The following is a 72,089-nucleotide window of genomic DNA, read 5'->3' as shown; positions in this document are numbered from 1 at the left end:
CAGGAATGCCATGTCATTCGACTCATTCCACTTTTGATAGGCCCTCTCTATCAAATTCATGAAATTTACACGGGCCACCGTTGGGCTTCATTTTTGACGGGCAAAAATTGGAAGCATTTTAGAATGCAAAAATCAGAAACTTGGCTGAAATACTTTTTTTTTTTTTTAGAAAGAGCGATCTCTGTTCATCCGTCGGAATTAAGAGATGAAATTCTCAGTAGCAATTTCGTTCAATTTGAGTTTAATATTTAGATTCTTTTCTACTTGTTAAGTAATAGATTTGAGAATCTGATAAACAAAATTGGTTCATGAAAACCTAACTTTTTTGATTTTAACGAGAGTCTCTCTCTGATTCGTAATCATTATCTTCGTTTTGAAAATCCAATTTGTAATCCGAACATCTTAATCTCTTTCACCCATCAAATCTTTTAAAATAACATCGATTTTTCGACCTAAATTCATATATGTTCTATGTTTCGTCTTCAAGCTATTACGCAGGGGAAATACGATGAGACTATGATATTGATTGATGAGATGTGAAGAGGTGTGTATGACATAGTCCATGTTAGAAGCAAGCTTACAGTACCTTTTATGCAAGCAGAAAAATTTAAATGTTGTTTTGATTTGATATGTACACGATTACTGTGTCTAATTGTGCAGGATAATGTAAATAAGGTGAAAAATGTCTTCACCTCAGGATCCGTTTTACATTGCTGAGAATGAAATTCAAGAATCTGTAGGTGCTTTATACCTTTTTTACCCATTTGGTGAAGTTTTCTTTGGTTTTGCATTATTTTATTTTATTTTATTTTATTGGTGTTACAATTCATTCATAATGGATGTATGGCAGTGAGTTTGTTTTAAGATATGGTGACAATTATTGGTTGACTCGAATTTGTTTTTCTCTAGATACTGTGTATTCTTAATCATCAGATACTGTAAAGATTAGCCGAGAATTTCAAATTGGAATGTCTTGTCCAAAATCAACTAAATTCGGCTGGATTTTGGTAAATTTCACAACGGAATGTACATTGTATACTTTAATAATTGATATCCTTCATATCCAGCTCGGTATCATTGAATTTCCCAGCTAATTTTGAAGATTCGGTGGGGTTATTTTATCGACTTAGTCAAACCTGGTTTTATTGCTTATGGTTTTTATCATTTTTCGATATTCAAGTAATCAACAAGAAAGATGATCACAATTGCTCAATAAACTTGCTGCAAGTTTGAATAGTTTGGATACATGAGAGGATGTACTGGAGCCTCATAATGGTAAAAGATGCAGAATAGATGCATATCCAGTGTTTATTCTGAATTTAGGTTGCCCTAAATCCAGTTATGGTTTGACTTTTGAACCATCAAAGACGCTCGTTGAGTTCAAGGTTAACCATCTTTTTCCAACTGCCTTTTTATTTTTATTTTAGTGCCTCGTTCAACGAGTTTGATTCTCCATAGCTTGTTGAATTTTTCTTTGAAACTTAAGGTTTGTACTGTCTTTATGACTCCTAGCCTGGTGCGTTAAGGGAGTAGTCTGATTGTTAGGAAGCGCCCTTAACACAACCTTAGCTAAATTTTTTTTTAAGATAGCAGCATGATTACGACTCCTTATTTACTGTACTTGTTTGCAGGACTGGATTCCAATACTTGTTCGCAGTTTTGACTGTTTATGTTTGTGGTTGTTCTTCTTTCGACAGCTTTGATGGTATGCATTATAATGTCTCTCTAATTTTCAGATGAGGTACGTATTTTCTAAATGTAACAGGGAAATGCCATTAGTTGCAAAGAAAAAGAAAGAACTTTGGCCTTAGCTTTACTTGAATGCACAGAATATGTATTCTATTTATGAGTTTCTTTGGCAGCGTTCTCGATAGTCTTATTCGTACTCTTTTTTGTTTTGTTTTGTTTATGTTTCCTCAAAGGTCTAGCATCATAACATTTCGTCTTTAAGGAACTACCTTCCTGAGATACCAATACTGGCCTTGACAGTTGTTCCTATGTAAGTTTGTTCCCTTTTCTTTGCAAGAATGGTAGTTTAGTAGTAATTTTAATATCTCTGGGAGTCATGAAATGAATCATGCATCTGACTATCCACCGTTTCTCTATCTTTTATGTCAGAGTGGTTTATAATTTCATGGATCTACATTTGATGTGATGATGTTTAACAGAAATGCGGAATTATATGATGTAGATGGAAAGCTTGGTGATGTTATGATTGGACAGGTGATCAATTAGCCGAAAGTGTTCAGCATTTTAGGCAATAGACCATGCCACTATGGTTATTGGATTCTAATACTCTCAAGCAGCAGTTTTTTCTTTCTTACTTTGTTTCATTTTTTGATGTTTGTCGTCTTCTTCGATGTTGTTTGGACGAAGAATTCGTATGGTATTGAAATTTATCAATATATGTTAATTATAAGTTAAAAATGTTCTTCATTTTTATGTTTATTTACAAATTAAGCAATTAAAAACACTATTTAGATAATTATTGAAAATATTGTATTGGCTGGCAATACAAATTGACGAGTAATGCCTGTCCAAAATTATTGACAGTTGACGCTCGTAGTTTATTGTTGCTCATTATTAACAGGAGGTCCCCATAAATTACTGTCTTCGACACCTTAAAATATGACAGGCGGTTTGACAGAAAGGGACTGTCAGTAATCCTTATAAACGACACACCTAGCCCGTCGAAAAGGGTCATTTCTGGCGTAGATCAATGCTTCAAGTATGATAGATGGACAGCTATAGACTTCGCGTAACAAAGCGTTAGGTGTTATGTAACAACGAATATTAATTGGATTGCTCAAGGTTATAAGTAGCTTTAACACAGAACCTCAGTCTCCAGACACTCAACACTGATAAGGCAAGATTATTTTTTTTGTTCTTTTTTTGTGGCCTCTGAAGATGATAATGATTGTAGTTTCCGTTATGTTTTTCCTTTCACTTCTCATTATATCTCTTCATTTGAATATAGACAATCTTTGGGGTAGAAAAAATACAACCACTACCGAGTCAGCCGGTGGTGGTAACAAGCAACTCCCACCTGGGAGCTCCGGTTGGCCATTCATTGGTGAAACTATTGAGTTATACAGAGCAGGTCTAGATGGTGCACCGGAGAAGTTTTTCTTTGATAGGTTTCGAAAATACTCATCTCAAGTATTTAAGACTTCATTGATCGGTGAACTTACCTTCATCGGTTGTACTGCTTCTGGCAATAAATTCTTATTCACAAACGAAAGTGAAGATAAAATCATAAATGCTTGGTATCCTCCAGCCGTTCGTAAACTCCTACCTATAAGTACTCAATTTTCAAAAGATCAAGATTTTTTTAGCATCTCGCAAGGCTTATCCGAAATTTCTCAGCCAGGAGGTGGTGAAAAGCTACATTGGCACCATGGATTCGATGACATTTTGAGACTTATTGGGATAAATATATGAGCACAAACGATGAAACCATGACTATTACAGTACACCCTTTAGTCAAGAACTACAGCTTCCAAATGGCCTGTCGTTTGTTGTTGAGCATGGATGTAGAGCAAGAAGCTCATTGCATTGATGAATTACAAAAATAATTTGTTGTTTTGTTAGATGGCATCTTGTCGATACCAATAGATTTTCCAGGAACAACATTCAACCTCGCCAAAAAAGATACCAAATTAATAAAAAAGCAAATCGTAACTATGATCAAGCAAAGGAAGCTCCATCTTCTGTCTCATGAAAATACGCCAACACGGGATGTACTGTCACTTATAATCATGTTTTTTTGAGGAAGATAGTAGCAAGTTCATGGAGGAAACATTCATAGCCGATATAATTCTGGGTCTCATTATTGCGGGGCATGACAGCACTACTTCTATCTTGACAATGGTGGTGAAGTATTTCGTTGAGTTCCCAAACGTTTACGATCAAGTCCTCATAGGTACGTGCATCCATTACAACAAATATATATCTATCTAACAAGAAGTTCATGGATCTCTCCTTAACTATCAAAAATTATATAACTCAGTGTTTTTTTTTCTTTACACGAGAATAGAACAATCCGTGATTCCAAAGTCCAAAGGAACGGAAGAACTGTTAAATTGGAGTGACATTCAAAAGATGAAGTACTCATGGAATGTGGTTTTTGAAGTAATTCGACTTGCGCCACCTGCGCCAGGAGGATTTAAACAAGCCATGGCAGATTTCTCATACGCAGGATATGGCATTCCAAACGGATGCAAGGTAGCTTACTTATACGGTTTACACAGCTAAATATGTAGGACTGATGCAACACTAATTATATATTATTTGCTCATACAGCTATACTGGAGCTCAATGGAAACACATAATAATCCTAATAACTTCCCGGATCCAGAAAATTTTGTTCCTTCGAGGTTTGAAGGGGGGGTCCGTCTCCATTCACATATGTTCAATTTGCAAGAGGACCTGGTATGTGATCTAGCAAAGACTATGCTCGGGTTCAAATACTTGTCTTTATTCACAATCTCGTAAGGAGGTACAAGTTGGAGAAATCGATAGCTTTCAATCCTAAGGACGAAGAGAAGTTGATATTTAAACCATTTCCAACATTTACGAAACGCCTCCCTATTTATCTTCAATCTCACTAGGAAGAAGAGACGTAGTTGCATCTTTTCTAATGACTACACCTAAGTAAATCTAAAGGTTATAAACTACTCAAACATTCAAGATTCAAGATGAACAAGATAGAAAGAACATGAAAAGTAAAGATCAACACAAACATATAACGTGGTTCGGCCATGAAGACCTACGTCCACGGGAAAGAAGATGTTTTATTTATTGATTATAAGGTCTTACCTTGAAAGAACTACAAATGTCACTTAGACTTATTATTCTTTCTATATCTAGATCTCTCTCAGGAATTCTCTGTAGAAAGACCATCTAAAATGTTACATAAGTTGTCCATCTCCTTCTACATGGGATGGTATTTATAGACAAATTAGGCTCGTGAAGGCCTGGTCGAGCTGGTGGAATTATCGTACATCGCCTTCGACGCTTCAGACTGATTCTATATATACTATTCCTCGTGATGGCCTGCTTGGTTCTCCCTCTGATTTGTCTCGCTCCGTTCGTTATCGTGTAGGTCTTCTCAGGAGAACCTCGTGCTCTATCACCTCTGGATCGTAGTATAGATCGCCCGAGCCTTCCATTGCGATGTAGGATCATGCACATCTGTTCTTATCCTTCATTAAATGCAGTCCTTCTTTTTAGATTTGACCGTCTAAGCCGATTAGACCACTCCTCACACGCGTCATTCATGTGGTGTTTGTAGCAGTTGCCTCGATTCAGACGAACTTACCTTTTCAGAGTAGGATTCGGTGTTCCTACCCCCTCATATTATCATGTATTCACCCCTTAGGATATTGACACGTGGCCATCGGGTAATTTATCCTTACATTTTGCTCCTTTTCTTTGCAACTTGCCAAGGGCATGTTGGGAAGAAACCTTCGAAACCTCCTCGTTTTTATAGCCACGTATGCATTTTAATGCGTACTTGTTAGTTGGATTTGAGTATCCTAAAGAGAAGATATTTTCTCTTTAATGGTCGTCCTTCGCGATTTCTGTCGTCTTGTTTGCTACGCCTTGACCATGTTGGGTTAGGAAATATTGATTGGTTTTTCGAGGATTTTTATTCCTCTTGTGGTGGAGAATTGATTCTCTTCATCCTTAATGTGGAGTTCGAAGCCCCTCTTTCTTTCTTCATAGGAGGTTTTTATGTCTAGCAAACATTGTCCTTCCCGTACTCCATGGCAACGAGGGGCTTATTCTTGTTTTCTTGAGCATGATAGTATGCCCTCTCATTTATTTAATACTTCGGTTTTTCTTAATCTAGTTTCTAGATCATCACCGATGTCTTCTTGGAAAGACCTATCTTTTCCCGTGTCGTTTTTAGCTTATTGACGGTTTAAGGGAATTGATTTGTCTGCTAGTGTATTGAACTTTTTGCTGGAAGATTTCATGTTTGCCGTTGTATTTATTTTTACGGGCAAACTTGGAAACACTTCATATAGAGTTTTTCTTCTGGCGATTGGCCTTGGGAACACTTTGCGCCGTGTGTTTTTTCGCCCATTTTGGCTTAGACACATTTCCTGCTGCTGTGTGATTTGTCATTTAGTAGCTAACAAATATTTTCATGCTTTCATCTGGTGGTTGTATATCGCCTGAGCTGCTGAGCATGCTGAGGTATAAAATATTTTTTTAATATTTAAACATATATATATACCTTGCCCTTGTTTTATGCCTTAGCATCCGCCGGTGTTGATGGTGCGGTGATAGAAGGCTACTGGTGGTTCAAAGCTGTTGGAGATTTAGGGATTGCTCCTTCTCGTGATGGATGTACCGATCCGAGATTGGAATCTCAAATGTCCCACTCTAATAATGTAGTTGCTTCTGACAGCAGTTTCCCCAGCGCGGATGAACACGATGTCGGCGAGGCATAATTTTAATACTTCATTGTTTTTTGTTTGATAACCCCTTAGGTTTTCTGGGCTAGGTGCCCTCGTGTAACCGACACATTTTAATGGAATGGATGATAGGTTTCCTTGTTGAACTATCTCACTTGTTGTGTTTATTTTACTGGATCTGAGGGGTTTCGATACGCATTTTTGGTCCGATCATGGGTGACAAATCCAAGGAGTGATCAGTTCCTAAATTGGATAAGGAATCTCTTACAGTGTTGGACCTTAAATGTAGCATAATCCCTTTCACGCCGTGCGCCACCGTGGGATTGAATTTTTTAATGGTGTCATGTTTAGGTTACACCTGCCCCTTGGTCGAGTGATCAGATATTTGAGTCACTGTCTTTTTAACCGTGTCTTGAAGGGCGATATCTTGGTCAAGTGATTCTTGTCTTAGCCAGAGGTAAGTACCTTGATTATGGATATCTCCTGTTATGGCAAGACATCACCCTATTCATGATCGTGATGGCATTACCTTAGATCTGTGTCCGTCTTAGGTAGCTTAGGGTATCCCCCGCATTATTCGATGTAGAATGGAAGGTGTGGCTAGCACCGTGCCATAGTCTTGATGGGATTTTGTTATAATACAAGTATGATATGGTTATTCTATATGAAAATATAAAGTAAGAGATCAAAAAATAAATAAAAAGAATAAAAACAAAAATAAGCAAAAATAAACAACAATCAAAGCAAACGGATGAATATGCACTCAAAAGAGGGTTTATAAACCCTTAATACAGTTGAGGAAGGTTTCGTGACCTTTTACAAGTAGGGATTATGCTCCATTCTCGGATTATGCTTTTAGGTATCTGATGTTCCCTGGGCGTTCGATTTCTTCAACATTGGATTTAAGCAACCTGTATGCTCCATCGCCTGCCTTGGCTATGACTGTTAGTGGGCATTCCCATGTGGGTGCAAATTTGCCTGATTCGCGCTGATATGGCGGAATCTCGCGCCAAACTTTATCTCATGGGCTAAATTGTCTTTGATGAACACGTTTGTTGTATTCGCGAGCTAACCTCCGATGATAGTTTTCTATTCTTTGGAGAGCTATTTCTCTGTTCTCTTCCAGAACGTCTAACTTGAGAGTATCATGTCCGAGGTTAGGTTTTTCTCCCATGCCTCTGTCTTAGTTGTAGGAATCATTGCTTCAGTTGGGATGATCGCTTCCATGCCATATGTGAAAACTAAGGGAGTTATCCCTGTTGCTTATCTCCGAGTGGTTCGGTAGGCCCAAAGAACGTTATGCCACAACAACTGGCACTGAATCCGTCTAGCTTCTTTTTGAGCATGTCAGCAATGGTTTTATTAGTTGCCTATGCCTGGCGATTTCTCTCGGGATATATGGGTGTGGATTTATTTTTACTGATTTTGAAACAGCTGAAGATAAGATCAATGTTTTTCTCTCGGAGTTGGGCCCCATTGTCAAATACAATGGCGGTTGGGATACCGAAAAGACATATGATATGTACGAAAAGAAATTTAAAGACATCATGGTATCAGATGTGTCTTAGGGATGAGGCTTCTACCCACTTTGTAAATTAGTTTGTGGCAAAGATTAAGTATTTTCATTGTCATATTCCAGCTCGTAGGGGTCCAACGATGTCGACCCCCCACTTGGCGAATAGCCAGGGTCTTAGGACAGACTTTAGGTCCATTGATGGTGCATGCCTTATTTTTCCAAATTTTTGGCATTCTATGCAGGATTTTTCTATTTGCTTTGAGTCCTCGTTCATATAAGGCCAAAAGTATGCTTGAAGTCTTGCTTTGTAATATAGGTATCGTCCCCCACTATGGTTCCCTGCGTAACCATAGTGTATCTCCCTTAGTATCTCTTGGCCTTCGTGAAAGTAAAAGCATCTGAATAGGGGTCCTAGGTATATGATTGTTTATAAAGAATGCCATCCCGGAGCTAGTAATTCCCGGATCGTGATATTATTTTGTGTGCAAGATGGTGGTCGCTTGGGAGATCTTCGGTGGCTAGATAGTTCATGATTGGTGTTATCCAATCGTCCTCGGGCAGAGCCTCCGTTTGGGTGGCTGAGCCTACATTAAGTATTTCCATGTCTCCTTATAGGGGGATGAAGGGGAGCATGACCCTTTTAATTCGAACGTTTATCCTCCGTATCTACTGTCATGGAGGCTATAAACGCTAAGGCGTATGCATGCCTATTGTTGTTTCTGTTCAAATGTATGAATGTGATATTTGGCATTAGTTTGATGTGGTGCTTAGCCAATTGGAGATATTGCTGCAAACATGGATCAGCAGCCTGATATCTTCCATCGATCTGTCGGACAACAAGATGTGAGTCGCTCGTAAGCCTAACTTCAGTTATTTCGAATGCAGTTATTACTCGGAGGGCATGTATTACTGCCTCGTACTCAGCTATGTTGTTTGTAACGGGGAATTCTATCCTTAAGCTATAAATGATCCTTCGGCCGGTCGGGATCTTAAAGACCATTCCGACGCTAAACCCTTCTGAATTTCATGATCCGTCTACAAAGACTTCACATCGTATTGGGTTCTCTGAGCGAAGTAGCTCGGGAGGATCTTGTAGCTCGTCCTCCATTCCGGGGATTTCTTCGATTTCGTCGGCATCGTCTAGAGGGAAATCGGCTAAGAAATCTACAACCACCTGGGTTTTTATTGTTGTTTGGGCTTGGTATTTTACCCCAAATTGTTTAATTTGTGCTCCCCATTTGGAGATTCTACCTGCCCCGTCGGCATGGTCTAGTACAGATTCTATCGGAGATTTTGTGATGACTGTCCCAGTATGAGCATGAAAATATGTTCGTGACTTTTGTGTTGCATAGACCAGAGATAAGACTATCTTCTCGATCTTGGAATAGTTTTTCTATGCCGATGTCAGAATCTTGCTTATGAAGTAAATGGGATGTTCTACTTCTTTGTCTATCCGAGTTAACACCGCATTAATCGAGGTATTAGTTGCTGACAGATAGAGGTAAAGGTTCTCGCCTGGGTTAGGATTTTGTAGAATTGGTAAGGTAGCTATATGCTGCTTAATCCTCTGGAAGGTTTCTTCGCACTCAGTGCTCCATGAGAATTTTTCTCCCTTCTTCAAGGTATTAAAGAATACTTTGAGTTTATCAGACGATCTGGCGATGAACCTTACTAGGGCCGCCAATTGACCGTTTAGCCTTTGCACGTCCTTGACCGTGGCATGCGAGGGAATTTATAGTATGGCTCGTACAATGTATGGGTCGACTTCGATACCTCGTTTGGTGACCAAATATCCCAATAATTTTCCTGAAATTACTCCAAAGACGCATTTTGTCGGGTTAATTTTCATATTAAACTTTCACATTTGTTTGAATATCTCTTGGAGATCGTTTGCGTGGTTCTATGGAAGCTTTATCTTGACAAGCATATCATCCAGATACACTTCTAGAGTTTTATGTATCCAATTGTCAAACATTTTTTCCACCATTCTTTGGTAAGTCGCGCCTGCGTTCTTTAGTCCGAATGGCATCTTAGTATAATAGTATAGACCTCGGGGAGTGAAGAAGGCGATATGCTCGTGATCTTCCTCGGCGAGTGGGATCTGGTTGTACCCAGCGAATCAAGGTTTGTAAAGCGTGAATCGAAAAATAACTCGTTTTCTCATTTCTAAGAAGCGAAGCATATGTTGAAGTGTGAAACGTAGATTCATGGTTGATGTTTGAAGAGGATATTTTCTTATAAATAACATTAAATGTTAGTAATTATTATAAAATCTAGGAAGATAATATTTATATAAACTTAATATAAGTCTCGAAGTCATAAAAAACTAAAGCGTAGAACAATGGTTAACCTCGTTAGAGTCGAGTTGGAGGTGGAAGGTTCAATTCCCACCAAGAACTTCTTAATTTTCTTTTAAAACAGGGGTGAAATGCGTTGACTGGTCAAGAATCAAATCTTAATTGAAGGAATCTTCCGCTTCTACTATGATTCGCTTCAGATGAACGAGTTGGAGCGAAATAAAAAAAAAATGAAACGACTCGTACGAGTCACGCTTTGACAACCTTGCCGAGTATCCATCCATTAGGGATAGTAGTCCATATCCGGATGTTACTTCTACAAGATGGTCAATGTTGGGGAGTGGAAAGATGTCATTTGGATAAGCTTTATTAAGATCACTAAAATCAATGCAAATCCGCACTCCTCCATTTTTATTTGGTACTATCACCATGTTAGATATCCATGTTGGATATTGCACTTCTCGGATGACTCCTGATGCCTCCATCTTTTTTAATTCTTTTTGAATTGCTTCGTAGTATTCTGGCGCTACCTTTCACATCTTTTGCTTCACATGCTTGTGTTTAAGATTGATTTTCAAATGATGGGAGCAGACTTCTGGATCTATTCCAGGCATGTCTTCCATGCGCCATGCGAAGACATCGGAATATTCTCTTAATACTTGCACTAAATTTTCTTCTTCCTCTTTGTCGAGGAGAGTTCCAATTTTAACCATATCCGGATTTTCGGGCGGTCTGATATTTGCTTGTTGTTAGAGAATTGCTCGGTCGAACTCGCATGCGTTGCTATCTCAAGCATGTTTGTCAATGTTAGTGACCAAAACTATAAGTCTTGACTTCTAGTCTATTATAGATAATTCTCAGACTAGGATATAAAGTGTAGTTGAGCTCAAGTACTTCATGGAGATTCATCATACAAGTAGAAGAACTACTCAAGGAGCCGGCGGAACTTCTCGACAAAAAGGTATGTGAAGACTTGAACTTATATATCACTCAAAAGTCTATATACTCTAGATCTATATCCTACTCTTTGAGACAAGAAGTCGTATGCTATATATATAGACTTTGATTATACACATTTGGTATTTCGAGACGAGTATACCTCGCCTATCTATATCTCGAAATATGAGTTGGTAAGCTTTTTGCTTTAACCAAGTTTATCTTTACCATGTGACGAAAGTCATGATATGTTTCAATCATCTTGAAAATTGCTTTGACGAGAAATGGTGTAACAACTGTATAACGTCCTCTAAGAATGTTTCAATGATTGAAATGATAGTTTAGATTACATAACCAATGGTGGACATAAGCATTGTTGTGTAAACACATTTATGTATAAGTCCTATTCCTTGAACCAAAGTTTGCGAACTTTGTTGATCAAGAGAACCGGAAGAATGGCGTGAGCCAAGTCCGCGAACTTAGTCCGCGAACAGCCGAAGTTCTTAAAACCGAGAATTTCTGCTGGAGTTGACAAACTACTTGCGTAAAGCTAAGTCCGCGAACTCAGTCCGCGAACCGGCGAAGTTCTCATATCTGAGAATTTCTTCTGGAGTTTGTAAACTCTGCCCGGTAACTTAAGTCCGCGAACCTAGTCTGCGAACTTGAGAAGGTTATATATCTGAAGATTATTTCTGAACTTAAACTTAAAAAGACTAAGGAATGCAGTTTGGAAACCGTGGATATAAAAGTTCATGAACCGATTCAAGTGAATCAAATCATATTTGCTTCAATTGTGTCTTGTGTAGTACATAAGATTTCCTTGCAATTGAACAACTCTCTAACTAGTTCATTTGAAGTCATTTGAACTAGTTATGGTGAAGAAGAACATGGTTGATATGAAATGCTCATATGGCTAACCTTTTGGTTAAATATTGTTGAACCAACAAGTGCATAGTTTGGGTACGGTTAACAAACCTAGAAGCGTGCATTGTCAAGTGTGTGTAACAATCTAAGTTTTCGATATAACGGTTGCGATATATTATCTTGAATCTAAATCAGGTTTTCATTTAACGGTGGATATCTATTTTTTGTTACCAAGGTAACTTAATTAAAAACCCTGATTTGAAAGACTATATAAAGGAGACATCTAGTATTGTGCAAAACTAATCCCCACACCTTAAGTGTGATACTAGTTTGCACCCTAGAGTCGTTTCTCCTTTAACCTTTGGGTTTCTTCTTCTAAAACTAGGTTAACGACTTAAAGACTTCATTCGGATTGTGAAGCCAGACCGATACTACTTTTATCGTAGTTGTGTGATCTGATCTTGCATCTTATATCGTATGAGTACAATCAGATTGATTGGCTTGAGATTTATATCTCCGATATGCAAGATATAAAAAGTAGTCCCAAACATCTTCGTCTCATTGTTTGTGATTCCGCAACATCTTGTTTCGCTACCATACGATTAAGATTGTTGTGAGGTGATTGATAACTCTAGACTGTTCTTGGGGAATATAAGACAGTATTATAAATTGGTTCATGTTCACCTTGATTATTATCAAAATACGGAACAAAACCTTTCGGGTTTATCTTGGGGAGACATATTGATCCTTTGATAGACTTGTCTGTGTGAGACAGATTTGTTTATTGACAAAGCCTGCGATTTTGGGTCATAACTACATTTTAGTTGTGGGTGAGATCAGCCAAGAGAATCAAGTGCGCAGTATCCTGCTGGGATCAGAGGCGTAGGGAGTACAACTGTACCTTGGATCGGTGGGAGACTGATTGGGGTTCAACTACAGTCCAGTCCGAAGTTAGCTTGGAGTATGCTAGTGTTTGTAGCGTCTTAATACACTGTGTGTTTAATCTGGACTAGGTCCCGGGGTTTTTCTGCATTTGCGATTTCCTCGTTAACAAAATTTCTGGTGTCTGTGTTATTTCAATTTCCGCATTATATTGTTTTATCTTTATAATTGAAATAAAACAGGTTGTGCGTTAGATCATCAATTAAAGTAATCCAACCTTAATTTGGTTGTTGATTGTTATTGATTAATCCTTGGATATTGGTCTTTGGTACCAACCAAGTTATTCCTTGCATTTGATTAGAACTCGCAGTTCCTGCTTGAGTAAATCAAATCAAGAGAGAGATATAAACTTGTTGATATACTTTCAATTGATTGAGTCTTGTTGATTCTCTTAAAAATATATTGGAGTTTGTCCATACAGATTGCTAAGAGAAATATTGGGTGGTGTTGTTATACCCCCGCTTTTTCAATTGGTATCAGAGAAGACCAACACGTTTAAAACCTCAAAAGTCTGTGTTTGTAACAATATGATTATGGACGAGTCTATCTCTGATAACGTACCAGTTCAGAAATTACCAGATTATTCTAAAAACTTGGATTCACATGAGAGAACTATCACATCTAAGTCAATATCTAAACATTCTCTTGATGTAAAAATTGTTGATTAGGAAACTCTCCTAGAAGAACAACTAGATGAATTTTCTGATGAAGGTGATTCAGATATTGATAGAGATGTTGATGAGGAAGTCTCAGAGTATGTTAAGTTTTTGGATTCGTGGAATATGAAGAAGATTACAACTTCTCATGTCACACCTCTTTTGACTCCTCTCTGTCGAGAAAACGAGAAATTGATAAGATGTTAAGCAAGTGTTTATTTTTCGAATCTTTCTAACAAATCGATCCTAAAGGATTCTAAGGAAAACCTACGTATGAAGTCACTTGAATGTAATAATATTTATCAAAAGTACTTTTTGTTGGAAGAGAAACTTGCAGAATATGAAGCAAAGTTTAATTCTCAACAAATTAGTTTTGATCACAGAGAAAGTGCTTGTCTCATTCGAGAAAAACGCCTTGAGGCTGAACTGCTGCTCTTGATAAAATCAATATATTGGAAGATGACTTGAAAAAGTTCAATACTAGTTCAAGAAAATTAACCACTATGCTAGGAGCAAGTAAAAATCATCGTGATAAACGGGGATTGGGCTATAATGGAATAGATTCTCCAAATATTAGCAAAGAGGTTAAATTTGTAAAGGCTAGTGATTCTTATCAACAAAAGGTTTCTATTGATGGAAAAAGTGAAATACCATCACCGGCAGTTAAGGTTCAAAAGATCAAAGTATATCAACCTCCAAAACCAGCACACATGAATCCGGGTAAGAACGTTCCTTATATTTGTCATTATTGTGGAAACAAAGGTCACCTGGAAAGGAGATGTCTTTTTTGTATAAGGAATGAAAAACTTCATGATATTCTTGTTTGGGTGTCAAAAGAAGTGATTAAACCGGGATCATATGTTAAGGCTAACACTCTTGACATTACGGGTTGTAAACGTCCAACCTTTAGGCAAAGGAATCACTGCTGTGATAATCCTAGATTTGCCTATAAACGTCATACAAAGTATTTTCACAATTGTAATGATTATCAAAATAATAACTTTGTAAATACGAAGACAAGATCCGATGCTCCCAATTTGAGAAAGATAACTTGAAAAAGATTAGTCAATACAATTCTCTTTCTTCAAATCTAGAAGAGAGTAATGGGAAGAAGGTTCCAATTGTTCCTAAACGAACTCAGAAGTGGGTACCAAAGAAAGTCAAGGATGCTTTGAGTATGAAAAGGAATGATCTCCCTGAAAATTCCATGACTATGTAGAAGGCAGTATCCATGATGTTGGAACTTAAAAAGTTCTTTGGAAAATTGGATTTTGATGTGGAAGGTTCTAAAAGCGATCTCTTTCATGATAATCCAAAGCTCACTTGTGGTGAGAAAGACGTTGTTCACCCCAACACAACTTGATTGTGTTGTAAGTGCATCCTCACCGAGGAATGCCCTGTTATGTATACGGTGAGCACGAGAATTGAGGGCACACAGATTATGTTTGGTAAGGTTATACAATTCAACTGGATTCTTCTAAAAAATTATGCAAGATTTGTGTTTTTATAATGATCTCTGCACCTTGCTTATTGTTCATTTCTATCTAACTTGATCTGTGTTTAAGGTTCTTAAACGTTTAGGTTTGAAAATAGTAGTTCGGGATGTTTGGAGTTCATGGTAAACCTACCAGGTATGCATGACATCTTTTAAAATCAAAATCCAAGGGTTTAAGTTCGCGGACTTGAAAATTTCGTTTGCAAACCCGTATGCATACCGGAAGTCGATATTCGGAAACTTGTTTTGGCCGTAACCTCTTCGTCCGAACTCGGAATGACCTAATTCTTTTTGAATTCTCTCCCTCTTTGAATTCTATTCAAAATGGATACGATAATTTTTGTATTTGGATGAGTTAAGATTGGTATTTGTCCTGTATCTTGTTTTGAGTGTTTTACTCTGTTTCGTTGCATTTGTTCCACTTCTCTTGGACTTGGGAACTTGTATTCTTGGAGTACTACTCTTATAAGATCATTGTATCTTTTACAAGAATGTTGTTGGTGAATCACAAAGAAGGAAGTTCAAGAATGGGCAGTAGTATGCATTACTATGGGATTCTTGAATGTTCACAATCATCTTATGTGAACTGTGGTGCATGGTCGTCAATGACTTTGTGTGTTCTTCTTTGTTAAGGAAATCTTTTTATACGCCTTTGGTAGCTATTCTTGGTGAAAATACGGGCGAAAAAGATTGATTCCACCCTCTAAGGACAAATCATCTTATATGTGCATTACGAGTTTGTCTTGATTCCTAGTAAATCTTCGGATGAGAATTTATTTCTTGTTTTGTTTAGAAGAATAACTAGAGTTTGGAATATCCATTATTGTGATTACACATATCTATGTCCGAAGTTTTCATCTTCATGTTTTTAGATTTATTTGTTTAAATTCTAAAAACTGTTTGGAAGATGATGTTTTTGTAGTATTAATCTTTATTATTTGCTATATTGCAATTTGTTATGGGATATTGGTGTTTACGTACGTGAACTATATTTGTCCCTTACTTTGTCAAAAGTAAAGTCGTTCGTGATCGATATTCACGTATCGATAAAAGAATGAATGGTCTTTTGACAATTTAAAAAGTTAAGCCTATATTGTCAAATATTTTGATGGAAGATAGGTTAAAATCTTTTGTTTTCAAGGATTATGTCTATTAATTTTTGTTATGCAAATAGTGATTGAAGATAGAATGAATCCTTGTGTATTCCGTATTATTGATCATCCCTGATCCATATTTTATGTATTATTGTGAGGCTCCGTAATGTATCTTATGTTGAGCACTATACAACCACGTTGATTTATTAGCTTAGTTGGTGTTCCGTGAGATATGTTATGTCGAGCATATTAAACTAAATTAATCATCTTGTTTGGTTATTTAGTTATTTCTCCGTAAGTTTTCTTATGTCGAGAAAAACAAATGCCAATTAAATTGATTAATTTTGTGATTAGTTTGGTTGTGTATTCCAATTAGATTAATTATGGGTTCTCTTGTAATTAATCTAGTTGATTTTTTTCGTGTCTCCATAAGTTCTCTTATGTTGAGCACAATCAATTGGATTGATCACCTCTTGTGTTTAATTTGATTGCGTATTCCGATTAAATTAATCATGGATTTACTTGTGATTAATTTGATTGAGTTTTTGGATATAGAAAATCATTCTTATGGTTTTTGGTGTCCAATAAAAATCCTTCTTTTGTTTTGAAATTAAGGTCGCTCTTGTTGTTCTTTCAGGAATGACATCGAATGAGGGAGAATTCTTTTGAACTTGTTCTTAATTGTCATATATTGAGGGGTGCGCGACTGTGGAATTTTAGAGGGTTTATCTTGTATCTTTAAACTCCTTGATGAATGCATTTAGCTTCGGCTTTATGATTGCATCTAAATTAGTTGGTATGTATATTTTCCTTTTGTCATGAAATGTATCTCTCGGAAATTTCATTATGAACCCGTACTTGTACCTTTGCCAATTTTATTGACAAAAAGGGGGAGAATTAATATATAGTTCATACTACAAATACATATGGTTTTCGGATCATTGTGTAAGAGGGAGTGGTTTCCATGTGATATGTAGTATTGACTAAGGGGGAGTGATACATATCAACATAGTATTATTGTTGAAGTTGTGATACAATTGAACTTTGACGCTGTGTAATAATACTATGACATTGTATAACAATGACCGAGAACCATGTTTTCTCATTGTTATAGTTACAGATCTTCAACAACGGTGATGCTATACTTACAACCTTTGGGATCATGGGAGTACTTGGAAGTGACGAAGATTTCGAGGAATGTTAAAGATTAGACATGTGGAATAGGACCTACTAAAGTTTCTTTATCTTTTTTATATTCCATATGTATTTATAGTTTTGTTACTAAAATAGACAAAGGGGGAGATTGTTAGAGCATTGCTCGGTCGAACTCGCATGCATTTCTATCTCAAGCATGTTTGTCAATTTTAGTGATCAAAACTATAAGTCTTAATTTCTAGTCTATTATATCTAAGTCTCGGACTAGGATAAAAAGTGTAGTTGAGCTCAAGGACTTCAATGGCGATTCATCATACAAGTATAACAACGACTCATGGAACCGGTGGAACTTCTCGACAAAAAGGTATGTGAATACTTGAACTTATCTATCACTCAAAAGTCTATCTACTCTATCTCCTACTCTTTGAGACAAGAAGTCGTATTCTATATATATAGACTTGGATTATACACATTTGGTATTTCGAGCCGAGTATACCTCGCCTATTTATATCTCGAAATATGTGTTGTTAATATTTTCGCTTCGATCAAGTTTATCTTTACCTAGTGACGAAAGTCATGATATGTTTCAATCATCTTGAAAATTGCTTTGACGAGAAATGGTGTAACAACTATATAACGTCCTCTAAGAATGTTTCAATGATTGAAATGAGAGTTTAGATTACATAACCAATGATGGACATAAGCATTGTTGTGGAAAAACATTTATGTATAAGTCATATTCCTTGAACCAAAGTTTACGAACTTTGTTGATCAAGAGAACCGGAAGAATGGAGTGAGCCAAGTCCGCGAACTGCCAAAGTTCTCAAACCCGAGAATTTCTGCTGGAGTTGACAAACTACTTGCGTGAAGATAAGTCCGCGAACCGGCGAAGTTCTCATACCCGAGAATTTTTGCTGGAGTTTGTAAACTCTGCCTGGTAACTTAAGTCCGCGAACCTAGTCTGCGAACTTGAGAAGGTTATATATCTGAAGATGATTTCTGAACTTAAACTTAAAAAGACTAAAGAATGCAGTTTGCAAACCGTGGCTCTAAAAGTTCATGAACCGATTCAAGTGAATCAAATCATCATTGCTTCAATTGTGTCTTGTGTAGTACATAATCTTTCCTTGCAATTGAACAACTCTCTAACTAGTTCATTTGAACTAGTTATGGTGAAGAAGAAAATGGTTGATATGAAATGATCATATGGATAACCTTTTGGTTAACTATTGTTGAACCAACAAGTGCATACGTTTGGGTATGGTTAACAAACCTAGAAGCGTGCATTGTCAAGTGTGTGTAACAAGCTAAGTTTTCGATCTAACGGTTGCGATATATTATCTTGAATCTAAATCAGGTTTTCATCTAACGGTGGATATCTATTTTTTGTTACCAAGGTAACTTAATCGAAAACCCTGATTTGAAAGATTATATAAAGGAGACATCTAGTATTGTGCAAAACTAATCCCCACACCTTAAGTGTGATCCTTTGATAGACTTGTCTGTGTGAGACAGATTTGTTTATTGACAAATCCTGCGATTTTGGGTCGTAGCAACTCTTAGTTGTGGGTGAGATCAGCTAAGAGAATCAAGTGCGCAGTATTCTGCTGGGATCAGAGGCGTAGGAAGTACAACTGTAACTTGGATCGGTGGGAGACTGATTGGGGTTCAACTACAGTCCAGTCTGAAATTAACTTGGAGTAAGCTAATGTCTGTAGCGGCTTAATACATTGTCTGTTCAATCCGGACTAGGTCCCGTGGTTTTTCCGCATTTGCGGTTTCCTCGTTAACAAATTTCTGGTGTTTGTGTTATTTCAATTTCCGCATTATATTGTTTTATCTTTATAATTGAAATAATACAGGTTGTGCGTTAGATCATCAATTAGAGTAATCCAACCTTAATTTGGTTGTTGATTGCCATTGATTAATCCTTGGATATTGGTCTTTGGTACTATCAAAGTTATTCCTTGCATTTGATTAGAACTCGCAGTTCCTGCTTGAGTAAATAAAATCAAGAGAGAGATATAAACTCGTTGATATACTTTTATTTGATTGAGTCTTTTAGTGGATTTCTCTCAGGTTTCCCAAATTTTTTTGGCATGGTTTCATACATGCGGACGAATATAGGATCTCTCTTTCTCAGACTGTTTTTGAATCCCAAGATCGCGTAGGCCTAAGGGACTCTTCCGATCTCGGCACATAATTTTCTCCATCGTGTTACCAGGGAGCGGGGTGACTCATTTTGTCCTCGCGTCATCTGGAACAGTGAGTCAACTTCAGGTTTGACTCTGCTATTGTGAATGTATGTTTCTAAGAACAGCTCGGATAGGTGAGGAATGATTTAACGGATCATTTCGGTAAATTTTTAAACCACATTAGGGCTTCGTCTCTTAGACTAGATGGGAAGAACTTACACAACACCACATCATACTGATCCCACTGGGTCAGCGTCATATGGTAAGTTCTAAGATGTTCAATTGCATCCCCGATCCCAGTGAATGGAGTTGTGAACGTTGCAAGGGAACGTTTCCTTGGAAATGGCTGTGTTAATAGGTTCTTAGACAAGGGGGATTGTCCTGCCTCTTGCATTACCTCTGCCAACTTTTTTCTTTCATGTTTTCCTGTGGATTCTCTGCACCTAGCCTCTAAATGGCAGAGTCGGGCCTGCAACTGATCGTCTATGTGCCTCGTTTTGGCCTTCTTATTTCTTCCATGTGCTCACTCGGGTGAGAAAGATATTTATCGACGGTGATATCTGGATCGCCCTGAGTCCTCATCCGACTGTTCGGTGTACGATACAATCTTAGAACGAGTTGACTTCGAGGTATCCCCTCGCTTTGGATTAGCGGTGGTGAAATTCTCGACCACGCATTTAGTTTCGTCATTTCTATTTCTTTCTCACTTATGATTGGGATCAACATCGGATGATCCCTCGGATGGACTATCCTCCTCGTTTAGGACGCCTTTGTTTTCCTTGGAAAATCGATCCATTGTTTCCTCGTTTGAGGTGTCAGAGATATTGACTTGATCATCCTCTTGCAAGTTTTCAAATGGATTCTCCTCCTCGGGGATCTCCTCTATGGTAGCAAGTGGCACCTTTTTCTTTGTTTTGCATTTTAGCCAGCTGTTTCTCCGTTCTAGCCTCCTGTTACGTCTTTCTAGATTTTTCATTCTCTCACCCTGCTCCTCCTGCGCTTTTAGGATGGCTGTGATGGTCGCAGTGGTATCACCATGGTTAGAAGGTTCGTCCTTTTTTGTTTCATAGTTCACCTTTTGCCTTGGCGAACCGTTTAACCGTCCTGGTTGAGTTAAATGGATATCGTCTTGTCCTTTGAAGGGGTTTCCTTCTTCATCAGAGCTGGAGTTATTTTTTAACCCCTCCTGATATGGATTATCGGGTTGTCCCTCTCCAGGGAGTGCACCGTTGTGCATCGTCTCACCTAGCTCCATGTCGTCTAGACCGTCTTGGTGGGTTCCACCAGTTTCCATTGGCTCGCACGAGTATATCGTTTCATCACCATATATGCAATAATGCTTAATTTGTTTATTCTACTAGAAAAGTGGGACCTTAAGTTTGAAGGTCACGTGCAATTACTAAGTCAGAGTTCAGACTGGACAGCTTTTGTACATGAATACTTTTTAGTACACTTTGGAGACATGTGAAAATTTAAAAACATTCTCTACTTGCATGAGGTTTCAAATGATATAGAAAAGGTGTTTTATCTGTCTCTCTTTTTGAGAAAGAAATACCTCCTGCTATACGTTTTACCTCTATGGGTAAAAACCAAATTATGATGATTGAGCATATCTTCCCATTCTAGGAAATATTTCTCATCATCTTTAAACTTTTGGTTTTGAACAAACTTTGAGTTTGTTGAATGATTATGTACTCACTAATCCTTCCCCTTGACTTAGAGTTAGGTTTATAAGAAGGAGATCTTGGATTATTGTGAGTTTGATGATGAACATCATGAAAAATCAATTTTTTCAACTTTCATAGGATGATATCTTATGAAGCTTACTGACTAGTATTTCTCCCCAGATCCTTCATGGAGGAGATCGTTTTAGCACCGAAGTGTTTAAAACTCCATTTTTACTCTGATATACAACTCTCCTGAGCATCTTAATGAAGACATATAAATCTTTAAAAGAACAAAACTCTTAAAGAAAATTGACGAGAAATATGTAGATCTGTTGATTTTGTGGGTCTTCAAGACTCCACAGATCGCGTGGATCGTGATTGAGCCCGATACTACTCATAAATTCTAACAAAGTTCTACACAATTGTATGAAATACACTTCTCTCATAGAGATTATGAAAATGATATAAAGCTGTTGTTAGGGAAGTAAAATAGATCTTCATACCTCCCTATTTCTAGCGCCAAAATGTAGTTTCATCTTTTCTGATGACTACACCCAAGTAAATCAAAAGGTTATAAACTACTCAAACATTCAATATTCAAGATGAACAAGATAGAAAGAACATGAAAAGTAAAGATAAACACAAGCATATAATGTGGTTCGGCCATGAATACCTACTCCCACGGGAAAGAAGATGTTTTCTTTATTGATTATAAGGTCTTACCCTTGAAAGAACTACAAATTTCACTTAGAATTCTTATTCTTTGTATCTCTAGACCTCTCATGAACTCTCTGTAGAAAGACCATCTAAAATGTTACATAAGTTGTCCATATCCTTCTACATGAACTGCTATTTATAGACAAATTAGACTCGTGAAGGCCTGGTCGAGCTGGTGGAGTTATCGTGCATCGCCTTCTCCTCTTCGGACTGATTCATGATGGCCTGCTTGGTTCTCCCTCCGATTCGTCTCGCTCCGTTCGTCATCGTGTAGGCCTTCTCAAGAGAACCTCGTGCTATATCACCTCTGGTTCGTAGTATAGATAGACCGAGCCTTCTATTGCGATGTAGGATCATCCACATCTGTTATTATCCTTCATTAAATGCAGTCCTTATTTTTTGATTTGACCGTCTTAGCGGATTAGACCACTCCTCACACACGTCATTCATGTGGTGTTTGTAGCAGGTGCCTCGATTCAGATGAACTCACCTTTTCAGAGTAGGATTCGGTGTTCCTACCCCCTCATCTTATCATGTATTCACTCCTTATGATGTTGACACGTAGCCATCGGGTAATTTACCCTCACAAGAGAGGTCCATATTTTATAGCCAGTGCAGTGAGTATAATGACTCACTTACAAGGAGGTAGTCAATTGCGATTTATATATACTTTCATAGATTTTTTCTTTGAGTGACTCTCGGAGATTTTCTAAAAATATAAAGAAATCTAGTAACTTTAGAGACAATAAATTGATATTCGTAAAGAGTCTCTATGATTTGTAGAGACAAAAAATATATAATATCTAATCAATAAGTTAAAACATCTACATGTTACTTTACTGTGCACATTATAACCTAAATAAGAGTACCATGAATACCTGTTAAAATATGTGTTAATTGTCAAAATAAATCTTGTTGTTTCCTTATGCCTATGTTTTTATTTCACCCATCCCACATTCATTTTATTTTGTATGAAATCTCTCCGCTGGTTTACTCCACAAATGGCCCGTTACTTGGTCATCATCTCAAACAAAAAATAATTGGTCATATTCTCAAAAATAAATATTCCCCAAGTTTCCAAGTCTCCAGAAATATCACCTCTTGAGAAGATATTTCTACCATGCGTACTTTCCTTAAAAAGTCTCTCCAAAACTCTGAAAACAATAAATCAATGACTTTCAATTCTCATTTGAATAACATGGACGTTGGAGTGGCTCATATGAAATCTTAATCCAATAACATGGAGTTTCAGAGAATTTAAATGACTTAAAAAAAATCTCTAACCAATAAAAAGAGACATTAGGAGACTCACTAAAAGTCTTAATGGACTAACAATGGATTTAAGAACTCTCTGAAAATCACTTGAAATCTCATTTGACTAACCCGCTGTTAGTATCTCCTACCGTTGAAATAAAGTCTTCTATATAGTATAAATATCACTAGTAGAAATATGGATTTTCGTAACAGTTCATACTTTCTTAAGGTGACAGTTCGGAAAATACCTGCTACGAAATATTGGATTGTCGAATAACAGTAACAGTTTCTTGTAAAAACTGTTACATATACATTTTTGTTATACGGTAACTGTTTTGAAGCGTCACCTTAGTTATATATTGTAACTGTTTGAGACTACAACTGTAACTGTATACCCATGTTATTGTAACAGTTTCACACCGTTACCATATTTGACGTTATGATAACATATCTTTAGGTTAGCTGTTACTATATAAATGAGTTATTGCAGCATCCATAACTCGTCCGCAGGGCAGCCACTTTAGAAAGTTGTAGCAAGGGCCAAGGGCGGTTTTCTGATAAGGCTACCAGGATAAGAATGAGATGTGAGGGTTGTACCCTAAACCTATTTCACTTTCGTTCTTCTCTGCAACAGGAGCAAAGCACCACCTCCGTCCAAATCTACAGAACCTTGCCACCATCGTCTTTATCTTGCCACCACCACAACCACCATCCACCTGTTCGGTACAAATACCTTGTGCTCCTTCTTCTCTATGTTGTCTTTAATCGCCACCGCTGGTTACAGAAACGATTTTTCTCACCAGTTTCGATAAAAATCAATGAGTAGGTAGAGAAATCGGTGATAATTTTGTAAGAGTCCTTCTGTTATGTATTACGTATTCTTCAGACAATTTGGATTTCATTAAATTGGTGGAATTTTTGGGGGATTTTAAAATTTCTGATTAGAATATAAGGATTAATACCTTGACATGAATTGGGTTTTGTTTCATTTTGAGTTTTATTTAAATTTTAATTGTCAATTTTTTAGTTTGTTATAATTAGGGTTTTTAATTGTAAATTCCGGGATGTAATGACGAAGATACACAATCCATTACATCGTATTTTATATTTTTTTTCGTCAATTCTTTCATCATTGTGCTATTTCTTAGTTTTTTTTTACCAGAAACACCACTTCTCACTTCTGCTGGTCTTAGAGAGTGCTCTGTATTTTATTGATTTTAGATTTCCTAATAACGTACTCACTTTAGATTTCCTAATAACATACTTACTTTAGATTTTCGTGTTCTAGTTGCATCTAGGAGCTCTATATCTTATTGATTTTACTGAACCTAGAGACCCACGTTTTCATCCTCTTTTCAGAGTAGGAAAAAAATAAACAACCCCTTTCTTATAACATCAATTTCAGGTTTATTAGGTTTAATCAGATTGAAATGATGAAATATTTTTGTCATTTTTATCAATTTTAGGTTTTATTAGGTTTAATCAGTGTAAAATGATGATAGATAGTTCTCTTTTTTGGGGTTTTTGTGTGTATTAGACTGCAAAACAAAATTTGAACTGGCTTTGGAAGTGGACAATTCAAATACTCATGCAAGGTATTGGTTGTCTAGGTTCCAGCTGAAATAGCAAGCACCCGGGTCATGTAAAGCCATGTGAGTACACCCTAGAGGATTTCTATTTATTACATGTTATAGAATCTGTATAATGTTGAGAGCAGTGAGTAAATGAGATTTGAATTTGAATTTGTTTGTTTTCTGATTATATTTTCCAACAACGGATATGCTCTCTACTAGTGGAAGGTGCAGACATGGGTGATGCAGATGCACAATATGAGTTGGGTCGTCGTCTGAGAGTTGAGGTTAGGCTCTTCTTCTACCCGCCTTGATACACTGACCGTATTCCAACTGATTTCATTTAATCGGTTTCTATTTCCTAGCGTTACATCTTTGGATTTTAAGCATGATATACTTCTACTCGAGAACCCAAATCCAAGAGGTTGGATTCTTTGGTTCATAATGTGGTTTAGAAGTAGACTCCTATTATGCGGATAAAACAATATAGATATTCATTCTAGCATATGTGGTGTTATGATTTGGGCCGCCATTTGAGAATTAAGGTTAGGCTCTTCTTCCATTGCCTTGACACTACACGGACTACATTCCCACTGATTTCATTTTAATCGATCGTATTTTGTAGCATTACATTCTAAAATTTCAAGCGTGATATATCTCTAGTCAAGAATCCAAATCAAAGAGGTTGGATTTGTTGGATCTTGATGTGGTTTAAAGGTAGATTTGTAATATTCTCCTGGTTGTAACTCCAATTATGCGGATAAAAATCATCTAGACATTGAGCATGTGCCGAAACCAGAAGTCTAACATATGCATTGTTATAGGCTTTTAGCACACTGTAAAGTTTCAAGGTTACATTTGTATATTTATTCCTTCATTTTTCTTTTGGTTTCAATGTGATAGAATCCTTATGTCCAATCAGAACAACAAGCTTTTTATTATTTGGAGAAAGCCATTGAACAGGTAAGCAGCTTTCTTCGATTCCTAAATCATAGATATAAATTCTTTCGGGATGATGTTGATCTTTAATATCGTTAAATCCTGATAGCATTTCCTAATAATGTACTTACTTTAGCTTTTCGAGTTCTAGTTGCATCCAGGTGTCTGTATCTTTTATCGTAGATGGTTCTGGATTTTCTTTCAGATCGGAACATCCATGCCAAGGAAATGGAAAAAAATGATATACAGGTGAAATCAAAGGTAAAAAAGGAGATCAAGTTGAAATTTTACTTTATTTATCCATATAGTAGTCTGTTTTAGATGTTACAGAGCAATTAGTTACTTCTAGTTTTCATGTGCAGGAGATCCCAGAGAAAGAAATCAATTACCTCGGGAAGAGCTTGGCATTCAAAGCTATGCCAATGCCAACATTCTATAAAGAACCTATTTCTCCAATTGAATTAAAGAAAGTAAGTTGGTTTAACTATGATTTTGTATCAATTTTTCGTTTCATGCGTACTGCACCTGGGCTATTTAGAAAAAGAACTCATGAAACTTGCAATCATTACATGAAGGGATTGCTTCACACGTATTCAGAAATTGGATAACGGTTGTGCTTACATATTCTTATTCATATCCCGTGTCCACATAGTAGTAGATATTAAGTTATAAATGCATTTCATAGTATAATGAGCATGACCCTGGATAAAGGTTCTCAAATGTTATGTTGAATATAACATTTTCTAATATTTTATGTTTACTATTTGTTTGTGTAGTAGTGGAGAACTATGGCTGCATTTGTTGACTGTTATATGATGTTTTTCTCATCTGAATGTGCTATGTCCATTAATGTCTCGCCCCCAACATGTCAATTTACTGGTTGTCGAGTTCATATTAACTTGGATAGTTGTTTTCCTCTTTGATCATTAGATATGGTCCCATGGATAGTTAAAGTTATGAACGGATTCTGCGAGAAGAAAGGATGTTACGTGGTGGTTACCAACGTATAAGTACCGCTAGAATGACTTTATGATGTCTCAAAAAAAAAGGCTCCCCAGTCTAACGGTTCAAGTGAATCAAGTACTCAAAGCAGTCATGCCTATCAATGCTCAAGTTCGTATAGAAATGGAAGGTTTAAAAACTATATTGATTTTCTTCAAAAGTGGTTTGTAGTATATATATAATCAACTTATCAAATCAGAGACTCATATACCTTGGCATGTCTTACTGTCCAGGATTTTGCACGAGAAGCTTTTTTCAGCAAAAAACAAAAAAGTGAAGGAATTGCTTTTGGAGGGGAGGATATGAATTATAACTAGTAATAATAATTGTTTCATAAATTGAATGAGGTTCTCTGTTTTCTTTCTTTCTTGAAACAATTTCAAAGATATGATGGATAGATTTATTTATTTGAAATACATTTGTGCAATAATTTGACTGTTGTATTATATATATTGTGAAGTGAATGAAAGAGTTTCCATCTTTTTACAGTGATGGTTTATTCGAACATAGTTACCTTTGTTATTATCGTTTGGTTATAGTGATAGCTTTGTGGGAAAATTGGTACTACAACCTTTTGACAAAAGTGACATATGATGACACTTTATAAAGTAATATGTTACTTTAATCCAAAATATGGTAACGGGTTTTCCAAAAAATGTTACTGTAACACGTTATAATAACAGTTTGTGTGCAAAAATTGTCACTTTCATACCGTATAGTGTATAATGACAGTTTAAGTAAAAATTGTTATGATTACTCTGATAATAGCAACAGTTTGTTACCGAGTGTGTTATAATAACCTATAAATGGCAACAGTTTTGTGTCTAAACAGTTACCATAGTAATTATCCAGTAACATATGTTGGTGTAAACTGTTACTGAAAACTACTAGCAATGATAGTTTTAGAATTTACGCAACATTTTTGAAGGACCATTCAGTAACAGTTTTTATAAACTTTCCATAACAGGGCCTTTAGTAACACCGCAGAAAAAAATAAAATTGTTACGAAAATAATATGGTAACAGTTTTTAACTGTTACCAAAAGTCATTTTTCTACTAGTGTATGTTTCTGCTCTTTTGAACATTAATTCTATTTCCCTTCTTCCTAATAGCTACCGACTTACTGGATTTGTTCGTACCTACTTGATTCAATAATTCTTGTTAGTCCTAGTAATGCTTAGAGGTCTTTTACCAATTATACCATCTATAATAACGGAGACAAGAATTTAATGTGGTTCGGAAAGTTGTGCATACATTCACGGATGGAATCCCGTCGGGAGAGATTTTAATGATGTTATGATTACAATAATCTTGTAAGGTTAGTTAACCTAGAAATTATGTCTCTTTTCAGTTGGTTCTTGACATCTATTTATATGCAAAAACCACATCTAGTTATCCCAAATAACCACCTAGATTTGTAGTTATTGTAAATAACCACCTGCATTTGAACTTATCCTTGAGGATTTATGTCTATCTCCCCAGATTTATGTTTATCTGGATTAATGTTATATATCTTCCCCAGATTCAAATCTATCTTGGAAGATCATAGCCAATCTTCACAAGATTTGTGTCTATCTACATAACATTTGTATTTATCTTGAAAGATCCATGTCTATCTCTCAAGATTTGTATCTATCTTGGAAGATCCATATTTATCTTCCAAGATTTGTGTCTATCTCAAAATGGCTTCCAAAATAAGTCTTTGGGCTTTTATAATAAGCCATTGGTTTCTTTAATAAACCTTTTGGGCTTCTATAACAAGCCATTGGTTTCTTTAATAAAATTTCTGGGCTTCCAAAATAAGCCAACTAGACTTCTTTAATAAGCCTTGGGTTTCTTTAATAATCCGAATTGGTTTCTCTAATAAACCAACTGGTACGGTACGCAGGTGCACCCTTTTAATGGGGTACAAACAAGAATCAAATGAGAACTTCTCGTTCAGTGTTATTTAATCTAGATCGATTTTCAAATACACCATTAGTGAGTTAAAGGGAAATGCATGCTATAAGAACATGCTAAAAAGATTTTTTAGTTATTTAATTTAGGCCCATGCCTCGATGGGAAGAAGGTGGCACATGTCTCCCTTCCAGATAAGAACAGCGCGAAAAGCTTGTGCCGCTACAAGACCATCTTCTGGCATTTTGAACCATCTACTGATGTCCATTTCATCTCCTTCTTCAAACTTCAATCTTTTTAGCATCTTGGTGTATCTTTCCTACCTCCAAATCTTGTCCACTTAATGCATTTTCAATAGAATTGATATAATCTTGTTGTATGTTGGAGTCATCTAAAGTTTGGATGTTTTGCCCTAAATTTTCAATAATGGAATCTTCCATAATAATGGCTTAATCATGGATTAATTCGTTTATTTATCGACGAATTAAATGATTAAACATAAAGAAGTAAAGAATTTTTGTGTGCTATAATTAAATAGAATCCTAATTTAGGATTTGTTTTTTTTGGTTTTAATATATTTTTTTAATAGAAAAAGAAATTAATGAAGAAGAAGACTGAATAAGGATTACAACGGTATATAATCAAATCTAATTTGACTTTTGCAGGTGATAATTAGGAAAAAGTAGAATTGAAAACTATTTTTATTTTAGAAATTGTGAGATAAGTGGTAAATAGGGAAAGTGTGGGTGGCGAATAGGTAAACTGAAATAATTACACCATTCAAATCACTAATTTAATTTAATTTAATTTATTAATTAGTTAATCCATCCTCAGGTTTGGGACCGTGCGGCGATATTCTCCGAGAGCCATTAGTGGGAAAACATTTCTGAATGATGCATAACGCAGCATGCAATTCTTCATGAAAACCCCTACCATCTTCTGTTGTGGAAAATCCCCATTTTCCATTTGATTGTTGATTAATACCTTTGCCGCACGATGCAGAGGCGCCGGATCCTTTTCTGCCTTTTTTATTTTATTTTTTGAAAATTTATGAAGAAACATTAGATACTAGTCTGTGCCGAAGTGGTCGACTATTTTATTATCTACAAACTGGATAGAGAACAGTGCATGTACGACAACTTACTTGACCGGCATAAATGAGACCCATCATCATAGCCCATGATGTATGTATCAAAGTTGCCTCCTCACCTTCCAGTGGAATAAATTTCTGTGATGAAATTGAAACGTGTGTTACTATTTCGGTGGGGAGAATTCTGGATTCTAGGTAAAACGGAGAAAAGAAAAAGTAACTGGAAACAAACAAGCAAAGGTACGTGGGCTTGGAATAACTTTGAAATCAATCGATAAGTGGGGCAACTGACCCATATATCAGCACCTGCATTTTTTCTTTACAATCATCTTGCCAATGTCGCAAATATATACCTTAAATGGGCAAGAAAGGTAGCTCTCACCCCGCCCTCCAGAAATCTTCTGTGTTGACAACAAAAATTGGCAGGCCTTATGGACAGTTGAGCTGTTGTTGGAATTCTTCCCAGCTGCTGCTAGACCTTTAAGGGCATGCCATGTTGCATAAATAAAACATATTCCCCAGCTCCCATACCTGAGAAGAAAAAAATTGATTGCAGGTGTTCTAACATGTACAAAGCTGATGGCGACATTGTCTAGGCATCACATTCACACATGTATGGTGATGGTTTTGCAACCAAAAACAATGCTTGAGAGTCCATATTGGATCACTGATGATCCTTCAAGCCAATCCACCAAAAACACCTGGAGTCGTCAGCAAATCGTGGATCCACACTGACGGACCTACGAGGGGGTTGAACCAAGCTCATGCCTGGTTAGCTCTCTAGTTTTATATATAGGTTAGAGGTAAATGATGGGCTTGATTTTAAATATTTTTTTAGCCCTTCTAAGTTTGTCTCGGCTGATACAAAGGTACGGTGATTTAGGGATCCTTTCTTCTCCAATCTCAAAGTACAAGATTTGGGTACTATCGTGGTAGATCGTTCTTTCTCTTCGCGGTTTATTTACGCTTTGTATCTTTCTTTGTATTTGTTTCATATTATGATATACTTGCTTCACTTTAAAGGATCCCTACGAAACAAGTGTACCGTATAAAATCTGTGTTTTACTGGTATGGTTACCATGCATAGACTTGACTTTTTCTAGTGACGTGTGAGTGAAAAGAGCATCTCTTTTTAAGGGACAAAGAAAAAAAAGGAGGTGAAGGCATTGCTTTTCAGTGATCCTTTGGTTGATCAAGTAGCAAATGCGGATAAAAGAATTGTATATAATCATACCATGAGCCATTTGGATTTTGCTGCGTTTCGATGAAATGTACTGCCTTTTGTATGAAATTCTCGATTTCTATTTTTCGATGTCCAGGATGCACCTTCATGAATAAAACTAGAGCTTGAACTGCTGATGCAGTGCACTCAACATATCTGCAAACAGTTCTCTAGAAATTCACCATTATTATTTATATATATATATATCCCTATAATTGCAGAAACTGAGGGTCAAAAGTTAGGAATAAAATTCGAAGAAACTAGACTGAATTACGTACACATGTTCAACGACAATGTCCTGGAAGCATTCTGATGGATTGAGAAACTATAAAAGACAGCAGAAAATAAAAGTTAGTATAAATAAAACTATTACACACAATAAAAGCTAACATAGTCCTCGTCCATATATACCCGATCGCTTTCCACCAAATAGAACTGTTTAGGACCATTTACTCATCCAACAGGTAATAAATCTAGTAATGAGTCCAATTTTGAAAATCTGATCCAGAGCAGAATCAACAAATTTTGGTTCATATATAAATTAGTTCCCATTAACCACATCCCTATCTCAAGGTGTGAATCAACTTAAAATTACCTCCAACCATTCGGGTGATGTTGCGGGCTCCCATACTGCCAATCCACCACTTGGACTCTTCAAATATGATTAATATAGCTTTAGACAACAGATACGAAAAGAAATGTAGTTCTAGTAAATTTTTGTAGAATTGTCTCGGCTAGCTATTGGGCTTTTGCAGAATCGGAAGCAGTTACTCTCTTACTTGTAGGGAAAAGAGGAACTCAACAGCGTCATATAAACTCTCTGCGGGAATTTCGTCACAACCAATTTCTGTCGCCATTTGTGAGAGTAAGAGACAACACTGTTAAAATTAAGATTCAGAGTTCAGATTTCTTCTGTGATCGACTTTATTCATCGTTGCGTATTATTATATCATAGTATAAATGTAGAAATGAAGGCTCATTGGAACATGCTGAAAAACGTAACTGGGGCCATGTCCTCAAGAGGCAGGATCCAGTGGGATAGCCTGCACAGACAGCCTTACCCAAGCCAATCCGACATCGGCAAAAGAAAACATAGTTTATGGTGTTTTATGCGAAGATAAAGCAAAATGGCGCCATTTTATTTGTAGTTATAAGTTTATTACCGTGAGAACTTCTGCAGTACAATCAGAAACTTGCAAGCCATGATCAGGGTCAGAAAAAGCCCAGGCTCCTTTTGAAATATGATTAAACATTTTCCGAAAATCCCCTCGGCGGTTACCTTTAATCTGTAATTTTTGCAAATCTTTAATACATGATTAATAAGAATATTAGATAAAATTAAATTAAATTTAGTAATATTATTTAAGAAATGAATAGAGCTAGAACCTGAGAAGATTTCATATATTCGTATCCTTTTTGAAGAATTCTACTCGGACGTAATTCGTCAATAAGATCACCACTTGCTAGAAGTGCCTGAAGGCTAAAAGCAGTATCCCATGTCTGGCTGCCTATGCTCTAGAATTAACAACAAATGCGAGTCATTTAATTAGTAGAATTTTAATTATCATCAACCTTTTTATTCGGAGGGGGATTTTTCCTTTTTTATACATGATACTCCTACCGTTCCTAAAATAGGTTAAATTGAAAAAGCTATAGTAATTATTTTTTAGGAACACTGAGAATATGTATATATGGCCCGCCCTCCGGCCCGGCCTAAATTCATCAAAATGCCTCAATATAACCCTATCTAGTACAAGAGAGGGGTTACTAGAATTTCACAAACAATTTCACTAGTTGGCATTTAACTCTGGCCCTTTTCTCACATGGAAATAAATGAAAAAAGAACATAGTGTCACATTCATATACATACGTGCATTCTGAGTCCATCTTCAGCGATCCATAAGTAATCTGCTACCCTTGCCAGATGCTTCTTGAATGCATCTGAATTTGAATCTTCTACCCAAGAAGCTAGCATACTCAATGACTGCTCATATACAGTTCATTGTTGATGATGGACAATTTGGTTACCGACACAATTTCTAAGATAATATAGAGTGAAATGCGAAGAAACACACAAATAGAGTCATAAAATTTCCTTTCCATTGAAAAAAGAAAGAAAAATAGAATAAAAGAGACTAGTAGTACCCTGTTCCGATTCGGATACATCAGGTTAAATCTTATAGGATCGCAAATTTTCAGAAACGGATTTCGGACATGGGACTCGGATTGACAGCCCTAAGACTACTCTTCGGCTCTTAGCTAAGCATCCCTTTTTGGGGAAAAAAATGAAATGAAAGTGTCACTATATTTATAAGGGATTATTGTTCTATTCTTTAGTGACGCCAAGAATTGCTACAGTCACTGACCTTCAATTCTGACCCGAGATGTATCTTAGCCGTCGGATCATGTGCACACAGCAACAGGGTCTCTGTGTAATATGGTCTAAAATTTAGGGACTTATTATGGTTTATGGATATTTGCAGGGACCATAAAATAAACAATAAATAAAAATGACATTTTTTTTAACGACTATCAAATGGAAATAAATAAATAACCCATGGGAAATAGCCTAGTCGGTGAACAACCATGGGGAAATTCCCGTTGTAGTAATTATACTTATATAAATACCTTTTCTACACAGCCAATGTTAATGTAGCAAGTTGTCTCATCTGAGTAGTGAAGAAGATCGGAAGTTACTCGTAAAGCCTTCTCTCTCACTTTTGAAAATGGCCATCGTTTTAAAAGCGGTTCGGCAATATTGTGGATGGAGTCCCACAATAGATTCTGGGCTAATGTATGGGAGCAGTAGAGGTCCTCCTGCATTATTATATAAATGAAACTTGCTGATACAGTAAAGAGTCAAACCTATTACACGGTACTGCACCAAAATAACAAATTTGCATCTTTGTAAGCAACTTGCAACTGTTTTTTATATAGGTTGCGAGCTGGCAATGGTATGTAATTAACAAAGGAAAGTGGGTAATTGAAAGCCAAGTGAAATATCTTAGCGCAAGCATGGCGAGCATTATTCCAATTAATTTCACCGTACGCTTGAATATGGATTTCGTCTCTTAACGATAAAACAAAATCGGTGATCGGTGCAACGAATCTCTTTCCATATGAATAGGACATTGGCATGTAAACTGCTCGACAGTAGACCCACATGTTCCCTGCAAAGTCATGACAAATGGATAATAGTGTCCGTTTATCCGATTATAGCTATCTATGGCGCCACATGACAGGCTAAAACATTTATTCTGATATCAAAAAGAAAGACTACAAATGTTCAATGGTCATATGAATGGCATCAAATGAATGTGTTTAACCGAGATTTGGTGTGCAAACCTGGATGCATTGGTAGCATAGAAGGAAGAAGCCAAAATTCAGGGGGCATCGGGTTGCATCCTGACCAATCATATACTCCAAGTACCTGCATGACCATTACTCTGTGTTTAACAAGTTTAACTTCTTTGATACGAATGAAATCGACACTTTTGAATTTTTTCGCCATAATAAACAAATTTGTGGTAACATACAGAAAGCCAAGTTTTTCCCCACGATGGTATCAAGGTTGCACCACCATGATCAAGTATCCACTTTCGTGCTCTTCTACAAGCATTGTCTTGACCACCGTCCGGTCCTTCTCCTAATATTCGCATACAAATGTAGTTCAAGGTTGTCCCAAACATGGTACTATGTCCCTCCATATGAAACCCGAAACCTCCATCTTCGTTCTACAATTTTAGAAACAACATATATCAGCGGACTTTCAAGTTGGATTTTGTAAACAACTCCAAAACCAGCCTCTCTCGTGGATGACTAAATTCTCAACTTCCCCTAATAAGTCAGAAAACAAGGAAAAAAAACTCACTTCATGACAGTACATGTAACGTAGACTCTTCTTTATATGTTCTTGTGAAGATAAAATTGTATTAAGAGTTCCACTGATATATAGAGCGATAACCTGCATTCAGTTAATATTCATATTCTGTAAGATATTTAAGATGCGTTTAGCAGAAAATTAGTCAACTAACTTACTAACGGTGGCATGTAAAACAATGGACCCCCGATTCAGCAGCCCAGTGACCGTCGTCTGTCTGCAGGGTAGCGTGGAATCGGACTGCTCTCTTTAAGGTTATCGTTGTGGCTTCATAAGTCACATCTTCGTCATCTCTTATCTTCACCGGGGGAATATTCAGATCAAATTTACCTTTATTTTCCCTCAGTTGCTGGAATTAATGATAAAGAAAATGTCCAAATGTTAAAATCAAATTAAGTAAGGCAATCCTGTATCACTATATACACACACATACATATATATGAATGTACCTGTAATTTTCATATGGCATCCCCATGGGTTGGAACTTTGAATCGATTATTGAAATACTGTTGACGAGCTTTTTCAACTTCAGCTCTGTCTTCCAGAGTACCAGCATGGGGATCAAATTCCCAAATTTGCCTTCCAGCAAAGTTATTGGTACTGAAAAGCCATTGACTACAAGGTCCTTCATGACTCGACACCCTGAGTTTCCACATCTATGCGTACCTAGGGATAATTATATGCTTATTGGAACGGGAAAGGGTTGAAGAAGAAGAAGAAGAAGAAGAAGAAGAAGAAGAATGTATACCTGCAAAATTAAGAAGAATGATGTATATATACCTGCAGAGTTTTAGGATTCAGACCCAAGGGAAAAAGGCTTTTATGTGTTACTTAGTTTCTAGTTTCTCTTGGTGGGGGAGGATTTGAATATCCATTCTTTATTTTTAGTAACTCCTGTTTTTGGATTGTTACTATCCTTTATTACTCAACGTGGAAATGAAGCTGTATGTCAGATTCACTCTTGATTTGATGACTTGATGCATGGTAGGTTGGATAGCATGATTTAAGCTTTAGCTGTCAGTTAGCACATTAATTATCTAGTGTTTAACTAGTATCTCCATCGATAGGGCACGATTTTCACAAGATCTAACAGGCTGTTGGATTTCAATAGAGAAAAAACGGTCAAGATCTTATCGATTTGAAACGATTTTTTTTTTTTTTGAAGCATACAAATTTTTATTGAAATATGGACCGAGGGAGTAAAAACCAATATTGTTAAATTATCAATAGTTTAATAGTATTCTCATGAACTAAAATTAATAGTTTTCTAATGATGCATAGGTTTCGTAAATAGTTTTAATTAGGAAATTATTAATTAAACCACCACCAGATCAGAAGAATCAACAACTGTAGTACTATTAATATTTATATTCTGGAAACCAAGCGAAAACAGCATCAGCATATTTAAAAGAGAATAGTTTATGGGAAACATATCCCCAAGCTGGAAGATGAGCTTTGATTGATTCGTAAAGATGTCTGATTGGGAGGTCGCTTCTTTTCTTCAAAATCGTTTTTCTCTTTTTGCCTAGTTTCTCTTATTTGACAACTTAGTTTAATCAGGTTGATTCCTTCAATATTCACCATGATTAATCATTTATCTTTACGGGTGGAAAAGATGGATGAGTTCGAATGTTTCATCGGCCGGTGCTAATATGCCAGAAGAGAACATAGTTTACTATTTCATGGGCTTCGAAGCAGAAATTCCGAAGAAAGAGTGAAATGTTTTGGAGAAAGTCACAAGTGAGTTAAGTTTGAATAAAAAGTTACAAGTGAGTTATTAATTACTCCTTAACATGTATTATGAAATAAAGTTAACAAGACCACGTTCATCTTTATCTATTTTCTATACCCTCTTTGCGGCTACTTGCCATTAAGATGGAGCACCCTAATAAAAGAAATTCTAACTAAATCTCACCGAAAACCATATTGAAAATCTAGCTAAACCTCACTTGTCAAGAATCAAGGTTGGGTTTTTCCAAGATTTTATTCCTCCCTCGTGAAACGTTTTAGTTAAATTAAACAGAATACTCACTTGCCTGGAATACTCACTGACCGACTGAACAAGGAACTAGAGGCAAGGAATACTTACTTGGCCTTATCTTACATCCAAGAACTATTCTGGAAGCAACGATCGTGGGTCCAATGGCTAAAAGAAGGTGACCTGAACACTACTTATTTCCACACTTAAGCCGCCATACACCGACGGATCAGCCATATCACACAGCTTCATGATACTAACGACACATGGATAGACCATCGGATGAAAATTGTTCAACTCTTGACCCACCACTTCTTCCAACAATACCAGGTTCCATCTACTACAATAAACATGCAATGGTTTGATGTATCCAACCGAGAGTCAAGGACATCCATGCCCTCATCCCCAACAACCCCTGAAAAATCAAACATGCTCTGGATTTAATTGGATCAGACAAAACTTCGGGCCCAAAAGGATATACAAGTAAGTTATCCAAGTTTTTATGGGATACAACAGGCCCACAAATCATAGAGAAGGTCTCTTTTGTCTTCTAGCATAACCGGTTGCCGCACCCGATCAATCACACCAATCTCACAGATATTCCAAAAATCCAACACCCGACACAACCCACCCATTTCAGACCAATCATACTATGCAAGGTGGTCTGCAAAATAATTGCAAAAATTTTAGTCGAGAGAATTCGACATTTTCCCCATTTCATCGTAAGCCCATTTCAGATCGCCTTTGTTCCTAACTCGGCCATCTATGATAACATTGGAATAGCAGCTGAACTCTTCCATCACATTAGGACATCAACGCTAACAAAGCACCCAAAAATTGCAATGAAATTAGATATTCAAAAGGCATACAACTCCCTAGACTGGTATTTCATCAAAGTGACACTGTTGAAAGTAGGTTTCCCACAAAAGTTAATAGAACTCATCATGACATGTGTTACTACCGTGACATACTCGGTGAATGTCAATGGTACACCCCATGGTCTCATACAACCAAAAAGGGGTTACGACAGGGGATCCACTATCACTGTATCTATTCATCCTTTGTGCAAAATTTCTGTCATCAAACCTCGGCCATCAACAGCTCCAAGAAAACATCAAAGGGATGAAAATTACGGCAACATGCTCACTAATCCTCCACCTAATATGCCCAGACGATCGTCTAGTCACTTGCATAGCGGAACCAGCAACATGCATCAACCTCTAAACACTCCTAACGTCATATTCGACCTCGGTGGGACAAATGATCAATAGGGACAAGTCGCAGATCATCCACCATCCAAAATTACACCCGGACGAGATCGCTGGGCTGCAAAGTTTCTTTGAGATGCCAACAACTTCCCACCCGCCAATTTACCTAGGAGTTCACTTTAAGAGAGAAAGAAACAGCTCACGCATGCATGCAGAACTGCTTAACAGAATGGAAAGGAAATCTAAAGGTTGGATACACAAATGTTTCAACCAACCGGGTCAGCTAGTACTCATAAAGGCCTAAATTACACCTACAACAAATCATGTGATACAAATACAACTACTTACAACACACGTTCACAAGAACCTAGATAAAATCACGAGAGATTTTTTTTGGGGGCATGATAAAAATACCACCCCATGGGCTGGAATAAGGTGACAAGGCTTAGAATACAAGGTGGCACGGGCATTTGGGGAAGCAAAGAACATAATCGGGCTTTATTATTGAAAAAAGTTTGGCAGGTGCAGGGTGACGACAAAATCCAGATGGGCAAAGATGAGTAGAGAGAAATACCTACACAACAACAACCACATACTGGATTCCAACATAAGGAAGCCTCCACAAACACCAATCCCTCTATGGAAAAGTTTAAATAACCTGGCTATTTTTTTTTCATGAAAAGGTTTTTGCTCGGATCGACGACGGCAAGACCACATTGATTCTAAGTAATTGGATCCCACATCAGAACACCAACTCATACACCCACCATTACCCGACATCAAGGTAGAAAACCTAATAGACACCACCATACATTCATGGAACCATGAGATCATTCACACTAGGTTTAACCCCTATATTGCACACCATATCACCAACATTCACCTACCCAAAGATCCAACACCGGGTATCACCATATGGCCTTACTCAAAATCAGGAAACTACACAGCGGCGACGGGATACCAAATACTTACAACCCTCAAAAACCAAACCAACCCAAACAACCAAAACCCAAATACCCACGCAAATCTACCGAAACCCGAAGACACCAAACCCAACAAACCAAAATACCCTCAATAACCAAACATCAACCACCAACCAAACCACCCACACAACCACACCACAAATGGATTTCAAGGTAATTTGGATCTTGAAATGCCCTCCAAAATTCGGGATTTTCCTTTGTAAAGTCAGTCTTGAAGTTTTACCAACCTTCCACAAAATTGCAACACTACATATCACCACATCCAACTTGTGCCTCATATGCACAAATAACAACATAAGCCACCATTCACCTCCTATTCGAATGCACTCAATCACAACTTGTCTAGAATACTATCAACACATACACCCACCCATACCTACTCAGCACACGAACACGCCACTCACCAACCACTATCATGGAAGCACTCAACTAGCTATCTCGAACAATTAAGGTTTTACGTGCCTTTACATTGTGGCACATATGGCTAGCAAGAAGTGCGAGAGTTTACCGAAGATAATCAAAAACACTGAATAAAATAACTCAAATAATCAAGGTAATTAATGTTTGAAAAATACAGATGGGCACAACAACATGCATATCTTGCCAATCCACATCAACATATACAATATATCCATCATTCAGTTCAAATCAGAGTAAACAACAGATATTTGGCACTTCTTTCTTACTTCGTATTGGCTTTTCATACGCCGAGAGAGTACATGGCCAATTTCTCATTCAAATTAGCCTTTAACACAATTTTCCTATAACATTATCTTAAGATTGTATAGGAAATTCGTTCGTACTAGGTTTATTTTTGATTGGTGTTATTTTTACACGCAAACTTATCTAATCAAAGACATTAGTTAAATCTATATATGGTTCCACCACAATATCTAAGAAAATGTTTTTGATTTAATTAAGCTTGAACTTGTTGTTTGAGAAATGAATAAAGTCTGAATCGCTCCTTCTTGATCAAGTCAGTCTTTCGACTTTGTTGATTTGGCTTTCATGACCTTCATCATCATCATATTATATGATTTTAATAATTTACTAACGCTGTTTGGAATACAATCCAAACTCCAAACGCGCTACAAATCCTCGTAATTTAAAAATTATATGATTTTAAAATCCTCGTAATTTAAAAATAGAGAAATGTTCGATTTTTAATGTCAAAATCTCGTTCATTGTCGATGCATTCTCTCAAACTCCAAATTATTATTACCAGAAGTTAGTTTAAGGGAGACAATTTATAGTATTAATTAACAATTATCCTGCACCTAATCTCCAGTGAAAACGTTACAATTACCGCTAAAAAGTCAGTGGAAACGTTTTTCTTCGCCTGGTACTAAAGTTTGGTTCGGAAGAAAACCCAAACATCAACCGACCAATTACCTTATCTTGAAACAAAATTATTGATATTCTTACACCAAAATCTTCATAAAATCCCAATGATGCATTGCAGATCACAAATCATAGATTCATACATCAATGTAATATTAGTGTATATATTCTCAGGTGATATTCTCCAAGAGCCATAAGTGGAAAAATACCCCTACATAATGTTTCATACAATTCTATCTTTAGGTTAACTCCTTAATCTCCAGTTGTGGAAAACAAACATTTTTCATTAGATTATTGATTAATACCTCTTCGGCACAATGCAGAGGCGATTTATCATTTTCTGTCTGTATTCAAAAATTTCTTGAAACAGATATTTAGTGGTTAAATTACTCGTGCGCTTCTTGGTCCCGACAAAGCTGTTGGCAAAATTTCTTACAGCACAGTCAGTGAGATGAACGTGTAAATTTGAATTGCAAGTATAGTGGTGGAACTTTCAAAAAAGAGAACATGAATAATATCGGACATCAATTGGATTGACGTTCATCGAGTTTAGCGTAAAACTTACTAGATAAATTATGAGTATCGAGGAATCATAAATCAAAAATTAAATGAAATGTGACAACAGATTTAACGTGCTTCGGTCAACTCGACCTACGTCCACGGAAAAAACCCCGAGGGATGAAATATTATTGATCTACAGAATGATTGTATTGGGATAATTACAATTACATTGAGAATCTCTATTTATAGAGTGAATAAAGAATTGATTAAGATATTATCTTATTCTAGAGAATATATCTTAATAAACTAGAACATATCCTAATTAAATAGAATATAGAAAGTGTATGAAATTAACTAGATATTTTCCCTACCTAAAAAACAACCTAATTACACAAGATATTTTATTCTTGGAAACTTGATTTGATCTCCATCGATATTCTCCAATACTTGACATTCGTCGATCTTCTCGTATATACGTTGAATCTTGAGTCTTGGCCATTTCATCTTGAGTTTTCCCACATCGATATTTGTATGTTGAATCTTGAGTCTTGACTATTTCATCTTGAGATTGACCACATCGATAATTCATATTGGATAATATATTCTAACATCGCCTCGCAAGTTGGACACAAAGAGAATCGAAGTGTTCAACCTGAACACCGATTTAATGAATATAATTAAATCATCAAATCATATGATGAAAAGAATAACGATCCCTTTTAAGTGGTGAATAAACAAAAATTGTCGGAGTTGAATATTACATCTTTGACGAACTACGATAAAGATGTTGAACAAATTAGGGACTAATTGATAACACTGATAAAAAAAGATTTTGATTTTGTGGCGGAAGCATTTTAAGCGGATCTCAACGCTCTGATAGCATAATAAATTGCGGGTATCGAGGGATCATCAATTATAAAAATGAAATCAAAATTAAGAAGACAAGATCTTACGTTGTTCGGCACTAACGCCTACGTCCACAAGGAAACCCCTTAGGGTGAAAATATATTGATCTCCAGAATGATTATGCAGGGGATGATTTACAATTACAATGTCACTCTTTATTTATAGAGTGAATAGATAAATCATTAAAATATTAACTTATTCTTGAGAATATATTTAATTAATTATAATATAGAAAATATAAGATATTAATTGGATACTTCCCTATGGAAAATATTATCTAAATTACACAAGATCTTCTAATCTTGGAATTTAGATCGATCTCCGCCAATCTTCTATATATCCTGATCGCCGTAGATAATTAATTACTTGAGTCTTGATCATTTAATTTTGACCTTTGACATATAACTTGAGTCTTGACCACCTCAATATATTCTAACATCCCTGCAAGTTGGACACAAAGAGAATCAAACGGTCCAACTTGAAAACTGACTTAACGAACCAAACTAAAACCACATACTGGGTGTCGTTAACAAACTCTTTGGTATCTTGATTTTACTTTATCAATTAACCCTACTATTTCAAATTAATGCAATACTGAATAATTTCGAAAAGAAGTATTGAGCCATTTTAGGAATTGAAAGTCGATGAAGATCAAAATAATTTTGGAGGTTTTTTTTTTTAATTTCGATTAGGATGGGCCTGAATATCTCATCGACAATCAGATATGAATAAATCTGATGGAAGTTGAAATCAGTGAAAATTAAAATTCCAACTGCATACTTTGAAACGAAGTGATAAATAATGCTCTTGTAGAAGTATATTCGATCATCTACGTCACTTCAACTGAAAACAATTGCTAGAATAACAATGAACAAATTTTACGTGTAAATACATCAAACATGAAAGCAAAAGAAAATGAAAACACTGATTGATGCGAAAATAAAATTTGAATTTTAAAGCAGATGCAACTTGAGCGGATCTCCCCGCTCTAAAACCATAATAAATTATGAGTATCGAAGGATCATATATCAAAATGAAATGAACTGAAATGAGACAACAGATTTAACGTGGTTCGGTAAACTCGACCTACGTCCACAGATAAAACTATGAAGGATGACATATTATTGGTCTCCAGACTGATTTTATTGAGATAATTACAATTACATTGATAGTCTCTATTTAATGTATTATCTTATTCTAGATAATGTATCTTAATAAACTAGAATTGTATAAACGGCAGTTTATTATATAGATGCCCACTTTAGTGGAACCCTATTACTTGGGAACCAAGTATGTAAACTCTATAAATAGAGTCCTAAATCTTTGTATTTCATACCGATGAATAGAATTTCTCCCTTCTTCTTCCCCTCTATTTTGTGTATTCTTCTCGCTTTCTCTATTTTACAATAAGAATATATCCTAATTAAATAGAATATAAAAAATGTAGGAAATTAACTACATATTTTCCTTATCTAAAAAATTACCTAATTACACAAGATATATTATTCGTGGAATCTTCATTTGATCTCCATCGGTATTCTCAAATACTTGACATCCGTCGATCTTCCGGTAGATACAGTAGAAACTCCATTAGTTAATACTCGATTATTTAATAAACTCTCTTAAATAAAATTTTTTTGCCGGTCCAAAGTCGAGGACAACGTGCCAAATTAATGATTCACTAGAGTTATAAATTAATAAATTTTTGATTACCTATGTAGCCCCCATATGTAATATAAATTAATTATTCACTATATATATATATATATACATTCAACACACTAATGTTTTATGAAGATTTCTTGAAAAATGAACCAATTGTTATGTTTTTTGTTAAAATCAATATCACAATGAATTTTAACGCTAAATTTTTCTATCATCGTAAGAATTTCTATTGTTGATTCTCATAGCCAATCGAGAAATTATATAACGTGATTACCTCTTTAACAACCTCATTTTGTGAAGGGGGGTCTATTGTAGAACTTTCATCATCTTCTTTCTCACCTTTATCAGTTCTCATAATGCTCTGAATTATTTCTTCATCAGTTAACAATTGCGCAACTTCATTTTCTTCCAGATATTCAGGACATCTTGCATTCACTGAATTGTGTTACACAATTTTTCGATCAAATTTTGTAAATCTTGAGTGATATTACCGTCCAACTGTTCATCCGAATGGTCTAAACCTATGTTTATCTGTTGATCGAACTTAAATTTATCTATAAGTTAATAAGATATTAATTAATTAACTAATATATAAATTAATAATTTTTAATTTATCTATCAGTTAATAAGATATTAATTAATTAATAATTATTAATTTATCAATTAATTAATATCTCGTTTAATTAATAAATTATGATGCTCCCAACAACATTAATTTATAGAGTTTCTACCTGTATATATATGTTGAATCTTGAGTCTTGACCATTTCTTCTTGTGCTTGACCACATCCATATCTATATGTTGGAATCCTGTATCTTGACCATTTCATCTTCAAATATATTTATATTGGATAATATATTCTAACAGTACTAACACAAAACGTATTTGGAAGTCTTGTCATTAAGATGGAGCCGCAGCGCCCAACCATATTCGATAAGATCAATTGGATTGACGGTCCTCCAATTTAATGAAAACATCAACCAGATTAACACAATAACACAAAACGTGGTTGAAACTTGAAAGTGTACCAAGCATAATCGATAACTCATTACCATATGAGTGATGTTTGATTGAACACCCACACCAACTAGATTACGGATGAACATCTCCTACTGTATAACGTAGAATATACATTAATCCAATGAATATACATATTCCTTTATACGGAATTGAAGGAGATGTTGATCCGTGATCTAGTTAGTATATGGGTGTTAGCGGTAACCATGTTTGAATTACATTGACAAGTATTCACGATTTCCAAGCAATGTTTTGAAATAGAGTTGAGATGTACATGTATGCCGTGTTTTTAATATTTCAAGTGTGATAGATAGACAGCTAATTACAGGCTTCCCATAACAAAGCGATAGGTGTTATGTAACAAAGATTATCGGACTTGTCAAGGTTACAAGTAGTTTTAACACAGAACCCCAGTCTCCGGACACTAAACACTGATAAGGCAAGTTTTTTATTTATTTATTTATTTTTGTGGAAAACTAGTAGATTCGCAGTTCCCAGCATCTGAAGATGATAATGATTGTAGCTCCCGTTCTGTTTTTCCTGGCACTTCTCCTTATCTCTTTATTCTATCAGTTTGGACTTTCTTTGGGGTAGAAAAGATATCACCACTGCTGGGTCAGCCGTTTGTGGTAACAAGCAACTCCCACCTGGGAGCTCCGGTTGGCCATTCATTGGTGAAACTATCGAGTTCTATAGAGCAGGTCTAGCTGGTGCACCTGAGAAGTTTTTCTTTGATAGGTTTAGAAAATACTCGTCTCAAGTATTTAGGACTTCTTTGATCGGTGAAACTGTTATCGTCATCGGTGGTACTGCCTCTGGCAATAAATTCTTATTCTCAAACGAAGGTGAAGATAAACTCATAAATGCTTGGTATCCTCCATCCGTTCGTAAACTCCTACCTGTAAGTAATCAATTTTCAAAAGATCAAGATTTTCTTAAGGCAGCTCGTAAGGCTTTTCCAGAATTTCTCAGCCAGGAAGCGGTTAAAACCTATGTTGGCACCATGGATTCGATGACAAGAAGACACTTTGAGACTCATTGGGATAAATATATGAGCACAAATGAAGAAATGATCACTATTACCGTTCACCCTTTAGTCAAGAACTACAGCTTCCAAATGGCCTGTCGTTTGTTGTTGAGCATGGATTTAGAGCAAGAAACTCATTGCATTGATGAATTACAAAAGTTATTTTCAGTTCTGTTAGATGGTATCTTATCGATACCTATAGATTTTCCAGGAACAGCATTCAACCGTGCCATTAAGCTTCTAAACTGATAAAAAAGCAAATTGCAATTATGATCAAGCTAAGGAAGCTCCGTCTTCTATCTCATGAAAACACTCCAACGCGAGATGTACTGTCACTGATGATCATGTTTTTTGACGAAAACAGTAGCAAGTTCATGGAGGAAACATTCATCACCGATATAATTCTGGGTCTCATTATTGCGGGGCATGACAGCACTACTTCTACCTTGACAATAGTGGTGAAGTATTTAGTTGAGTTCCCAAAAGTTTACGATCAAGTCCTCGTAGGTACGTGCATCCATTACAAAAAAATATATATCTAATGTAACAAGAAGTTCATTGATCGAGAACTCGATGTTTTTTTTTTTCTTACACGAGAATAGAACAATCTGAGATTGCGAAGTCCAAAGCAACGGACGAACTTCTAAATTGGAGTGACATTCAAAAGATGAAGTACTCATGGAATGTGGTTTGTGAAGTAATGCGACTTGAAACACCTGCGCCAGGAGGTTTTAAACAAGCCATGGCAGATTTCACGTACGCAGGGTATCACATACCAAAAGGATGCAAGGTAGCTTACTTATACATGAGAAATGATATACGCATATAAATGTGTAGGACTTACATTTTATTTTGCTCATACAGCTATATTGGAGCTCAATGGCAACACATAAAAATCCTGATAACTTCCCGGATCCAGAGAAATTTTATCCTTCGAGGTTTGAAGGGGGCGGTCCGGCTCCATTCACATATGTTCCATTTGCAAGAGGACCTGGTACATGCCCTGGCAAAGAGTATGCTCGAGTTCAAATGCTTGTCTTCGTTCACAATCTTGTAAGGAGGTACAAGTTGGAGAAATCGTTCCCTTTGAATCCTGAGGACGAAGAGAAGTTGATATTTAAACCATTTCCAACACTTACCGGAGGGCTCCCTATTCGTATTCGAGCTCACTAGGAAGAAAGAGCTCCACACTCTCTATAGCCGATGAATGTAGTATCTCCTCCCATTAAAATAAAGTCTGGTATAGAGTATCAATCTGTTTTTACTCTTTTGAATATCTATTTCTTTTCTTCCTAATAGCTACCGACGGGCTTTATCCATATCTACTTGATTCAACTGTAATATTTATATTAGTCGGTTAGTCCTACTAATGCTTAAATATCTTTTACTAATTATATCATTCATTTACTAAGTGGCTCAATTTAAGGATGAAGCCATATGAATTTTAAGTTTTAACAAGTTAGTAAAGCAACTGACTTGCAATCATGATCAGGATATATACAACAAAGGGAAAAATTGTTAGTTTACCTTTCAGGGAAGAATATTTTTACCTAAAACATCCGATGTCATTTTTCTTACTTAAATGGGTTTAAAGCCCAAAGTTTATATTAAAGTTTATATCTCAAAGAGGTCTACTACTTTGATACAATCATTTGATGTAGGCTTGGAATGTTTCGTTATGATTATTTCAATATCTTGAAAATTGCTTTGATGCTAATAGTGTGTGAAAACGGCTATTGTCATCCTCTAAGAAAGTTTCAATGATTGAAATAAGAGTTTAGAACACTTAACCATGATTGGATTGTGACATGTTGTGCATTCTTGTATATGTGTAATCCATGTCCGAGAACCATAGTATGCATACCCGTATGCGTACCCGTTGGTTTGACAAATCCGGGAACCTAAGTATGCGTACCCATATGCGTACTGGCGTGAGGTTCATGTCCGAGATTTTCAGCTGGGATTTGAAGTATACGCACTTGTTTGCGTACTGGCGAAACCCAATCTCAGTCCGGGTATTTCAAGTATGCATACCCGTATGCATACTTTAAGGTTAAAGTTTTAAAATCAGTTGTAACTTGAAAAAATACATTTATATAATAAGAAATGCAATCTTTGCAAACCGTGGCTATAATGTTTATGAATGGATTCAAGTGAATCAAACCGATTTTGGTTCAATTGTGTGCTTGTATACTTCTATGAAAATATAGCAATTGAACAACTCTTTAACTAGTTTCATTTGAGTCATTTGAACTAGTTATGGTTAAGTTGAACAAGGTTGATATGAGAGTGTTCATATGGCTAACTTCGGTTAACTACTGTTGAGCCAACATTTTGTACACGCTTAAGTACAGTTACTCAAACCTAAATGAAGGTACATTTCATTTGTGTATGACAAGCTAAGTTTGATCTAACGGTTGATAGATATTAGCTTGGGTTTAATTAGGTTTTTATCTATAAATGAATATTTAATTCTTTGTTACCAAGGTAACTAAGATTGCAAATCCTGATTTGAAAACTATATAAAGGAGAACTCGAGCAACTGGGAATCCAAATCCCCACACCTCATGTGTGATACTAGTTGCATAAGCTAGAGTCGATTCTCCTTTAACCTTAGGTTTTTCACGAAACTCTGTAGGTTAACGACTTGAAGACTTTATTGGGATTGTGAAGCCAGACCTAGTTATTTTCTTTGTAGTTGCATGTTCTGATCTTGCCCTATTCTAACGTGATTGAGTACTATCTTCTCTAAGATTTGCTCGAGAGTGATCTCCGATAGGCAAGATAAAAAGAAGTCACAAATATCTTCGTCTCATCGTTTGTGATTCCACAATATCTTGTTTCGTTTCCATACGATTAAGATTATTGTGAGGCGATTGATAATACTAGGCTGTTCTTCAGGAATATAAGTCTGGTTAATCAATTGGTTCCTGTGCACCGTGATTTATCAAAAGACGGAACAAAACTCGTAGGTATTTCTGTTGGAGACAGATTTATCTATTCCAATAGACTTTTCAGTGTAAGACAAATTTGTTTATCAAGTCTTCGACTTTGGGTCGTAGCAACTCTTAGTTGTGGGTGAGATCAGCTAAGGGAATCAATGGCGCAGTATCCTGCTAGGATCAGAGACGTAAGTCGCGCAACTGTACCTTGAAACATTATTGTGAGATTGATTATGGTTCAACTACAGTCCATTCCTAAGTTCATTGGTAGTAGGCTAATGTCTGTAGCGACTTAATACAGTGTGGTGTTCAAAACTGGACTAGGTCCTGGGGTTTTTCTGCATTTGCGGTTTCCTCGTTAACAAAACTTCTGGTATCTGTGTTATTTCTTTTTCGCATTGTATTTTGTTATATAATATAAATATCACAGGTTGTGCGTTACGATCAATCTATTAGATAATCCAACCTTTGGTTGTTGATATAAATTGATTGACACTTGAACACTGGTCTTTGGTACCGTTCAAGTTATTTCTTTTATATTCAATCGGGCTCGCAAATTCTTATTTGTTTGGTTACGGGTTGAATTGAGAAATAGAGATATCGCTCCTTGATATACTTTCCTATATATTGAGTCTGACTATTGTCCAAGTATTTTTCGTGCGGTAAATAAGGGTTCGTTGCACAGGATCAAGAGACACTAGGACTCAGGATTCCACCATTAATCATTCACACAATTCATATATTTATTCCAAACAATTATAGCTCAAATGATATCGACTCTTATTCTTGCCAAAGTAGATTTTTAGAAGATTTATTGTATATCACTAGCATGACGCATAAAAAGCACTAAGACCAAGCATACATCATCATACGATATCACAACCAATTAAGAAAAATCATAAAACAATTTATAAAAAGTGCAAGTAGTCAAAAAAGAATTAAATATAATTATTGTATGCGTAAAGAACGGCTTCCTCCATCATCCCAGTGTTGGGATTTAGCTACTCATATTAATCATGTTCTCAAAATACATTTTTATAGCTCAAAAAGTTGATTAAAAGATGAGAAAATGCTAAAACAGAGATTCGCAACAGTTATAAGCGTTACAGTTTGTTGTATAAAACAAAACTGATTGTAGCAAACAAACGATACCACCTCAGCGCTGTAAACAGCGACACTTCCGTTGTGCTGTTGACGCTGCTGAAGAACGACGGACCTGGCCGGTCCGTTCTTCGTGTTCTTCAGCTTTTTCTTCCTCTTCAACAGCAGCAGGTGGACATTGCTGCTGGTTCTTCTTCTTTGCTCCTGCTGCGTCCCAAATCTCTCCAAACTCTTGATAAAACTTTCTCTGACTCAAAGGAAGCTTATTTATACGTAACAACCCCACAAAATCTCACGGAATATCTCCCAATATCTTCTTTTATTCTTCACGGCTACGTCCGAAATTTCTTTCCCTGTGGACTCTGTTTACGCGTTAATAACAGATATTTTGTTATTCAATCTTCTAGGATCGATATATATCCTCCTAGGTACAATATCTTCCCTCTTTACTCGAGTATCTTCCAAAAACACAACTCGATATTCTCTCTGTTTCCAAAATATCTCTCTTCCCTGTTCGACTTAGTCTGGATATTCTAGCCCAATATGATCGATCCAAACTCCCTTGCAAACCCTGTTTAGCCTTAACATGCCTAGCCCAAGAGAATTCAGCGATTGAATCTCTTTAAAAATCGTCCACAAATCAAAACCCAAATCTGCTGTGTGCATGGTTCTTTCCGCCAATTTTCATAATTCGAATTTGAGAAGGAATGCCCCCTATCCAGTTCAGGGGTACGAATAGCAAGTGGGGTTGAAATAAAATTCTTAGGTGGAAATAACTAAACCTTGAATTCCTTTAGTAATTTTTTTGGGATGTTTTCCGCACTTTTCGGGGTTCCTCCGGGGTATTGCTGCGGTACTTTCGGTACACTTCTGGGGCGCTTCCGGTATGTTATCAACGGAGGTCCAAATGCCACGTTTTTTAGCCAATTTCGCCGCAAAACCTTATTTTTCCAAAAACACCTACAAATAAATAAAATTACCAAATAAGTATAAAATCGAGCACTAACACTATATACAATTGAGATATATTAGACACATAAATGCGTCTATCAATTGTCTAGTTGATTCTGTTGAAAGTATATTGGTATAAGTCCTCTCAGATTGCCAAACGAATTGTTGGGTGTGGTTGTTATACCCCCGCTTTTTCACGTAGGAACTGCTCTTAGGAATAGGACAATAATGATTTTGTCTCTACAAATCAGATAAACTTTCTACAAGTCTCATTTTTTGTCTCTACAAGTCACAATGACTCTAAAAAATACTCTCAAAGAATCATTAGAAATCTCTAGATTTTCAGAGAATCTCTGGGAGTCACTCAAATTAAAAATCTATGAAAGTCCATAGAAATCTTGTTTGACTACCCCCATATTATTTCTGGCTTCTGCTTCTTAGAATTCTTTTTCCGGAAATATCTTTAACTTAATAGGTACAGTTGTCAAACAAATTTTGAAACTTTAATCTGCATCCATTAGTTTTCGAGGAATTCACTAACTTCCCACCCGTAAAAAATTGATTGGGCTGGTCCGGGGACAAACCAGGAGGTTGGGGTAAAAAATTCAGGTCCTAGCCAAAGGCTTTCGACAAGCCCACCTGTTAGGGGAATTTTATTTTAAGGCTCTTGGACTGACTCTAGCTTATGATCGAGTTAGCTCTCCCCTAGACCCATCCATGGATCGATCTCTTCGAATCACTTTTTGCTCTCCTTATAAAAGTCTTGTTATATTATAGCGTGGATGGAATGGATAATATTTTACCATATAAAAAAGAAATAACATCGTGGTTCTATCATATCACGCAAAATTTTAACAGTACAAACTAGGTGCTAAAATAAGAATGATGTTATCCATCCGTACTGAACAGAAAATGCAAGCAATAGATCCCAAGCCGCATGTACCAAATAATAGTCTGCTAAACATTTATTGTTCAGTGGCATCTTTTAGATTATTTGAAAAAATTTATAGGAGAAAGTGATATACCTTAACGACAACCATTAAGTGGTATGATGGTTTTTCATGCTCCCTTCCTTGTAGGAGGTAGGGTTCGATCCCTAAACTATGTAATTGTTACTAATATTTACGGGTCGCCGCACTATACTTTTTTAATACGAAATAAAGATTTCATTAATCCTTTAACATTGTTTTACACATATTTTCTCTTCAATAAGTAAGTCCAACCATAGTGGTAGTTCAGAATTCCAACAAGTTTTCAAAGATATGCTACATGCATATTTAGCTAGTATCAGATGTGCAATTTGTTTCTCTGGGTACATAAGCAATCATCCAATTATTAAAATATTTGAGACACTCTAGACAATCCCTAATAATATAATTATTCTTACATTTGATACCTCCAGGTTTTCCATCCAGAGTTATAACATTAAGGCAGTCACCTTCGGTGTGCACTTTTGTAAGTTGTTTCATCCTCATCATCTGCAATGCCTCCAATGCCGCTAATTCTTCTTCTTGTTCAGCATCATCTGCCACTGCTGAAAAGTCACATGGACCTTAGAATTTCCCGGCATCATTTATCTTAGTTAGAGATCCACCCATACACTTACTTTCTTTATAGAAAGAAGATCAAAATTTATTTTAATGTATATCTATGAAAGGGTTTTCCACCGGACAACTGCTCTATCCTTAGTAATTCAATATCTTTTTTGAGATTGCATCTGTATGAATGTCATTCCAGTCCTGAATTGACTTTTTTTTTGAGATTATCAGAAACTAAAGCACATCTCATTTTCCAGATTTTACACAGTGTATGACCAACAGAAATTAAGACAGGATGATTAATATTCAAAATATAATTTGGACCAGTACTGAACCAGCTTATAATCCAACCTGGTAAACTAGTTCCAGATGCTAAGATGTTACCATAAAAGTCCAAACTTGTCTGGCCACAACAAACTCTAAGAACAAATGATCAACAGTTTCTATATTCTGATTACACAAAGGGCAATCAACATCCATATTATGTAAATGTCTAGCTATCCAATGATTGACAGGAAGACATCGATGCTGGCATTTCCATAAAAAATGTAAGATTTTTGGAGAGAAGAGGCATTTTCCAAAATTAAACCCAAGGAAAATTAGGAGGACCATAATCTGAAAGATTGCCTACAAACATCAACAACTTTATAAACACTTTTAACTGAAAAAATGTCATTCTTAGCTGGTTTCGACATTTTAGCTGGTTTCCAGATTAGCCTATCCTCGCCACTAACATGAATCTTACAGATTTAAAAAACTGTGTTAGGATCAAAATGAGCATTCAATATATTAAGATCCCATTTGTTACTATTAGGAATCATTAATTGGTTCACAGTTTTCATGTTACTAAACATCAGTCTTGTATTCAAAGGATGACATATAGTAGGAACCCAAATGTCCTTCCATATATCAATACTCTGGCCATTCCCTGCCTCCCAACAGCAGTGATTCCTAATAATCTCTAGTCCTCTACATATTCCAATCTAGACCCGACTACCATTATCAGCACTAACATGTAAAGGATTATGGTCAGGGAAGTACTTATGGATTAATAGATGAACCCGCTTAGCAGTAGTTTCAGTGGGCATTCTTCAAGCAAGTTTTGCCAAAAGAACAGAATTTGATTCAACTGTTTCCTTAATATTAAGGCCTCCTAAAGCTTTAGATTTTGCTACAGAATCCCAGTTCTTAACGAACAAACCTTTGCGGCTTTGCCACCTTGTTTCTTAACATTATCAGTGTTGGGTGCAATAATTAAAATAAAGAAAAAATCAAATAAGCAAAAGTTATCGATACTTATCTCCTTTATAATGGAATTGATCGATTGACGAAACGAACGAGCTTCTCATATCTCCACAACATCAACAAGGCAAAACTTTGGAAAAACTGAGTGAGTCATGTGTTCAACACGTTTCCCTTAAGACATTAACGCCCGGCTACACTCAAGAGTGATGCTATAGCCCTCACAGGACGGATATCTCCAGGATAAAACACCCTACTACACCTACTACTAGCATATGTAGTAGATGCTCAACTTGAGCTTGGCAACTCCGAAAAAACTGTTAAGGAAAATCGCAAACTCTTAAGAAACGCTATAAAATATTTTCCCTTAGGGGTCCCTCTAAAATATAGAGAAACCCCTTTCCCATTGATTTTACAAAAGTAGTGAATTTCTTTATATAATTGAATAAAACAATTTAAGAAGTGGAAACTCCACAATGTGGGACTAATAAGTTTATATAGTTTCTTAAAACTACTAAAAATTGGAAACTCCACAATGTGGGACTAAAAAATTTCATTCACAAAAGAAAACAATAAATTATAATTTTTATTAAAACTTTAAAAACTTATTTTTTTATTAATCGTTTTCCAACAATCCCCCACATGAATGAAAACTCAATAAAACATGAAAACACAGATAGATCTTGGTAAATCAACATCCCAACCTCACGATCCAAACAGACTGATCGTGCAAGTGTTGAAATCATACTAGTCATTTCGACGTCCTCTCCCTCACACAAAAGTGTGTTGACCCCAGGGTCATACTATGGATTGCATAAATCATAATAATATTGAGAGCTTTCATCTTTAGTTCTCACATGGTGAGACTATATGTATCTTTCACCAAAGTGAAAAAGCATGAACTAGTGAACCCTTAGTTATCTTTAGGTCCTAAGTTCCAGTAATACCAAAACCATCAAAACGAAAATCACATAAAAAGCGCAGGAAATACCATTTTAGGCAGAGGTGTCCATGAGGTCTTGAACCTTTGCTTAGTGAGATATTACCGGAATTACTTGCTAGAGACAGTGAACTATGTCTTGAACTACTAGCATTTGATGTAATTCGCGATAACAACCACGGGTGATATCTCCAAGATTGCTGCCAAGCTCGTGCCGTTTTGTCCAATTTGGCCCTGGACATATCCTGTTTCTCAGAATGCTCTAGAGAATCAAAGCTCATATTCTCATAGGAAGCGGCCCACTTCCTCATTCAGATAGGTGAGTTTCCATAAAGAGTGTTATAGCTACACCCAACTTCAATCTTAAATTGAAACTATAGAACTCATTAAGACTTCTTAAAAGTCATCCTTCACATGCAGTCACACTATCACGTTTACACCATAGGGAAGGGACAGAGAATAAAATTCTCTGATAGTGTTTACCTTTACCCACCATAAATTAGTTGTCTCATTCGAAACCTTGATCTTGGGATCTCCAGTCAGCAAGGTTGAGTATCCTTCATGGCAAGTTTAATTTATGAGCTTAAGACCCATCCCCTTCGATGTGTTTCTAACAATCTCTTTGGATGAACCTTTCGTTAAAGGTTGCGCGATATTCTCCTTGGACTTTATCCAATCAATGGAAATAACGCCAATTGAGATTAGTTATTTATAGCTTTAGCTATTATAGCTTGGCTAACACAATATATAGATATAGCTGGCATAGGCCTATGCCAGAGAGGAATGTCTTCTAAAAAGCATCTTAGGCACTCAGCCCCCTCTCGTGCTTTATCTATCGCAATACTCTCAGATTCCATAATGAATTGAGCAATATATGTATGTTTGGAAATCTTCCAAAACAAACCTTCCTGCTAGAGTGAAAACATATCCACTCGTAGACTTAAGACTCCTCTGAGTCAACTATCCAGTTTTCATCACAAACTCTCTTAAGGACAACAAGATACCTTTCGTAAACCAAACAAAAGGTAATAGAGTATTTTAGGTACCGTAATACTCTACTAAGTGCATCCCAATGCTCTTGCTCTGGACAACAAGTATATCTACTTAACTTACTCACACTATAGGAAATGTCTGGACACTTACAGTTAAATTCATCAGACATCCTATAACTCTTGAGTATTCAAGTTAAGATACTCCACTATCCTTAATTTTCTTGAGTCTACAATAATAATCGTACGAAGTACAAGCAGGCTTACAATCACACTGATTGTATCTCTTAAGCACAAAATTCAACATAATGAGAATGACTAAGACTACATATATTAGATTATTTTCTAATTCTCATCCCTAAGATTACATCAACAGGGCCTAAGTCTTTCAAGTCAACGTTCTCATTCAGCGCATGTTTTTAGTGGAATTAATCACATCTATGTTTGTATCAAGTATAAGCATATCATCAACATACAAGCATACAATCACACAGGCATCCTTAACAAGTTACTTGTAAATATACTTGTCAGATTCATTAACTTAAATCCACTACACATTATCACATGATCAAATTTTCCATGTCACTGTTTACGTGCTTATTTTATAAACCATACAAAATTTTGTTCAACTTACAAACTTTGTCATCATAACCTTTCACTACAAAGTCCTCAGGTTGGTCTATGTAAATTTCTTTATCTAATTCACGATTTTAGAAAAGCTGTCTTAACATCCATCTGATGTATCTCTAATTTGTTTATGACAGCAATAACAATTAGCATCTCAACGTAAGTAAATCTCGTCACATGTGAATAAGAATCAAGGAAATATACACCTTCTTTTAGTTTATAGCCTTTAGCTACCAACTTAGCCTAATATTTTTCTACAGTTCCATATACCTAATGTTTCCTCTTAAAGACTCATTTACATCTCATGGTCTTACTCTCTGGAGGTAAACTATAAACCTCCCAAGTCAGGTTCCGACGGACTGAGTCCATTTCACTAAATGAAGCTTCTTACCAGAATGGGGTTTCAGTAGATATCAAGGCTTCTTTACAAGTCCAGGGCTTAGACTAGCTAGGCATGTTATGAAGTCGGCTTCATAAGAAGTCTCAAGTCTAATTGTTTTACTTTCTTAGGCTCAACCTTAACTTCATCTTCCTTTAAGATAAGTTCTGACTATTTGAAAATAAATCTAGGGGATCAACAACACATCTCTAATGAGGTACAGGTTTAAGAATAAACATGTTCAAAGAACTCAGCATCCCTAGATTATGTAATAGTATTCACAACAAAGTCAGAAAAATCACACCAAAGTATGAAAAATCAGAACACAACCAAAAATCTATATGTAGAAGTATACTCAGCATACCTTATATGAAGACACAATCACATTTTTGGTTTCTATCTAGTTCTTCTAGGAAGAGGAATGACAATCTTAGTCAAACACCCCCACACTTTGACATATTCATAAGAAGGTCATCTACCTTTCCATAAATCATATGGAGTTTCATCTGATCCTTAAGGGTACTATATTCAGGATATACTAGTTAAGAGGACTTCCTCCCCACAAGACCGCAGGTAATCCTGAACTAATCAACATGGTAATTATGATCTCTTAAGGATAATTATATGTTCAAGGCTTCTAATTGGTTTCAACTTCAAGTTTATACATCTTAAGGCTTCTAAGGCATCATCCTTATCCCTAAGCAAGTATACAAGACAGTACCTCGTACAATCATCTACGAAGTTATAAACCATCTTTTACCACAGTGTTTTGGGTTGAACTCATGTCACTAGGCCTAACTGAATTAATTCTAAGGCTTAGAATTACTCTGAACATTTGTGCTAAAAGTTTTAAGCATATTCATTTCATTTCATTTTGTGTTCAAGTCCAAACTAAATTTGGGTACGCAGCCTATGCTATCCAGTTAGCATTGACTTATAATTTTACGGTTCCAAGTTACCACATAAAACAATCAACACAAAAGAAAGCACAAGAATCAACTATGTTCACATCATCAGATTTTCCGTTAAACTTATATAGACCCTAAGTCCTATAACTTGCTAAAAAATAACTGCCTTGTTAACAAGTTTTCCAAAATTAAGATCTTCAATCTTTTTCCATCACATAGAACAAGATACAAGATTCTTGCATATGCTGGAACATGAAAACTTCATTCAGTGTGAGAGTATTACAGATATGAGCTTCTGCTCGACCTTTCCTTTTATGCAACCTCTATTGCAGATGAGTTACTCAAAGAGTTTCTCGACATCCCCTATCCTCTGATAGAGGTGAACAGTCTTGTTTCAACAAACATTCTTGGTGGCTCCAGAGTCCACCTTCTGGTCTCTCACATTGGTTGTTAAAATAACTTCCGACATCATGTCAATGAACTCGTTCTAATTTGTTTCAACTAAATTAGCATTAACTTTCTACTTATTAAGGTTTTATGTTGTCTACACTTTACTACCGTATGGCCGGTTTTACAAACATAACAATCACCCTTAATTAAAGTAACCGGATTCAGTTTTACGAAACATACCTTTCTTATGAAGACTACGCTTAGAGTTGTGTTTGATGTTCTCGCCTTTGTCAGCTTTGGAAGACTTGTGTTCATCCACATGCGCCTGGTAGCCATGTTCCTTTTCAATTTCATGTCAAATCTTCGTTTATACTCTGACCACGGACACGGTAATTTCCCAATCACCTAATACACCACATCTCACAAACCTTAGTTCCGAAACGGAAGATAAAATATGAGTTTTGAAGATAATATCTAGATTTACAAACTTCGTTTGAACCACCATATCAAAAAACTCATGATTACCCCATAAAAATACTTTAGTTAACAACAAAAGTTTGCCCGTCAGAATTTTTCAGGAACATTTGTCTGTTTTGTAAAATATCAAAAAAATACTTTTACAACTCCAAAAATTCTGAAATTTTACGTGGGTAACTATCAGGATGTCTACTACGTTGTGTCAAAAGGGTTCATCGAAATTCCTTCTAGGTTAAGAGATAATCTCGAAACTCTACAGCTGACCAAAAATTCGTTTTTGTTTTTCACTCCACAATTAACATCCATGATTCACAAACCAACCAACCATTTTTTATTACACATATAATGTCTTAAGATTGTTGGGTGCAATAATAAAAAAAGAAAAATCAAATAAGCAAAAGTTATTGATACTTAGCTCCTTTATAATGGAAGTGATCGTTTGAAACGAACGAGCTCCCATATCTCACACAGCAACAAGGCAAAACTTTGGAAAAACAGAGTGAGTCACGTGTTCAACACGTTGCCCTTAAGACATTAGCGCCCGGCTACACTCAAGAGTGATGCTATAGCCCTCACAGGACGGATATCTCCAGGAAAACACCCTACTACACCTACTACTAGCATATGTAGTAGATGCTCAACTTGAGCTTGGCAACTCCGAAAAAAAAACCGTTAAGGAAAATCGCGAACTCTTAAGAAACGCTATAAAATATTTTCCCTTAGGGGTCCCTCTAAATATAGAGCAACCCCTTTCCCATAGATTTTACAAAAGTAGTGAATTTTTTATATAATTGAAAAACAACTTAAGAAGAAACTCCCCGATGTGGGACTAAAAGGTTTATATAGTTTCTTAAAACTACTAAAAATTGGAAACTCCACAATGTGGGACTAAAAAGTTTCATTCACAAAAGAAAACAATAAATTATAATTTTTATTAAAACTTTAAAAATTATTTTTTTATTAATCGTTTTCCAACAATCCCCCACATGAATGAAAACTCAATAAAACATGAAAACACAGATAGATCTTGGTAAATCAACATCCCAACCTCACGATCCAAACAGACTGATCGTGCAAGTGTTGAAATCATACTAGTCATTTCTACGTCCTCTCCCTCACACAAAAGTGTGTTGACCCCAGGGTCATACTATGGATTGCATAAATCATAATAGTATTGAGAGCTTTCATCTTTAGTTCTCACATGGTGAGACTATAGGTATCTTTCACCAAAGTGAAAAAGCATGAACTAGTGAACCCTTAGTGACCTTTAGGTCCTAAGTTCCAGTAATACCAAAACCATCAAAACGAAAATCACATAAAAAGCGCAGGAAATACCATTTTAGGCAGAGGTGTCCATGAGGTCTTGAACCTTTGCTTAGTGAGATATTACCGGAATTACTTGCTAGAGACAGTGAACTATGTCTTGAACTGCTAGCATTTGATGTAATTCGCGATAACAACCACGGGTGATATCTCCAAGATTGCTGCCAAGCTCGTGCCGTTTTGTCCAATTTGGCCCTGGACATATCCTGTTTCTCAGAATGCTCTAGAGAATCAAAGCTCATATTCTCATAGGAAGCGGCCCACTTCCTCATTCAGATAGGTGAGTTTCCATAAAGAGTGTTACTGCTACACCCCACTTCAATCTTAAATTGAAACTATAGAACTCATTAAGACTTCTTAAAAGTCATCCTTCACATGCAGTCACACTATCACGTCTACACCATAGGGAAGGGACAGAGAATAAAATTCTCTGATAGTGTTTACCTTTACCCACCACAAATTAGTTGTCTCATTCGAAACCTTGATCTTGGGATCTCCAGTCAGCAAGGTTGAGTATCCTTCATGGCAAGTTTAATTTATGAGCTTAAGCCCCTTCCCCCTCGATGCATTTCTAACTATCTCTTGGGATAAACCTTTCGTCAAAGGTTGCGCGATATTCTCCTTGGACTTTATCCAATCAATGGAAATAACGCCGATTGAGATTAGTTATTTTCAGCTTTAGCTATTATACTTGGCTAACACAATGTATAGATATAGCTGGCATAGGCCTATGCCAGAGAGGAATGTCTTCTAAAAAGCATCTTAGGCACTCGGCCCCCTCTCGTGCTTTATCTAACTCAATACTCTCAGATTCCATAATGAATTGAGCATATATGTTTGTTTGTAAATCTTCCAAAAACAAACCTCATGCTAGAGTGAAACATATCCACTCGTAGACTTAGACTCCTCTGAGTCAACTATCCAGTTTACATCACAAAGTCCCTCAAGGACAACAAGATACCTTTGATAAATCAATAAAAGGTAATAGAGTATTTTAGGTACCATAATACTCTACTCAGTGCATCTGAATGCTATTGCTCTGGAACAATATATCTACTTAACTTACTCACAATATAGGCAATGTCTGGACTCTTACAGTTCATTAAATTCATCAGACATCCTATAACTCTTGAGTATTCAAGTTAAGATACTCCATTACCCTTTTTTCTTGAGTCTACAAGAATAATCGTACGGAGTACAAGCAGGCTTACAATCACTGATTGTATCTCTTAAGCACAAATTCAACATAATGAGAATGACTAAGACTACATATGTTAGATTATTTTCTAATCCTCATCCCTAAGATTACATCAACAGGGCCTAAGTCTTTCAAGTCAACGTTCTCATTCAGCGCATGTTTTTAGTGGAATTAATCACATCTATGTTTGTATCAAGTATAAGCATATCATCAACATACAAGCATACAATCACACAGGCATCCTTAACAAGTTACTTGTAAATATACTTGTCAGATTCATTAACTTAAATCCACTACACATTATCACATGATCAAATTTTCCATGTCACTGTTTACGTGCTTATTTTATAAACCATACAAAATTTTGTTCAACTTACAAACTTTGTCATCATAACCTTTCACTACAAAGTCCTCAGGTTGGTCTATGTAAATTTCTTTATCTAATTCACGATTTTAGAAAAGCTGTCTTAACATCCATCTGATGTATCTCTAATTTGTTTATGACAGCAATAACAATTAGCATCTCAACGTAAAAATCTCGTCACATGTGAATAAGAATCAAGGAAATATACACCTTCTTTTAGTTTATAGCCTTTAGCTACCAACTTAGCCTAATATTTTTCTACAGTTCCATATACCTAATGTTTCCTCTTAAAGACTCATTTACATCTCATGGTCTTACTCTCTGGAGGTAAACTATAAACCTCCCAAGTCAGGTTCCGACGACTGAGTCCATTTCACTAAATGAAGCTTCTTACCAGAATGGGGTTTCAGTAGATATCAAGGCTTCTTTACAAGTCCGGGCTTAGACTAGCTAGGCATGTTATGAAGTCGGCTTCATAAGAAGTCTCAAGTCTAATTGTTTTACTTCTTAGGCTCAACCTTAACTTCATCTTCTTTAAGATAAGTTCTGACTATTTGAAAATAAATCTAGGGGATCAACAACACATCTCTAATGAGGTACAGTTTAAGAATAAACATGTTCAAAGAACTCAGCATCCCTAGATTATGTAATAGTATTCACAACAAAGTCAGAAAAATCACACCAAAGTATGAAAAATCAGAACACACAACCAAAAATCTATATGTAGAAGTATACTCAGCATACCTTATATGAAGACAATCAACATTTTTGGTTTCTATCTAGTTCTTCTAGGAAGAGGAATGACAATCTTAGTCAAACACCCCCACACTTTGACATATTCATAAGAAGGTCATCTACCTTTCCATAAATCATATGGAGTTTCATCTGATCCTTAAGGGTACTATATTCAGGATATACTAGTTAAGAGGACTGCCTCCTCCCACAAGACCGCAGGTAATCCTGAACTAATCAACATGGTAAATTATCTCCTTAAGGATACAATTATATGTTCAAGGCTTCTAATTGGTTAACTTCAAGTTTATACATCTTAAGGCTTCTAAGGCATCATCCTTATCCCTAAGCAATATACAAGAGTACCTCGTACAATCATCTACGGAAGTTATAAACCATCTTTTACCACAGTGATTTTGGGTTGAACTCATGTCATCTAGGCCTAACTGAATTAATTCTAAGGCTTAGAATTACTACTGAACATTTGTGCTAAAAGGTTTTAAGCAATTATTCTTCATTTCACTTTTGTGTTCAAAGTCCAAACTAAATTTGGGTACGCAGCCTATGCTATCCAGTTAAGCATTGACTTATAATTTACGGTTACAAGCTACCACATAAAACAATCAATCACATAAAGAAAGCACAAGAATCAACTATGTTCACATCATCAGATTTTTTCCGTTAAGCTTATATAGACCCAAAGTCCTATAACTCTTGCTTAAAAAATAACTGCCTTGTTACAACAAGTTTTCCAGAAATTAAGATCTTAATCTTTTTCCATCTACAATAGAACAAGATACAAGATTCTTGCATATGCTTGGAACATGAAAACTTCATTCAATGTGAGAGTATTACAGATATGAGCTTCTGCTCGACCTTTCCTTTTATGCAACCTCTATTGCAGATGAGTTACTCAAAAAGAGTTTCTCGACATCCCCTATCCTCTGATAGGAGGTGAACAGTCTCTTTTCAACAAACATTCTTGGTGGCTCCAGAGTCCACCTTCTGGTCTCTCACATTGGTTGTTAAAATAACTTCCGACATCATGTCAATGAACTCGTTCTAATTTGTTTCAACTAAATTAGCATTAACTTTCTACTTATTAAGGTTTTATGTTGTCTACACTTTACTACCGTATGGCCCGGAATTTTACAAACATAACAATCACCCTTAATTAAAGTAACGCCGGATTCAGTTTTACGAAACATACCTTTCTTATGAAGACTACGTTAGAGTTGTGTTTGATATTCTCGCCTTTGTCAGCTTTGGAAGACTGTGTTCATCCACATGCGCCTGGTAGCCATGTTCCTTTTCAATTTCATGTCAGAATCTTCGTTTATACTCTGACCACGGACACGGTAATTTCCCAATCACCTAATACACCACATCTCACAAACCTTAGTTCCGAAACGGAAGATAAAATATGAGTTTTGAAGATAATATCTAGATTTACAAACTTCGTTTGAACCACCATATCAAAAAACTCATGATTACCCCATAAAAATACTTTAGTTAACAACAAAAGTTTGCCCGTCAGAATTTTTCAGGAACATTTGTCTGTTTTGTAAAATATCAAAAAAATACTTTTACAACTCCAAAAATTCTGAAATTTTACGTGGGTAACTACAGGATGTCTACTACGTTGTGTCAAAATGGTTCATCGAAATTCCTTATAGGTTAAGAGATAATCTCGAAACTCTACAGCTGACCAAAAAAATCGTTTTTGTTTTTCACTCCACAATTAACATCCATGATTCACAAACCAACCAACCATTTTTTTATTGTTACACATAATAATGTCTTAAGATTGTTGGGTACAATAATTAAAATAAAGAAAAAATCAAATAAGCAAAAGTTATTGATACTTATCTCCTTTATAATGGAATTGATCGATTGACGAAACGAACGAGCTTCTCATATCTCCATAACAGCAACAAGGCAAAACTTTGGAAAAACAAAGTGAGTCATGTGTTCAACACGTTGCCCTTAAGACATTAGCCCCCGGCTACACTCAAAAGTGATGCTATAGCCCTCACAGGACGGATATCTCCAGGATAAAACACCCTACTACACCTACTACTAGCATATGTAGTAGATGCTCAACTTGAGCTTGGCAACTCCGAAAAAACCGTTAAGGAAAATCACGAACTCTTAAGAAACGCTATAAAATATTTTCCCTTAGGGGTCCCTCTAAAATATAGCGCAACCCCTTTCCCATTGATTTTACAAAAGTAGTGAATTTCTTTATATAATGGAATAAAACAATTTAAGAAGTGGAAACTCCACAATGTGGGACTACTAAGTTTATATAGTTTCTTAAAACTACTAAAAATTGGAAACTTCACAACCTGGGACACAAAAGAAAACAATAAATTATAATTTTTATTAAAACTTTAAAAAATAATTTTTTTATTAATCGTTTTCCAACAATCAGTCACCCCACTATACTAAGTGACCGAGATTCTTCTGAATATATGTTGACCGAGATTCTCCGAAAAATTATAACATGTGATAGCCCAAATCACAATCACATTTTCTCACGGAATCATCCATAAAGTAACGTAAGATCAATTTAGAATCGTCATTTCTACAAGAGATAACTTATGGTCGGTCCCTCCTTTTATTTATTTAGCATGCATGCGTGATGCTCCTGCCTCCCATTCATGAACCAACCAACAAACACTTGACCAAAGCCTCTATTGTCGATCACATAAGCTATAGCACATCGTACCAAAAACTTTGTTGTGTTGATTATATAAGTCCAATTGTATATAGTTCCTGTTTACAAAGGTTGGGAATGGATTTAAAGTAAATTTTGCAGAGGTACATATTAACATGCTTGCGGCTATCAATGTTGTTGTTACTTTAAGTTCTCTTATTTTAGATATCAAGTTGTTGTTACTTTGCTGACTATCAATGTTGATTCGTTTAAGAATATTAAGCTTAATGATTTCGTTTTTGATTGGGTGAATTTGTTTAGAGAGTAGTTTGTTGTAAACTCTCAATTCACCTCTCTTCTTGTACCTTTGGAGGGTGCTATCTTAGCACTCTTTCTTATTTATTTCAATCTTGCCTTTTTTAAAAAAAAAAACATGCTTGCGGCTGAGACTTCACAAAATTGGGTAAGAAATGTACCTACTCAAAAAGCTTGTTATATTTGTACGCAAAGTGGGAATTTTGTGTATAGTATCGAAGACATTTTTCGACGTGAGTTCTCATACCAACTGTTTTCATCATAATAGAACCCTTGACTTCCGTCTTGTGGCACACACGATTTCCATTACAACCTGCAGGTTCTGCAACACCTTCCTCAGCTTCTATCCATCGGAGGTTTCTGCAGAGGTTAATAATAGCATCCTGGCTGCTTTCCAATGCCAAAAAATTTTTATATGTCAGTTGACATATTGAATACGTATTTTTTCAAATGATGGATGCATTGAAATAGTATAGCAGAAAAAATACTGGTCCTAATGAGCAGAAAAGTACATTTAAGTCTGTAAGTTCGCAATCAACACACACTACACATATATGAAGATACTGGCCAAAGAAGACTTGAACCTCCGCCGAGAAAAACGAAGGGAGAACCCAGTTCATCCACGTCTTCCAGCAAAGGAGAAATTCAAACTTGAAGTTTGATAGCAACATCTACTTCCCAGTACCCACTAAGGAACTTGGTCTTTCATTTTCTTATATATATAGGTGCACCATAGTACTCAACATCAGGAACTCAACATGATCTGTATCAGCAATCTTTTGCTGTGTGTTATTGTCACATATTCATGTTATCTAGCCACTGTGATAAGGCCACAGCTATTTCTGAAGTTACAAAATGATACCAATTTGTTTTTTTTAGTGCAAAATTGACTTCTACCCTACATACAGTACCTCCATCTTTGACAGGGGAATAAAGATATGAAGTCAAAGATGACCAACACAATTCTTACTTCCAACCTGAAAGTTCCAAGCTCAGCTTTTTCTTCGCTTCTTTAAGTAAATTACTACATCCGGCTCTGTAAATAGAAATTTTTTTTATCTTAGATAAGTGACAGGGATGTCAAAAAAGTTATTAATGTTTACTGTCAACGACCCATTTACATAAAACATGGTAAATGAGAGTGATGCCAAAATAATGAAATACTCCTGTATTATACAGGTCAGCATATCCATATCGAATTCTAGAAATTAACTTATAACAATGAAAACATGTTTCGTGCACAACATTTGCTCTGATAGTTTTTTGGACACCATGGATACACCTAGATCAATAGCATCAACTGTTGGTAATTCCCAACATAATCACATTCAACTAAATTCTCATTGGCCTAGTACTGTATAACATTACAAAACATGTTTCACTTTTGTGGAATTTGATCACTTTTCACATGCAGGGATAAAGTTTCGACTATCACTGGAATACATGATATACATTTGATCCGTGGGCAATTGTTAGAGTCTGTGATGACAGCAAAAGCAGTGCCCCAGTTGTGCCGTGGTGGTAGTGGAACATTCCAGGTAAACCATTTGTATCCCTCATTGCACATAATTGAAGTTTTAAAGTGAACTTGAGGTTTGTGTACTGAGAATAATATCATTCTCACTGTACATAACTCACAAATCACAACGTCCCAAACTCACATTTCAAGTAGGAAATAAAGCGGTTAATCGTAAGTTTACATGAAGTCAAAAGAGCTAAGGAGTTGGTCATTTCGAATTTCTCCTAGGAATTTTGTCGAAAAACTGATGATGAAATCCAAATTTCAGCTATTACTAATGAAACTGAGTTGGATGAAATCCAAATTTCAGCTATATTACTAATGAAATTGAGTAGTAACTGTAAGTTTGCAACCTAAAATGAGTATCAAATATCAGCATATTAGTACATAATTTTTTTTATATTAGTTAGATATATCTTATTTATTTATTTATTATCTTGAATCACAAAATAGTAATATTTTTTTATTTGATATTTAAGAAAAGTTAATAGAAGATGGTTTAGTTGGTAACCGAGCAACAAGCTGGGCACCAATCCCTTTCTGAATACCAACACCGTATTCAGGGATGAGACCAATCTATTGAGAAACCCTGGTTTTCAATCGCCGGAGTTTACCTCTAGAGCTCATCGCCGGGTTTATTTATTTAGATCGGTAAATTAAGGAATTTATCAAGAACAATTTACAACATAACAAGACCGATCGATGAGGGACACATCCTCTGCCGATTATTCTTTACCGAAGATAATCAAAAACACTGAATCAAATAACTCAAATAATCAAGGTAATGTTTGAAAAATACATATGGGCACAACAACATGCATATCTTGCCAATCCACATCAACATATACAATATATCCATCATTCAGTTCAAATCGGAATAAACAACACATATTTGGCGCTTCTTTCTTACTTCGTATTGGCTTTTCATACGCTGAGAGAGTACATGGCCAATTTCTCATTCAAATTAGCCTTTAACACAATTTTCCTATAACATTATCTTAAGATTGTATAGGAAATTCGTTCGTACTAGGTTTATTTTTGATTGGTGTTATTTTTACACGCAAACTTATCTAATCAAAGACATTAGTTAAATCTATATATGGTTCCACCACAATATCTAAGAAAATGTCTTTGATTTAATTAAGCTTGAACTTGTTGTTTGAGAAATGAATAAAGTCTGAATCACTCCTTCTTGATCAAGTCAGTCTTTCGACTTTGTTGATTTGGCTTTCATGACCTTCATCATCGTCATATTATATGATTTTAATAATTTACTAACGTTGTTTGGAATACAATCCAAACTCCAAGCGCGCTACAAATCCTCGTAATTTAAAAATTATATGATTTTAAAATCCTCGTAATTTAAAAATAGAGAAATGTTCGATTTTTAATGTCAAAATCTCGTTCATTGTCGATGCATTCTCTCAAACTCCAAATTAATATTACCAGAAGTTAGTTTAAGGCAGACAATTTCTAGTATTAATTAACAATTATCCTGCACCTAATCTTCAGTGGAAACGTTACAATTACCGCTAATAAGTCAGTGGAAACGTTTTTCTTCGCCTGGTACTAAAGTTTGGTTAGGAAGAAAACCCAAACATCAACCGACCAATTACCTTATCTTGAAACAAAATTATTGATATTCTTACACTAAAATCTTCATAAAATCCCAATGATGCATTGCATATCACAAATCATAGATTCATACATCAATGTAATATTAGTGTATATATATTCTCAGGTGATATTCTCCAAGAGCCATAAGTGGAAAAATACCCCTACATAATGTTTCATACAATTCTATCTTTAGGTTAACTCCTCTAATCTCCAGTTGTGGAAAACAAACATTTTTCATTAGATTATTGATTAATACCTCTTCGGCACAATGATGAGGCGATTGATCATTTTCTGACTGTATTCAAAAATTTCTTGAAAGAGATATTTAGTGGTTAAATTACTCGTGCGCTTCTTGGTCCCGACAAAGATGTTGGCAAAATTTCTTATAGCACAGTCAGTGAGATTAACGTGTAAATCTGAATTGCAAGTCTAGTGGTGGAACTTTCAAAAAAGAGAACATGAATAATATCGGACATCAATTGGATTGACGTTCATCGAGTTTAGTGTAAAACTTACTAGATAAATTATGAGTATCGAGGAATCATAAATCAAAAATTAAATGAAATGAGACAACAGATTTAACGTGCTTCGGTCAACTCGACCTACGTCCACGGACAAAACCCCGAGGGGTGAAATATTATTGATCTCCAGAATGATTGTATTGGGATAATTACAATTACATTGAGAATCTCTATTTATAAAGTGAATAAAGAATTGATTAAGATATTATCTTATTCTAGAGAATATATCTTAATAAACTAGAACATATCCTAATTAAATAGAATATAGAAAGTGTGAGCAATTAACTAGATATTTTCCCTATCTAAAAAACAACCTAATTACACAAGATATTTTATTCTTGGAAACTTGATTTGATCTCCATCGATATTCTCCAATACTTGACATTCGTCGATCTTCTCGTATATATGTTGAATCTTGAGTCTTGGCCATTTCATCTTGAGTTTTCCCACATCGATATTTGTATGTTGATTCTTGAGTCTTGACTATTTCATCTTTAGATTGACCACATCGATAATTCATATTGGATAATATATTCTAACATCGCCTCGCAAGTTGGACACAAAGAGAATCGAAGTGTTCAACCTGAACACCGATTTAATGAATATAATTAAATCATCAAATCATATGATGAAAAGAATAACGACCCCTTTTAAGTGGTGAATAAACAACCATTGTCGGAGTTGAATATTACATCTTTGACAAACTACGATAAAGATGTTGAAAAAATTAGAGACTAATTGATATCACTGATAAAATAAGATTTTGATTTTGTGGCGGAAGCATTTTAAGCGGATCTCAACGCTCTGATAGCATAATAAATTGTGGGTATCGAGGGATCATCAATTATAAAAATGAAATCAAAATTAAGAAGACAAGATCTTACGTGGTTCGGCACTAACGCCTACGTCCACAAGGAAACCCCTTAGGGTGAAAATATATTGATCTCCAGAATGATTATGTAGGGGATGATTTACAATTACAATGACACTCTTTATTTATAGAGTGAATAGGTAAATCATTAAAATATTAACTTATTCTTGAGAATATATTTAATTAATTTTAATATAGGAAATATAAGAGATTAATTGGATACTTCCCTATGGAAAATATTATCTAAATTACACAAGATCTTCTAATCTTGGAAATTTAGATCGATCTCCGCTAATGTTCTATATATCCTGATCGCCGTAGATCATTTAGTAACTTGAGTCTTGATCATTTCATTTTGACCTTTGACTTATAACTTGAGTCTTGACCACCTCAATATATTCTAGCATCCCTGCAAGTTGGACACAAAGAGAATCAAACGGTCCAACTTGAAAACTGACTTAACGAACCAAACTAAAACCACATACTGGGTGTCGTTAATAAACTTTTTGGTATTTTGATTTTACTTTATCAATTAACCCTAATATTTCAAATTAATGCAATACTGAATAATTTCGAAAAGAAGTATTGAGCCATTTTAGGAATTGAAAGTCGATGAAGATCAAATATAATTTTGGAGTTTTTTTTTTTTTTTTTAATTTCGATTAGGATGGGCCTGAATACCTCATTGACAATCAGATATGAATAAATCTGATGGAAGTTGAAATCAGTTAAAATTAAAAGTCCAACTGCACACTTTGAAACGAAGTGATAAATAGTGCTCTTGTAGCACTACAAGAAAGTGAGTCTATTGGTACACTACTTCGCCACACATCAACAAAGACTGAGGCAATAGGTAAGTTTTTACCTCACCACACAAAAGGTGTGGCATTAACTAAAGCTTTTTACCACACAAGTAGTCGAGGCAAAAAAAACCCTTTTGCCTCATATAACTTTTAACTGCTGCAACAAGTTTATTTTATGCCGCATCGGTGCAACAATATATATAAATAAAATAATTAATGAAATTTTGATTCCCTTTTTGCTGCACCTGTGCTGCTATAGCTATTTATAAAAAATTAATAAATCAATATAATGAGTTTCTAAAATTAATCAAAAAACGAAAAAAAAAAAAAAAGAAAAGAAAATGACCGTGTTACTTCATGTGACTCACACACGAAAAAACCCATATTACTTCGACGGAGAGAGAGACAAAAAAAATAAAAAATAAAAAGAAAGTGAAGTTTGAGTTCTTAGGAGTCTCTCTTAACAGCAGAACGACGAACTGATTACAAGGGGTTCTTTGTTTATGGAAAATTAAGGTATGATTTTTTAACTTTGTTAAAGCTCGAACATTTATAAATTCGTACCGAGTATAAATTCGTAAATTTAGATTTGGTTTGTTTTTTGTTAGTGCAGAGAGCTATTTTCATCCCCAAAATCCTTTTTTGTTAGTGTTTGATTTTTGATGTTTTTAAAATAATTGAGACTTAGGGTGATCTTCCCAATCTTGTAAAGTTAAAAGAAATCTCAAAAATCCATCCTTCAACAGGAAATTCCTCCGGCAACGATCTCTGCACAAAGGTATGTTCTCTCCCAAGCTCCTCCTCTCCGTGTCAATTTCTTATCCACCTTTGCAATTTGATTTCCTTGATTAAGGGTTTTTGGTTCTATTTTTAATTGCTAAGAACGGATTTGGTATGCAAAGACTTGGATTAGAGAGGATTTAGGCTTTTGTTCTAAAGACGAAATCATGTATTAGCATCATAAAAAGGAACATGGTATGAAAAGACTTGGTATACTTAGGGTTTTAGCAACCTCTTTTAAATTTTGCCATGCCTTATATCTCTGTGTTGTATTTGTGGATGTGTATACGCATTTTCTTGGAGATTTGAGCATCAGATTAGATAGATTAGATTATGGTTTTAGTTGAAGGTTGCTTTAGAAGGATTATTAAGGGGTGCCATGGTAGAAAGCATATGTTATATGTAACTATGATGAGAAAAAGGGATTAGTAAGCACCCTTCCCACAGGAACGCCAATGCTAGGCCCTGGTGTTGAGTACCCACAATTATGTAGATGGTTGGTTGATTATGGGATTTAGGGTGTCTGCAACACATATCTTTGACAATGAAAGTCCATAACCAGCTCATTAAGGAGTCTAGTGTGTTTAGGAGTTCACAGAGCGTCTACAGAAGGATCTGATCTTGCATGTATGCAAGAAAACCCTAGTGTCCATGAACTGACCAGGTGGACTTACTAAAAGAGCAACACCTGTTGACTAAACTTTTATCAACATAGTACGGTCTGAAACAACCAGCTAAGCTCTTTTTGGAACTTGTATGAAGACAAAAAAAGCATTGAACTGGAACCCTATCATGAACTAGTCTTTTGGAATGAACTGTGCACAAAAAGGTCTGCAAAATGCTCTTTCTTCTCCTTTGCATCAGCTGGATTAGAGTCTATACTATGGAAAACCATTAACCGCTTGGTTTTAGCATTAAATTATACATTATTATCAACTTAAACCAAGGGGATATATTTCTGTGATTAACAGCAAAGAGAAGCAAAACAAAAACCACTAGAAAATTGAAGTTTTAATGGGCTTTTAACATTTTGTGGTAGCAAATTCAAGGGAAGAAAGATAATCATTTCCTACTCATTGGATTCATTTTCTATTTCATTTGGTGGTGGTTTCATGTCAATTAGACACACAGCTATTCAAGTTGAATTCTGTAATGTGGACTTTCATTTTTTTTGTTTCCATGGTTCTACTCACCTTCAGTTGTCTGAGTGAATCTTATTCATCCGCAAATCTCAAATATTAATTTTGCACATCGCTTAACCTTGCCAATTTTTGCCTTTTCATTATGTCGGCTGCTCTTGTTAGGTTTAACAATTCTCAAAGTTTGAATCTTTCTTTTATTTCAGGTTTGGAAATTCAGTGTTATTCAATTCTTAGTTGTTTGAGAAATCATATTCACGAATCGTGTTGCGATACTTTATAATTCAGGTAAAGGAAGATTTATCCTTGAGGTTTATCTAGTGAA

At 35.8% G+C, this 72,089-nt stretch overlaps 2 protein-coding genes, 2 long non-coding RNA genes and 1 pseudogene across 8 annotated transcripts; 4 read left to right on the top strand and 1 right to left on the bottom strand.

The window, feature by feature from the left end:
- Positions 1 to 162: 162 nt before the first annotated feature.
- On the top strand, positions 163 to 2,391 carry LOC113326037. 3 transcript variants are annotated; one of them, XR_003348251.1, is made up of 6 exons: positions 163 to 544; positions 661 to 736; positions 910 to 1,385; positions 1,632 to 1,741; positions 1,923 to 1,999; positions 2,169 to 2,391. It is a non-coding gene; the product is annotated as an uncharacterized LOC113326037 (long non-coding RNA). The 3 variants fall into 3 exon arrangements; XR_003348252.1 differs by lacking the exon at positions 910 to 1,385 and having other exon boundaries at positions 2,192 to 2,391; XR_003348250.1 differs by lacking the exon at positions 910 to 1,385.
- A 21,372-nt stretch (positions 2,392 to 23,763) lies between these two features.
- LOC113326036 lies at positions 23,764 to 27,223 on the top strand. Of its 3 annotated transcripts, XR_003348249.1 has the most exons (7): positions 23,764 to 24,865; positions 25,007 to 25,071; positions 25,688 to 25,747; positions 25,875 to 25,984; positions 26,086 to 26,193; positions 26,654 to 26,855; positions 26,959 to 27,223. It is a non-coding gene; the product is annotated as an uncharacterized LOC113326036 (long non-coding RNA). The 3 variants fall into 3 exon arrangements; XR_003348247.1 differs by having other exon boundaries at positions 23,764 to 25,071; positions 25,929 to 25,984; XR_003348248.1 differs by having other exon boundaries at positions 23,764 to 25,071.
- Positions 27,224 to 29,440: 2,217 nt separating this feature from the next.
- Positions 29,441 to 35,469, bottom strand: LOC113326438 (annotated as a pseudogene).
- A 280-nt stretch (positions 35,470 to 35,749) lies between these two features.
- LOC113326437 (beta-amyrin 28-monooxygenase-like) lies at positions 35,750 to 45,688 on the top strand. The gene is made up of 2 exons (XM_026574168.1): positions 35,750 to 35,757; positions 44,986 to 45,688. Exons 1-2 carry the CDS (start codon positions 35,750 to 35,752, stop codon positions 45,686 to 45,688), a joined length of 711 nt encoding a protein of 236 aa, XP_026429953.1.
- A 216-nt stretch (positions 45,689 to 45,904) lies between these two features.
- On the top strand, positions 45,905 to 46,641 carry LOC113326547 (beta-amyrin 28-monooxygenase-like). The gene is made up of 3 exons (XM_026574255.1): positions 45,905 to 45,946; positions 46,042 to 46,229; positions 46,304 to 46,641. The coding sequence occupies exons 2-3, from the start codon at positions 46,107 to 46,109 to the stop codon at positions 46,610 to 46,612; spliced, it is 432 nt and encodes a 143-aa protein (XP_026430040.1). The 5' UTR covers positions 45,905 to 45,946; positions 46,042 to 46,106; the 3' UTR covers positions 46,613 to 46,641.
- The last annotated feature ends 25,448 nt before the right edge of the window (positions 46,642 to 72,089 follow it).

This window comes from Papaver somniferum, unplaced genomic scaffold (assembly GCF_003573695.1).
Source record: "Papaver somniferum cultivar HN1 unplaced genomic scaffold, ASM357369v1 unplaced-scaffold_10, whole genome shotgun sequence".
In the NCBI taxonomy this organism is placed as follows: Eukaryota; Viridiplantae; Streptophyta; class Magnoliopsida; order Ranunculales; family Papaveraceae; genus Papaver; species Papaver somniferum.
This window is presented reverse-complemented; position numbering and strand designations above follow the sequence as displayed.

What these genes read in the sequence shown, in the direction of transcription:
- LOC113326547 (XM_026574255.1), top strand. Translation starts at nt 46,107, where the DNA reads ATGAAGTACTCATGGAATGTGGTTTGTGAAGTAATGCGACTTGAAACA. An exon ending in ACATACCAAAAGGATGCAAG is followed by an intron (nt 46,230 to 46,303) that starts GTAGCTTACTTA and finishes TTGCTCATACAG; the next exon opens with CTATATTGGAGCTCAATGGC.